The 72,089-nt window shown below is 32.4% G+C and overlaps 6 protein-coding genes across 8 annotated transcripts in view; 3 read left to right on the forward strand and 3 right to left on the reverse strand.

Moving 5' to 3' along the window:
• The window catches only part of LOC110651738 (E3 ubiquitin-protein ligase RGLG2), a 4,400-nt gene extending 4,274 nt beyond the window's left edge, over positions 1-126 (forward strand). Inside the window, exon 12 of the mRNA XM_021807126.2 lies at positions 1-126. This exon is cut by the window's left edge and continues 119 nt beyond it. The gene's annotated coding sequence lies outside the window, so the exon portion shown is untranslated.
• A 2,699-nt stretch (positions 127-2,825) lies between these two features.
• LOC110651739 (pentatricopeptide repeat-containing protein At4g35850, mitochondrial) lies at positions 2,826-9,954 on the forward strand. The gene is made up of 13 exons (XM_021807128.2): positions 2,826-2,992; positions 3,086-3,221; positions 3,315-3,477; positions 4,575-4,640; positions 4,746-4,843; positions 5,455-5,572; positions 5,660-5,869; positions 5,987-6,063; positions 7,506-7,599; positions 8,080-8,145; positions 8,227-8,304; positions 8,474-8,575; positions 9,671-9,954. Exons 1-13 carry the CDS (start codon positions 2,965-2,967, stop codon positions 9,770-9,772), a joined length of 1,338 nt encoding a protein of 445 aa, XP_021662820.2. The 5' UTR covers positions 2,826-2,964; the 3' UTR covers positions 9,773-9,954.
• A 2,779-nt stretch (positions 9,955-12,733) lies between these two features.
• LOC131175866 (uncharacterized) lies at positions 12,734-17,391 on the forward strand. The gene is made up of 4 exons (XM_058140544.1): positions 12,734-12,852; positions 13,449-13,537; positions 13,650-16,966; positions 17,140-17,391. The coding sequence occupies exons 1-4, from the start codon at positions 12,734-12,736 to the stop codon at positions 17,389-17,391; spliced, it is 3,777 nt and encodes a 1,258-aa protein (XP_057996527.1).
• A 9,359-nt stretch (positions 17,392-26,750) lies between these two features.
• Positions 26,751-30,010, reverse strand: LOC110640633 (ras-related protein RABB1b). Its single transcript, XM_058140956.1, has 5 exons — positions 29,838-30,010; positions 29,578-29,717; positions 28,221-28,303; positions 27,538-27,925; positions 26,751-27,026 (listed from the first exon to the last, which is right to left on the reverse strand). Exons 1-4 carry the CDS (start codon positions 29,881-29,883, stop codon positions 27,700-27,702), a joined length of 495 nt encoding a protein of 164 aa, XP_057996939.1. The 5' UTR covers positions 29,884-30,010; the 3' UTR covers positions 26,751-27,026; positions 27,538-27,699.
• A 1,639-nt stretch (positions 30,011-31,649) lies between these two features.
• On the reverse strand, positions 31,650-35,737 carry LOC110640632 (proteasome subunit beta type-7-B). 3 transcript variants are annotated; one of them, XM_021792007.2, is made up of 9 exons: positions 35,578-35,737; positions 35,294-35,471; positions 33,702-33,843; positions 33,478-33,574; positions 33,327-33,396; positions 33,123-33,227; positions 32,759-32,857; positions 32,579-32,666; positions 31,650-32,018 (listed from the first exon to the last, which is right to left on the reverse strand). In XM_021792007.2, exons 2-9 carry the CDS (start codon positions 35,435-35,437, stop codon positions 31,942-31,944), a joined length of 822 nt encoding a protein of 273 aa, XP_021647699.2. In that variant the 5' UTR covers positions 35,438-35,471; positions 35,578-35,737; the 3' UTR covers positions 31,650-31,941. The 3 variants fall into 3 exon arrangements, with proteins under 3 accessions (XP_021647699.2, XP_057996839.1, XP_057996840.1); XM_058140856.1 differs by having other exon boundaries at positions 35,294-35,474; positions 35,578-35,724; XM_058140857.1 differs by having other exon boundaries at positions 35,559-35,705.
• A 5,992-nt stretch (positions 35,738-41,729) lies between these two features.
• On the reverse strand, positions 41,730-44,749 carry LOC110671515 (cytochrome P450 724B1). Its single transcript, XM_058141202.1, has 9 exons — positions 44,461-44,749; positions 44,008-44,332; positions 43,742-43,894; positions 43,400-43,645; positions 43,221-43,307; positions 43,052-43,130; positions 42,845-42,954; positions 42,569-42,687; positions 41,730-42,050 (listed from the first exon to the last, which is right to left on the reverse strand). Exons 1-9 carry the CDS (start codon positions 44,667-44,669, stop codon positions 41,918-41,920), a joined length of 1,461 nt encoding a protein of 486 aa, XP_057997185.1. The 5' UTR covers positions 44,670-44,749; the 3' UTR covers positions 41,730-41,917.
• Between the last annotated feature and the right edge of the window lie 27,340 nt (positions 44,750-72,089).

Here is a 72,089-nt window from a genome sequence, read left to right on the forward strand (position 1 = left end):
TTAATTTTTATCATTCTTTGTGTTCGTTATATAAATATTCAAAATATTGGTTCTGCTGGTGTTAGCTTCGGATGTATGATCTGAATTCAAGGAAATCAATTCAATGTTCTGTGTAAATTACTCGTATTGCATAGTTTCTTTCTCATTACTCTTCAATGTTTCCCCTTTATTTAGAGCCATACAAGACAGCAAATGAATATCTTAGGGCCATTTGGGTTAAATATTACAATCTATGTCAAGCAGCTGGAAACATGAATATAATCATGATTATTTTTATCATCATCATCTACGGATGTAACTCTCATGCGTGTGAAACTAATCGAAGTCTAGGTCTAGATTGTGGAATCTATTAGTTGTAGTTTGGTAGTTAGGTGCCCTAGACCCGGCCACCGGTCAGTTCAAATTGGGACCTACCCAGTTGAATCGAATGAATTGAATCAATGGTTTCGGTTCATAAATTGGCTTGGACTTGAATTGGAATCAGTTTGAAATCATTGGTTCAAACCGGTAGTTCCAAATTAGAATAGGTCTGATTCACAATTTTTATAAAAAAAATTTATGTTGTATCCCTTTAATTTTTTTTTAATGTTAAAACTGGGCCGAACTGGGAATTGTACTGAGATCCGACCGAGATTGTATAGAACTGTTTTAAACCGGAATTGTTTCGAATTAAAATCAGTTTGAATCATGAGGCTGGCCGAACCGGCGGTTTTGACTCGAAATTGGCCAGGTCTAAGGTATCCAAAGGTAAAGATTTTAACTTATCTGATTTTAGGCGTGGAATTTTTGTGAGAAGCATTTTTATTTCTGCAAGTTCCTAAGTTATCATCTCTAGTTCATTGGTTAAGTTAGTCTCTTTTATGGATGAATGATGAACAAAACAGTCACACTGGTAAGTTCAATAAGTTTGGCTCGTGATGCCACCCAAACGCAAACATTTGACAGCAATCAGAATTTCAGCTATTGAATGGCTATTGCAGAAGTTCTAATGTTTCTAACAAGTAACAGCTTGCTTTAGGTTTCAACATTATTCCATGGTTCATGTGGATGGATGTTTTTGTACTCACGTAAGGTTCCCTTTGTTGAGCAGAAAATATTTTTATTGAAATTATTTTTAAAGAAAATATTTTTAAATATATGTTATTATTTTGTGGCAATATTAAATTAATATAGTGTAAGTTATTTAAATATTTTCACATTTTAATAAAATTATTAAAATCTAATAAAATAATTTCTGTTTTCACTTTAACTTCTAAGTGTCATATAAATTTTAAAAAATATGAAAAATATATTTTAAAAAAATATTTTTCACAGAAAAAACGAGCCTTGTGGGATCGGTTGCTTGTATGTATACGTTTACTCAAACTAAGAATAATCAGGTATTTTCCTTTCTCTTAAAGTCAGGCAAACCACTTTTGATATGACTAGACTACAGTTAACTCGTGAAGTGATTTCGTGCAAGCATACTGGGAATAAAAATGCAAACTTGGAGCCAATGTGAAATTGTGAGTGTGACAAGTTGTATGAAACTTCATGGAAGCTTCAAGAGTGATACAAGTTACCAATTCGGGCGCCATTGATTAGGAAAAATGGTGTCCAATGTGCTAGCCCAACGGTTAGAAGTCCTCCTGGGATGGAAAGCCTCCTTTTTGATTCAGATGCTGATATTCTGCTATCAGTCCTTTGAGGTTTCAGGTTACTTTAACCCTTTGTTTGGATCTTTGACTTGGCAAGGAAAATGAGGAGAAATTAAAGAGAGAAAATGAGAAGAAAAGAAAATAAAGTAAATTTAATTTACTTTTTTTTTTATTTAGATAGGTTATTAGAACAGGGAGAAAATACAATTTCTCCTATAGGAGAAATACTATTATGTTTATATCGTAGAAGGATATTTAGATATTTTAATCAACATTTCTCCTTATTTTTCTTATTTTTCCATAAATTTGGAGAGAAATATTTTGAGTTAAAATTTCTCTTTATTTTTTCTTATTTTTCTTCGATTCTCTCTTCTATTTGATGTCCAAATAAATGAATTTAAAGAAATCTTTCTTTTCTCTTTTCTCCATTTCTCTCGATTCAAACAAAGGGTAAGGGACTAGAGAATGATTCATTTGGCCCAAAAAAATTGCGCAAAAGAGGCGGACGTATGAGCTCTGAAATAAATAACTCAGGTCACCAGCTTCTGCTTCTGGATTCAACGCCCTCACCTCTTTCTCAAAGCCAACCTCCAATTTCATTCATATAGAAGTTAAGAAAACCAGCAAAACAAATGTAGTGCTAGTGCATCCTTGGGTGTAGAAAAGGATTAACCATCTTGTACACCTTCCAATCCATGAACTAATCTAAAGATTATCTTCATTTTTCATCCTCAGAAACCAATCATTTCTGCTGCTGGCCTCTGCCTCCAGGATTGCCTACCAAAGACTGAAATGAGGATCTGTTTGGTGTTTATGAAGAAAGAGAGGCTCACAGGGAGAGCATCATCTAGAAATTCGCAGAGGTTCAGGAGGGTGCACCAGAGGAAGAGATTTAGGCTTATAATTAATTAATTAATTAATTTTATAGACATGTTCATATTTTATAATAATATTTATAAAATTTATATATATATATATATATTATATTTTAAATAAATAAAATTTAAATATTTTATAAAATTATCAAAATTTAAAATATAAATTAATAAATTTAAGTATTATTGTATAATAATTGAATTTAGATGAGTTTAAGTAATTTGAAATAAAATTTAATTGAATTTAAAATGAATTAAAATTATTAATTAAATTCAATTTATGTATTGTGCTATCATGCAAGCAGCTAACTTTTAACCCAAGGCCTAAGGCCCGTTAACGGTGTGCTTCGTACAATTTGCAAAAATAATTTGTAGAGGCTGAAAGGGTTTTCTGATTTCAGAGAAACTCTGCACTAAACCCTACTGTCTACTGTTTACTCCACCCTCAAACAATGAAACTCCTAATTCAATCAATTTTTGGTACATTCTTTCTCTTGATTTTCTTATCTATCAGATAAATTACCACATGGAGAAATCAGCACATGTGAAACAATTTTTGATGGATCGTTTCAGGTCACCGGCGACCACTGCTTCGAGGGTTGGGTCGCCGTTACTTCGCTGTGTCCACCGAAGAGTATGCCAAGCGTAATTACGCTAATAATGTCTCAGAATACAATACTGTTGTTGGCTCTCTCACTGCTCAACGCAAGTACATCCTTTTTCTCCCTTATATACAGTTCTAGAATCTCACGCTTTTTATGTGAGTGAAGTGTAAGTAAGCACTCGTTGATGTGCATAATAGGTATTTTCTATTGAGGGATGTGTACGATGATATGATGCTTGACGGAGTGCAGCCTTCTCGAGATACATTCCATTCCTTGATCGTGGGGACCATGAAAGGCGCTCGCTTGCAAGACACATTTTTCTTCAGAGACCAAATGAAAGCTATGGGTTTGGTTCCTGATGTATGGCTCTTTTTATTTTTGTCCTAGTTATTTACTGGAATTTGGCATCCTTACTGCTGTTGGGTTTGTTAATTCGACTTTGCTTCTTTTCATTTATGAAGATTTAGGTTCTTTCAGCTATATGCATGGATTAGAATAATGAGTTCCTTTTGTGACCTACCTTGTTCATGATTTGTAGAAAAACCCATCTTTGTTTCCTAGACTGATATTCTGTTTGGTTGATGAGAAATTCAGTGAAATTGATATGTAGGAGAAAAGCAATTGAAGAAAAAAAAAGGTCTCTTTTTGTAGATTCTTGCTCGAGGTATTATGGATTTGTAGTGCCATTCTTAAGAGTCAAAGTTGTCGCCTTTTGGTTTATAATAGTGTTGTTGTAGAGACTGCGAGCATGAACTTGGCAGTTTTGGGACATGAGCTGCACGGAATTCAGGAGCTCCGAACAATCTTTACTGTGGAATTTCATTGGCCTTTCATAAAAAATATTTAATAATGAATTTAGTTGTGGGATTTATTGTGCATGGCTCACAGGGACTTGATTTTCAGATTTCTTTCAGTTTCTGGGTATCTCTTTTCATAAGTTGTCTGTGGTATTTGTCCAAGGGTGTGATTTTACATTTATGTCGTCAGTGGTGGATCCAGAAAAATTTGTAAGTGGTAAGACACACACACATACACACACATGCATTTGTGTGTTAAAAAAATGTAATTATTTGATTTGAATGGTTGCATATCTGTAATTTTATGGGGCAAGGGGTTTTTTTTTTTGGGGGGGGGGGGGGGGGGGGGGTGTGGGTGGTTGTTGGGGGAACTCAAAATGATGATTATACATGAAAATTTTGACAGCAAGGGAAACTAAGGTAATTCAGTAAATCTGCCTCTGTATGTGGTCAATTCTGTTAAGTTAGCCTTGTTTTTCTTATGGGAGCTGTTATTGTTTTAATGTTTTTCTTTTAAAGTGAGTCAACAAACAGGAAATTGAGTTGGAAGTTTGTTTTAATGGAAACTAAACCAGTTAGTCCTGATAAAGAAATCAAACAATAATTCAGCAGATGGTTCTTTTTATATTGTAATTGATGTGAATTTACATTATGTTGTAGGTAACTTTATATGACTTTTTGATCTCAACCTGTGGGAAATGCAAGAATTCTGACCAGGCAGTGCTGGTATGTTTTTGCAATAATTTTAAATTTGGATATATACTTAAATGCTTAACTAGCCATCTTATGGTGGAACATTTATTTAAAATTTGTTTTCCTCTTTAATTGAAGATTTTGGAAGAAATGAAGAAATATGAAGTGAAGCCAAATGGACAAACCTATGTCTGCCTACTTAATGCATGTGCAGCAGCTGGTCGATTAGATCGAGTGTATGCTATTTCTTTCTTGGTTTCTGTCCTTTTCCTCATCTGACGCCTAATTCCATGGTCTAATAGTTATAAGGTTCTCTTTGTGGTTCAAGGAGAAATGTTGGCTCCTGTATCTCTGTAGACAAAGTAAAGAACTTCTTAATGTTTGCATCTGTTCCTACTAAAGTGGTTGAGATAATTCCTGAATCAGAAATAATGTACTGAAGAGAAAATAAGTCTCATTAATTTCAGAGTAATTAGAGTGCAAATGCATACACTTATTCTTCCTATAATTATGCTATACAGTTACTTTAATAATGCTCAACTAATTAGGAATACAAATATGCAACTAATTAGGTAGTTGACTTCCCAATTTCCCATGACAAGTACTAATTGTTTTCTTGATATGAAAGCATTAATTGCTGTCAACGGATGATAACCAAAATGTCTATTATCTGCTCACATACAACTTAGGATCTAAGCCACCATTGAACTCTTGGACCATTTCTTGAGCCAATAGTTGCCTTGGTGCATGACTATTTAGCCTTTCAACTTTTTTCTTGCTATAAATTATTTTTTGACCAGCACATGCAACAAGATTATTTAATGTGACCTGTACTGCAACGTTACAGCTATGCAATTGTTCGGGATATGACTGCGGCTGGTGCTGGCTTGAACAAGTTTTGCTATGCAGGACTGATCACTGCACATATTAACAAGACTCCAGTATCAGATGATACACCCACCAAAGTAACTATCAAAGATTTCTTTCTGCCTTGTATAATTTTATGTTCTTTCTATTTGAAAGTGTTTCTGATGTCTTTCTTTTGTTAAAAGATAATTGAGTTTGTTGAGCGGTCAAAGGGATGGTCCTCTGTTGACAAAGCAATTTACAATGCTGAAAATTTGATGATGGGTGTTTCTGAAGAGGAATTATACAATTTACCAACTGCTGATTATGTTCGTAGGCGTGGAGGATTTTTGAATAGACAGCTAACTGTTTATCATGTTGCACTTCATGCTTGTGCAGAACTTAGGAATGTTGAGGTACTAGCACACATCTCTAGCCACATCTTCATTTTCCATCACTAAGTGAACTTATTCCTACCAGCTTCAGTGACTTTTATATTATTTTAAAAATTATTTATGTTTTGGTTATGATAGGCGATGGAAACACTTTTAGAAATGCTCAGGAAGGATGGAAAGTCTCCTGACGTGTTCATTGTGATGCAAACGATGAGGTATATTATTATTATTATTATTATTATTATTATTATTATTATTATTATTATCTATAACTAATAATTTTGTGATCACTGATTAATATATCTTAGATCAGCAAATGTATACGAGTGATGCAAAATGTAGATATTGGGACGGATTATTGAAAAACTTTGTGGCTTCAAAACTGATAATGAATGCATGCATTTCTTCGCTCTGTGATTAGATTAGAAGTCGCGTCTTGGTATAGTTGTTGGCTCTTCTGCTCAAATATATAGAGTAGGGCATTCACTAGACCATTGTCTTAGCATTTGGTGGTTGACTTCCTCATCTGTGCCTTTGTGTTATGCACCTATCGTGGTTCCTTTTTCTTTTCTCCATAAAATATAGGTTTTATGATATAATGGAGATGTTAATGCAATCTGTGGGTGCAATATTTGCATTTGCATTACTTTTTGGGACAGTTGCAGAGAGTCCTCATGAGTTGATAGGTTACAGATTTTGACACTTTAAAAAAAAAAAAATCAACATTTTGGCCTTGGAGTTTTAGAAAAATCAACATCTTGTCCTATGTGGGCAAAAAAAGAATTCCAAAGGTGTTGCACAAAAAATGTTTTTTACTGTAGAAGGACCTAAGTGATGGGTTCTATAAAATTGAATGAGCAAAGTTTTTGATTTTAGAAAAGGAGGACCAAAGATCTCAATAAGCTATTGTGTTATGGAATATAAAATTTTATTTGATTTATTGAATTAAGCATATATGAAGAAAGATCTAGTCGTATATGTTGCTAATAACATGTGAATGTTTGGAATAATTAAATTTTAAAAGAAAGGAGTAGTTTACTTTTGTGTATGGCTCTCAATTAAGTAGACAGAGTTTTACTATTAAAATGTTATACAAGTTGAGAGGGAGAAAGTTTGGATTTGTGTTAATCATATAATGTTGGCTAGTGAGGAAGCATTTCCAAAAAAATAATTGGCATGAGGAAAAAGAAACACTCACATGCTATGAACTATGGGTTTTTTTCTAATATGTTAGTTATAGAACCAGCTGAATTATATGAAGTTGGCTGAGGTGATTTGATATGGTCATTTTTAATTCAAATTAATATGTGTATTTGCATTAATATGCCATGATTCCAATATATATGGCACCGTGAGGACAATAGTTAGACAGTAAAGAATGAGGTTTCAGCTAAAATTTGCTTGGTGTTGATTAGCATTTTGGATTATCAGTTCATGTGGGAACATTAACAAATATAACATTTTGCATTGCTGACTAGCTGGTGATTCTTGTTTTTCTAATCATTATGGTTTTTGTGTCCTAAGTCAGTTCCTTGTTGGGAATAGAACAGTTAGTCCTAGGCTAATCTTATATCTGCAAAGAAAAAATTGATCTTTCAGTTAGACATTTCAACTTAACAATATTTTACGTTGATTTGCATTTCTGTTTTTGGTCCAGGTGCTATCTACATTCCGGAGAAATTGATAGTGGTCTTAAAACTTTTGAAGAATACATGAATTCTGGGAAGCCTCCTATGATAGAGCTATACATAGTAAGTCTCGGTAGCAGATATTGATATGTGATGTGATAAGATAAGATCATATTAATCTCCCATAAGTTGAATTTTGTTATTGCAATAGAATACTGTTTTGTCATTTTTGTGTTCTGGAGAAATTCGAGGATGGATCAATCAATAATATTGGAGACAACTCATTATCTGAAATTATATGTCATTTTGTTTCTGGAAAAAATTCTTTTTTTTTTTTTCTTTTTATAATTCCTGATGTATGGTTGGTAGTTTCCCTTATTCACGGATACCTTCCATCTGAAGTTCTCTTCATTACTTTGTTGTTTTTCATTCCTTTGTTCTTTGAAAAGAGTTGCCTATTGTATATAATATAAAATTATTTGGGATATCACATGAAATTGTGTTAGTAGTGTGGGTACCCTTGGCTCTTAGTAGGCCCATTCTAACTTCTCTTTGGTTATTAATTTGCAATTGAGAAAATTGTGTGGACTTCTGTGGTTGTAGACACTTGTAGAAGGAGCCATGGTAGGGTATACTCCCAAGGGAATGCAACTTGCTCAAGACACACTGGTATGATTGGGTTATGATTCTTTATTATATTTCTGATGATGTGATCAATATTCTCATCATATGGCTCCTTGGACAATGCAGGTAAATATGAATTCCAGAAACTTTTTCTTGAGTCCAAAACAAGGAAGCGATCTCCTCCTTGTAGCAGCTGGTGAAAAGGTGAGAGAAGTCACAGTACATTCTTTACAGTACATTCTTTATACAAAATGATATTCCTGCTTTGAGTTGCTGGGGAGTGGGTTTCTATTGATTTATATATTCTTAGTCATGTTAAGATTGAAATCCTGGTTGCACTTGCACTCTATAAAATTTTAATATTTCTTTGCAGGGTGGTGGATATACAACTGCTAACTTTATATGGGACCTGATGCAAGGTCGTAAAATAACCCCTTCATTTCCAGCTGTGGAAGCATACTACAAAGGACTAAAAGTGAGTCTTCTTGCCTCCATGGTCATTATGAGATTTACATTGCTGTTTCATTTTTCCTTTTTTAAGAATTACAATTTCTACTTAAATGATTAAATAAATATTAATTTAAAATTTTCAGTAAAAGAAGGTAAAGTTGTTTTTATGAAAATTTCGAAAATATTTTATGCCTTCCTGTGTTGTTAAGGCTTCATATTCATGTGTTAGCAAAGGTGAGTTCTCAAGTTGATGCCAATTTTGAGGGGACCTATGATAATATTTTATAGAAAACTCAAACATTCCATTTGGAATGATTCTTATACTATAATTAATAATTCAATTCAATTCTATTAAAAGTAGTTAATTTAATGATTTTGTAAGAAAATTCATGTGTTTGGAATTTTTAAAGAATTCATTTGAATTCTATTATTTGGAACAATTGATAAGTGAAATGAATATACTTGTTTTCCTATTTTGTTTTTATTTACAACGAAATGAATATAACTTAAGGAATTTTGGGTTTTATAGAAAATTTCATTAAAAGAATTTATTTCTTACAAAATCATGTCACTTTTGTCATGAATTCGTTTCTTTTAAAATGACTAGCAATTTAAAATTTTTCAAACATCAAATGAAATTCAATTGAATTGGATTCTTTCATTTTTAAACTTTCGGAACACACCCAAAAATGTTTTTCTTTCCTCTAATTTCAGTTGGACATTTTGTCGTAGTTGAAGAACCTTGGTGTACAATGCATTGCTGTTTTCAGGTGTTTCGTTAGACCTGCAGATTTAACTTGATCACTGCATTATGAAACATGGTCCTAGTTTTCATAATTGTGGAGATAATTATTCTAGCATAATCAGTAGCTCCAGAACATGTAATAAATAAAACCAATGTCTGGATGAAGCTGCAAATGCTATGTAAAGCTTATGTTTATGAGTCTGTGAAATGCATCTGGTGGTTTCTACAACTTCTCATTGGTTTCATACGCCGTCTTATAGTTTTTGCAGCTCTGGTCATGTACAGCTAACTTTGCATGAATTCTTGGATTCTTGATATTCGTCATGTATAGCTTATTTTCTTTTATTTCCTCTAATCATGGAATTTGTATTGCAGGAACGCGAGATACCTGAAGACGATCCACGACTGTTAATAGTTTCTCGTACCTATGACAACACACGTCCGAGATATGGAGGTCCAGTTGCAGCAAGGCAATGATTGTTAGGAAATGGGAATTTGATACAGAACATATTTTGTTGTATCAAAGAAAGATGCTTGAAGTTAAAATACGACTTCAAAAGAGATTGGGATCTCATTGTGTCTTGAAATTTTGATGTTACTTAGTCGAATGGTTGATGCTATTCCATTAATTAAATAACCGAATCTTTTCCTGCCCTCAAGTTTCTCTCAGGAAAATATTCAACATAATTTGCTGTGTGTTTGTGCGGTGCAATTGTATGATGTCACAATTATTTTATTATTTTTAAAAATTTCAGAAATTAAAAAATATTTATAAAAAATAAAAATTAAATTATTATAAAAATTAAATTATTTTTCTGTTTCTGTTTGATTTTAAATTTAAAAAAAAATTATTTTAAATATTTTAATAATGAAAATTTATGTAATTTAATTTTAAATTATTTTTTATATTCTTTAATTAATATATTTAAAAGAGTTTTCGAGGGGAACATTAACTGCAATATCAAATGTACTCCAAATATGCCCTAAAAAGAGTGGAATGGAAGTGTGGAAAAGCACAAAAGAAAACAGCGCAAAAAAGCTAATCCTGTTTTTTTTATGTAAATTACAATTAAGTGATAAATTATTATTATTATTATTATTATTATTATTATTATTATTATTATTATTATCTTTTTCCTTGAAGTGATAAATTATTATTATTATTATTATTATTATTATCTTTTTCCTTGAAGAATAGAAGCATAAGGGATTATCACCTGTAAGTTAAAAGCAAATACTAGATAATTAGTTGAAAATTAATATAGATATTTAAAACTTGAAAAATTATAAATAAATTTCATGGTTATTTTAATTTTAATTTTTGCTTTATATTTTATATACTTAATTATTAAATTGTTAATAAAAAAAAACTTAGTTTGAAAAAAAAAATTTCGTAGATACTTGCAAAGTCAAATATGCTTGTTGTGCTGAAATTAAATAAACTACTTGCATTTAATAGAATTTTGCATGGTTTTGGGGGATTCGTATTAAACTGAAAAACTATGTTGAATTAAGAAAAATTATATCAAACTAAATTTATTTTAATGATTTGGTTTAATTTTAATTTTTTAATAACAATGGAATTAAAATCACAGCAAAATTAAATCAGTTTTGTATCAAAATGAAATCGATCTAAGAATCAATTTATAAATGCATTTTTTTATATTTTTTTAAATACATTATATACTTTTAATATAATTATATATTTATATGTAATATAATATACATATATTAAATGCATTAAATTACCTTCTAATTTTTAATGATAAAGTATTATTATATTATATTATATATGTATACTTAATTCATATATATATATATATATATATATATATATATATATATATATATATATATGTATATGTATATATATATATATATGTATATGTATGTATATATAGCTAAAAGGTGTATTATGAGAGATGTATCACGTTTTATACAACAATTAAACTATAATACCAAATATTATATAATATACTTAATTCTAAATTATATATAAACCTTATAGTTAAAGATTATATAATTTAAAAATATTAATAACTAACTTCAAAACTTAACAGCTAATTCAAAAATGACAATTATTTTAAGAACCGAAACTTAGACCTAAATTGTGTCCTAATATCATGCCACTTTCAAGCAGTAGTCTTTTATTGCAAATTAGCAGATTCACCACACACATCTTCTGTGCTCATTTTCAAGGTCAACACTTAATGGTTTTAATCCTACTTAATTGCAAGAGAGAAACTTGTTGATTTGGATTTGTGCCATATCTTTTGCAAAACAAAAGATACATCAAGAGTCATGAGTTCAACTCTCTGTTAATGGGCAAGCACCAAAGATTATCCATCAATTTCTACAGATAAAGCCAGTTACAGATAAAGTGGAAGAAAGCAAATCTCAACTCTCAAAAGACATTTTGGTTGGGGTGAGTGAGTCATTGTTTATAGGCCTAACTTATATTACCTTATTTCCTTATACTGGCTTTGTGTTGCCCTATACAGGTATTTGGTGTCTTATAGTAATGGGTTTTGAAGTTGTGAGGTATGTTTGACATGAGGAGCTTGTAAGGATACTATATGTTGTTGTACTTTTATGCTAGCCTGGTTCTTAGACATTTGGATCTTATTCGGTAATAACTTTTAGGATAGCATTTAGTATTTTAATTCTAATCAAAATATCATCTCTCTTATTGATAATATTTAGTGGCATAGTGTTTATATTAGTGTTTAGAGATTGAATGAGTGATTCATGAAAAGTTATTCCTGGTAATTTTTAGAGATTGAGGGAGCATTTTGACTTAGGATCAACAAAAAAATATCTCTATTTTTACATTATCAGCTGATCTAATATTTTTATCGAATATTTCTATTTTAAATCACTATGTAAATAGCTAACCACTAATGACTAATATCTAACAACTAATAACTAGTAAAATAGTTAGCAGTTAATAATTACTAGAACAATTAATATTGCAAAACGCAAGCTCTCGCTAATTTAAAGAAATTGCTGGTGATCATTTGTGAAACTGAGCGATTGTACTATATCACTCTACTTGAGAATTATGTCACCCCAAAAAAATCACCTCCTGGAGAAGTAAAAAATTTTATTGCAAAAGTGCTGCCAAGTGAGGTTCATGGTTGGGGCAAATTTGTGGGGAGAGGGGAGGAAACACAGGTTTGGTGGGCAGATTGCACACATATAAGATTCAGTTTGGCAAGAATCAAGCCAAATGAGGTTAATTTTGAGGGGACTAAGGAATTGGGGTGCTAGCGCGCATTACATTGGCACAAGACGAGTTGGGCGTGCATGCGATTGATGGGCTAGAGCGCATGTCACCCCATTTTTGTTGCTCCCCGAAGATCCAAATTTTTCTGCTTATTTATTGCTTGCTGGCTGCCTATTTTGAGTCCCATTTATGTGTACTGAATCTGCTTGAAAATGGGACGTGAATTGCATGGGGCTGCATGGGGACTGATCACGTGGGTCTTGCCATTTGTCCTTGGGATTTTCAGGAGTTGGGACGCACCATCAGACCAGATTGGTCATCACGTGGAGGAGTGAGCCTGGTAAGGCAAACTGACGTGTTGAGAGGGACCAGGAGCTGATTGTGTGAAGTGCAAGTGTAACGCACTAAAGGGAGCTGCACATGGGACGGTGACCCATTTTTACGTGCATGGGAATTTCATGCAAGGGACTTGGGTGAGAGAGCAACCAGCCATGTGAGTGGAGATTGGGGCCCAGCAGAAGTGGCGCCCATTTTTCCCTCCCAATTCCCTCATGTCAAGTGGCAAGTGGCTTAGTGGATTCTAGGTGGCGCACCCTCAAGCTGCCTCATGTTTCTCCATGATGACTCACCTATTTTGTAGCTGGTTATGGGACACTTTGGGCTGCCATTTGTTGGGCAGAATAGGGACAGCTTGTAAGGGTATATAAGGGGCTTGTTTCCCATTTCTTTGCATGTATGAGAGACTATTGTATTGTGAGGCTTTGAGAGAGTTTTCTTCTTGCAATTGTACAGCAGTTTGGACGTGCAATATATAAGGAAGCTTTGCATCAATTTCTCTTCTCCTACCTTTCTTTATTTCGTGTATGTTGCGCATGGTTTGGGACAGGTTTGTTGTCGCTTGAGTTGGCTTGTTTGTGTTGCTTGAAGTGTTGGGCTATTTTCAATCCATTGTGAGGATTGTTGCCGTGGGTTTTGGGACCTAAGAGTGCTGGCTGAACTTGCTTTGATGAGTGCAAGTGCCGCACGGTCCTTGTAGTTTGGTGTTCAAGCAAAAAGTGCCGTGACAAGTGGTATCAGAGCATTGAGAGTTGCTCGGTGGGAATGGCTGACACTAGTGACCAAGAACAGGCTGGCGGCACCTCTGCGGGCGCAGGAACCTACGATGTGAGGGAAGGAGAAAAGGGCAGGCCAAGTCAAGAGAACCATCTCGGGTGAGGGAAGAGGTAGGTGACTTTGAGACTAGGCTGTCCAAGTTAGAACTTCACGTGGCTGGTGAGGAGTCAAGGGTTGATGGGTTGGAGAACCGAGTGGGGGAGCTTGCGGAGGACCTAGATGAGACTAGGGGAGATATGCAGGCTGCTCTCAACATGACCTTAGACAAACTAGCTACCGAAGGTGAGGTTCTAAGAGTGTCCCAAGCTGAAGAGGTTTCTGCTTTGAGAGAGGAGAACCGTGCGCTGAAGGAGGAAGTGGAGAAGATTAAGGATGACCTTGCAATGCTGAAAAGGGTTGTGAACCAAGGGAGTGGAACAGACCCGAATACCTCTCATGCAGTCCATGCAGCTAGGATGGACGTGCCAAAGCCTAGCGCTTTTAAGGGTTCACGAAGTGCCAAAGAAATTGACAATTTTCTATGGACACTGGACCAGTATTTTCGGGCACTGGGAGTCGACGATGATGCCAGAAAAATTGATAATGCTCCTCTGTATTTGGCGGACAGCGCCATGGTGTGGTGGAGAAGGCGGTTAATGGATGTGGAAAAGGGGACTTGCAAGATTTCTACGTGGGATGAATTTAAGAAAGAATTGAAGAAACAGTTTTACCCCGAAAACGCAGCTACTGAGGCTAGGGCGAGATTAAGGCGCCTTACACAGAAGGGAACCATTAAAGATTATGTTAAAGACTTCACCGAGGTGTTGCTTGAAATCCCTGACTACCCGGATTTAGAAGCTTTGTTTGCTTTCAAAGATGGGCTGCAACCTTGGGTCAATTTGGAGATAGAACGTAGGGGAGCCCAGGACCTTGCGACTGCCATAGCAATTGCCGAATCTCTTGTGGAGTTTAAGAGGTTAGACAAGTCCAAGGGGAAGGACAGCAAGAGTAAGGGCAGCGGTGATAAGGGTGGAAGCAAGGAGGGAAGCGGCAAGGAGGCACCGAAGGATGGAAACGGGAAGAAGGGATGGCAAGGCAAGAAGGACACGCGGGAAGGGAAATCCAAGGGCTGGAATAAGGCGTCCAGGCCTGGTGAACGTGGTCCCTTGAAATGTTTTCTGTGTGAGGGACCTCACAAAATGGCAAACTGCCCGAAGAGTGGAGGCCTTACTGCACTGACCGAGAACAAGGGTGAAGCTGCACCACGTGAGGAAGGCTCAAGTATGGGTTCACTGCAGTTGGCGGCAATTGTGAAAGGTAAGCAGATTGAGACTGGGGTTGGCACGAAGGGAAGATTATTTGCACAGTTGAAAATTGGCCAGAACGAGGTTCAAGCCTTGGTTGACACCGGGGCATCGGACAATTTTCTGAGACTGGAAGAGGCGCAGAAACTGGGTATCACATTCAGTGGGAAATCAGGTTGGTTAAAGGCCGTAAATTCAAAACCAACACCTACACATGGAGTGGCTGCCAACGTGAATGTGAGGATTGGCGAATGGACTGGGCTTATTGATTTTTCGGTAGTGTCCATGGACGACTACTCATGTGTACTGGGGATGGACTTCATGGATAGGGTGAGAGCAATCCCTATTCCCTTTGCCAACAGCCTGTGTATTGTGGAGGATAAGGGTGCGTGTACTGTTCCATTGAGAAGGGGAAAATCTGCTGGAAGCACCTTGTCTGCGCTGCAGTTGGCTAAGGGCGTGCGCAAACTGGAGCCAACATTTTTAGTGGCCTTGCAGGCCGAAAACAGTGAGCAGTCTGGTGTAGTTGTGCCGCATGAAGTACAGTCTGTGTTGGAGGAATTCTCGGATGTGATGCCTAAGGAACTGCCGAGAGAGTTGCCACCCAAAAGAGATGTTGATCACTCCATTGAACTGCTGCCTGGAGCAAAACCCCCAAGCGGAGTCCCTTACCGCATGGCACCTCCTGAGTTAGAGGAGTTGCGTCGGCAGCTCAAGGAATTATTGGAGGCTGGTTTTATTCAGCCGTCCAAAGCCCCATATGGTGCACCAGTGTTGTTTCAGCGGAAGAAAGACGGAAGTCTCCGAATGTGCATCGACTACAGAGCTTTGAATAAGGTTACGGTGAAAAATAAATATCCTATTCCGCATATTGGAGATTTATTTGATCGGTTGGGGGCAGCCCGATGGTTTTCGAAATTGGACCTACGTTCGGGGTACTACCAAGTCAGAATTGCCGAGGGAGATGAACAGAAAACGGCTTGTGTGACTCGGTATGGTTCGTATGAATTTCGGGTAATGCCTTTCGGCCTCACCAACGCACCTGCTACCTTCTGCACCTTGATGAATCAGGTATTCCATCAGTTTCTCGATCATTTCGTTGTGGTTTACTTGGATGATATAGTTGTGTATAGCCGAACACTTGATGAGCATGTGGGCCATTTGCGGCTGGTTTTTCATGAATTGCGTAAACATCATTTGTTTGTGAAAAAGGAAAAATGTGAGTTTGCAAAGGAAGAGGTGGCGTTCTTGGGGCATGTAGTCGGACATGGGATGATTAGAATGGATGAGGCTAAGGTTAAGGCCATTGAAGAGTGGGAGCCGCCCAAACGGGTACCGGAATTGCGGTCGTTTTTGGGCCTAGCCAATTATTATCGGAGGTTTATTCCGGGGTACTCTCATGTTGCCGCACCACTTACGGATTTATTAAAGAAAGATAAACCGTGGAGTTGGGATGAGAGGGTCCGTGAATCTTTTGAGAAACTGAAACAAGCACTGAGAGGGGAGCCGGTTTTGAGACTGCCAGATTTTGCCGCACCATTTGAGGTGCACACCGATGCTTCGGACTATGCTATCGGGGGTGTGATCATGCAAGACCGACATCCAATAGCTTACGAAAGCAGAAAGTTAAATGATACTGAACGGAGGTATACTGTCCAGGAGAAAGAGATGACAGCCGTTGTCCATTGCTTGAGGACTTGGCGTCATTATTTGTTGGGGAGCCGCTTCGTAGTGAAGACGGATAATGTGGCAACAAGCTATTTTCTCACTCAGAAAAAACTGTCACCTAAACAAGCAAGATGGCAAGCATTCCTTGGGGAGTTCAACTTCGTGATGGAGTACAAACCGGGAAAGGCCAATCTGGTGGCCGATGCACTTAGCCGAAAGGTGGAGCTGGCGAAGAACCACACGCCCCACTCGACTGGCGCATTGGTGAGGTTCTCCAATAGATCCTCACGCCCACTATTGCGTGAGCCGATTGAGCAAGGCAGACGAGGAGGTTCTCGGAGGGATGAACAGGCTGATTCGGACAAGGAAGGGAGCAGTTTTGTACCGAGAGGGGCGGTCCGAGGAGGTTAGTTTTGGCCGAATGCCACGACTCGAAGTGGGCTGGTCACCCGGGGGCGCAGCGCACCCAAGCCTTGGTCGAAAGAGGTTACTACTGGCCTAGGATGCGGGACGATATTGAGCTGTTTGTGAGGACTTGCCTCGTATGTCAGCAGGACAAGGGTGAGCAGCGAAGGCCGGCTGGCTTGTTGGAGCCTCTCCCAACGCCAGGCCGCCCTTGGGAAAGCATTTCGATGGATTTTATTGTTGGCTTGCCGAAGGTAAACGGGCTGGGCAACATTATGGTTGTTGTGGACAGATTGAGCAAGTATGCAGTGTTTATTCCAGCCCCGGTTTTGTTTGATGCAAAGGAGGCAAGAGGTTATTTTTCCGGGTGTTGTGAAGTACTGGGACCGCCGAGGACATAGTTAGTGACCGAGATGCAAGGTTCACGCGATTCTGGATAGAGTTATTCGTAATTATGGGAACCGAATCGAAATTCTCCACCGATTCCACCCAGACGGATGGGCAAACGAGCGGATTAATGCTTTGCTTGAACTATATTTGCGGCATTTTGTTGCCGCTAATCGCAGGGATCGCCGATTGTTAGATGTGGTGCGCTTTTCTTACAACCCGTAAGAGTGAATCGACGGGGCAACACCATTTGAGATAGTCACGGGCGGCACTCACGCCCCTAATCGTGATGATACCATACCGGGGGCCTAACCCGAGTGCTTTTAAATTTGCCAAGGGGTGGAAGGAAACCGTGGAACTTGCTAAAGTTTCCTTGTCCCGAGCTACAAAGAAAATGAAAAAGTGGGCTGATTCAAGGAGGCGGCATGTGGAGTTCACCGAGGGAGACATGGTACTTGTGAGAATGTTTTCCCGTACCCATGGTAGACGGCACAAGGGGTTGCTTCGAAAATATGAGGGACCGTTTATGGTTGAGCAGCGAATTGGGAAGGTGGCGTATAGAGTGAGACTGCCGGCACATTTGGAGTGCCATCCAGTGTTCCACGTTAGTCTCCTTAAACCTTACCACGCAGATGAAGAGGACCCGGCCAGGAATAAATCCAAGAGGGCACCAGTAGCTATAACAAGGAGTTTTGAGCATGAGCCCGAAGAGATTTTGATGCACCGAGTGGTTCCGCAGTGGGGCGCTCATCCTGGATATACCGAGTACTTGGTGAGATGGAAAGGTCGTGCGGTTGAGGAGACTAGTTGGGAACACGAGTTGAGTTTGTGGCAGCACGAAGAACTACTGAAACGCTACCAGCGTGAGGCAATGAGGGCATTGCCGGATTGAGTGGGGGAGGATGTCACCCCATTTTTGTTGCTCCCCGAAGATCCAAATTTTTCTGCTTATTTATTGCTTGCTGGCTGCCTATTTTGAGTCCCATTTATGTGTACTGAATCTGCTTGAAAATGGGACGTGAATTGCATGGCGCTGCATGGGGACTGGTCACGTAAATCTTGCCATTTATCCTTGGGATTTTCAGAGTTGGGACGCACCATCAGTCCAGATTGGTCATCACGTGGAGGAGTGAGCCTGGTAAGGCAAACTGACGTGTTGAGAGGGACCAGGAGCTGATTGTGTGAAGTGCAAGTGTAACGCACTAAAGGGAGCTGCACATGGGACGGTGACCCATTTTTACGTGCATGGGAATTTCATGCAAGGGACTTGGGTGAGAGAGCAACCAGCCATGTGAGTGGAGATTGGGGCCCAGCAGAAGTGGCGCCCATTTTTCCCTCCCAATTCCCTCATGTCAAGTGGCAAGTGGCTTAGTGGATTCTAGGTGGCGCACCCTCAAGCTGCCTCATGTTTCTCCATGATGACTCACCTATTTTGTAGCTGGTTATGGGACACTTTGGGCTGCCATTTGTTGGGCAGAATAGGGACAGCTTGTAAGGGTATATAAGGGGCTTGTTTCCCATTTCTTTGCATGTATGAGAGACTATTGTATTGTGAGGCTGTTGAGAGTTTTTCTTTGGCAATTGTACAGCAGTTTGGGACGTGCAATATACAAGGAAACCTTGCATCAGATTTCTCTTCTTCTTCCTTTCTTTATTTCGTGTATGTTGCGCATGGTTTGGGACAGGTTTGTTGTCGCTTGAGTTGGCTTGTTTGTGTTGCTTGAAGTGTTGGGCTATTTTCAATCCATTGTGAGGATTGTTGCCGTGGGTTTTGGGACCTAAGAGTGCTGGCTGAACTTGCTTTGATGAGTGCAAGTGCCGCACGGTCCTTGTAGTTTGGTGTTCAAGCAAAAAGTGCCGTGACACGCAACACGGAGTGCTAGGCTCCCAGGACATGCAAACGAGTTTCATTTGTGAGGATTGGCAAGATGGCAGTAGAGCAGAGCATTTGGCTTGCAAGCGAGGTTTGAAGGGCAGAAATGAGATTTAGCACGCAGGACGCTTGTGGTGCACCAGACAAAATGAGGTTCACTTGCGCCAATCTCCAGAAGCTTCTAGATAGCTCTAATGCCTATTGGGCCAATTGTGAGCAATTTTCAACAGAATTTTCTATAAACTTTCAAACTTCGCTAGGAGTTTCCAACATTTGAGAAACATCCTAGAAACATCCAGAACAGCCCCAACTTCAGCTCACCAACATGGAAGGGTTTAGACACCATCAAAAAGAGGTCCTTAGTATTTGTGCCATTAAGGGAGATTTCTTGAGATATGTGCTAAACCACCAAAAATATCTTTCTCCACCACTACCAAAGAAGCTTCCTTCACCACAAATTTGAGGAGGTGGGCAAAGAACAATATTGGCCAAATGTTTAAGGATGTGCACGTATTTTTAGGAGATTTAATCCTAGCCTTCCATTTAAGGAGGTGGAAGAGAATAAATCTCTATCCTCCATTTGAGGTAAATTATCCACCACATGTTAAGGAGATGGCACAACTATAAATAGGGGTGAACCCTCATTTAGCGACATATTTGGAAACTTAGAGCTTCAAGCATTTTTTTATCAACTCAAAGCCTTGTACTTAATTCTTTCACGTGTAAATACATACTTTCCCTTTCTAATGTGTTTACACATCTACACACCACCACATCACTTTGCTTCCCCATCTTTCACTTTTGTTACCCGTGTTACTCCCTGTTGGACTAACTTATATAAGGAGAGACTAACTTAATCTCCAAGTGAGCTAAGTGCTGCACAATTGTGTTGATTTTGTTGTCATAAACTCTTATTCCGTGACAATTATCATGGACATGACTGGAATTATATTGGAAACCCACATACTATAGACCTTTTAAGCAAGCATACCATGTACTTAATTTCTATTGTATTTTACAACTTCAAAGGACTCTGATCAATTTTATATATCAATAGAAGAAGGCAGATGATCACCTTGCCTGAAGGTTTTTTTTTTTCCAATTTATTTTTGGTTTTTATAGATTCTATCTCACCAGGATCACCATTTAAGTAGTTTTCACATCAATAGCCTTTTAGAATATGGCTTTTTAAGGATTTTAGACTTCTTAATTCATAGGATGTGACTGGGCATATTAAAAAAAATTAAGAAAGGATAATTAAGGTTTTTTTTTTTTTTTTGGTTGGGGGGGTGTGGTGGGTGGTCAATAGATTGAACGGCTGATCAAATCAAGCAGGTAAATAATATACTCAATCCATTGGTTCACCCATTCCTCAAATTTCACGTATATTGGATTCAAATTATCCTTTTTTTTTTAGTGGGTTCGAAGAGATGACTTATCAAGCTTAGTGTCACAATTAAATCCTCTAGAACTTATCTGCCAATTGGTTCTAGCTCTTATGAATTGGAGCAAATATTCTGCATAACATTGAACCCACTATCTAGTAGTGATGCGTACGATTTTTAGAGTTTTTAATCAAATCGAAACATTATATTGAACTGATTAAAGCGATATCAAATCAAACTTATTTTATTATTTTGATTTAATTTTAATTTTTCACTAAGAACTAAATTAGAATCATATTGAACTCATATAAAATATTAACCAAACTAAAATTGATTTTATACATATATTTTTTCATATTTTAAAATATATTATATAACTTTAATATAATTATATATTTATATGCAATTAAAATAGTAATATATATTAACTTAATATTATCTTTCATTCTTCTACTTTTTTTTAAAAAAAAAATTAGTTATAAATGTATTAAATTACCTTATACTTCTTAATTATAAATGTATTATTATATTATATAATATGCTTATTTCTTGATTATATATGTACCATATAATTAAAAATTATATTTGAAAATGATGAAGACATATTATATAATATAGTTTTACTACTATCTTGTATAGTATATTTAATCCTAAAATACATATGTAATAAACTATTAAAAGGTATATTTTATGATATCCTATGTATTAATAACCAACTTTAAAACTTAAATAATGATTTAGGTATGACTTTTCACTAAAATAATTAAATAAAATTTAAAGAATCAAAATTTGAACATAAATCATATTGAGCTGATTAGAATCGAAGTATAAAAACTAATTGAAATATAAAAAATAAAACTAAAATTGTACCAGACAGAGTTTGGTTTTGAAATATTAGATTATTGCTATAGATTTTGTTGTTTAAAAGAATAATGGTTTTCTATTTTACCTACCAATTTGTTTTTTTTTACTACGAAATTTAATTCAATAATGAGTTGTTCGATAGGAACTATGGTTTATATATATATATATATATATATATATATATATATATATATATATATATATATATATATATAAGAAAATAAAGAAATTATGCATTGTTGAATGTACATACGTTAATTTGAAGAGTAGTGGATATATCTCAAGGGGCAAACTTGTACATTGACTCTAGGAGTTTTTAGGCATTTTGACTTTTTCATGGTAACACATATATAAGATTATTGAATCACATATCTATATATCTATAATAATACTTACCACCGAGTGTGATAGTTTGGTGGTTAGTTCTGTCCCATCTTGGTTTTGACTCCCTGCACTAGCATTAAGCATGATGACTAGACATGTCCCTGCTAGGAGTGCAAGTGAGAGTCTACGGCGGGTTGTCCAACGATTCGTTTCATGAGTGCCACACTTGGTTCGGTGATAGGTCCCTTTCTATGAGATTAGGTTAAATCGATGACGTAAATCGGTAGCTCTGAGCCTTGAGACTAAGGAGGCTATGACCTTCATATTAAGAGAACCCTCATTTTTTCATTTTTAATAATAATAATAATAATAATAATAATAATAATAATAATAATAATAATACCCATCCCTGAAATTGTGAGGATGATTTCGTAATTATTTCCATATTGGAGGGTTAATTGCTTCTTCCTTCATCCACAGCGATTTTGCATTATAGTCACAAATTTACCCTTTTCTGCATGGTGATATTATTTACATTCTTTTTCTTTTTCTTTTTTTTTTTTTTGCATTTGGGATTTCTTTTGTCTATTCTGTGATTGAAATTTACAATTGTGCCCATGAAACCTTTACCCCTTCTATCCACAGCCCTTGATCAAAACGGCACCGTTCATATGCTATAGTTCAAATGTCTTTTCAACCCCTAATACCTCTAATTCTCAGCTATTACCCTTAATTTTCAACTATTTGTCAAAGGTTTACATGTAAGTTAGCTGCAGATCAAAAGGACTTGGGGTGTTTTTTTGATGCAATAAAATAAGGATTAAAGTAATAGAATGATTAATAAGTATTTGTTAAAGAAAAATGGTTAATAAGTAAAAAAGGAAACAAGGTAAGATGCAAAAAAGGAAACTATCCTGCAATGCAAAATTGATCATCTCCATTTTTCCAAACCCCAACAACAAAGTACCTTTTCCCGGCTAAAAAAAGGCTATGAAACTCAATCCAAGGTTTTGGTAGGACACATTCCAAATCGAAAAAAACTTTTCTTTACTTCAGAACAAATTTTTTTAAAAAATTATTCAAAAAGAATCTCGGGTTAACCTAAATTAGATAAAAACTTATTCATTTAATGTGACCTTCAACTACTCGGATCCAACTAGGGGTGAGTATTAGGGATGAGCATTCGGTTCAAACCAAACCGAATTAAATTATGAAAACTGAATTATATATTTTAGAAACCGAACCGAACTGAAATGAATGAAAAATCAAATCGAACCGAAACTGCTCTATTTCGGTTCGGTTTGATTCAAACTGATCGGTTTTGATTTTTGATTAATTTTTTAATTTAGACTTGATTTTTCAAGTTATTTGATCTAATTTTGATTTTAGTTTGAACCTAATAACCATTAATCAATAAATTTAAATAATTTATACATAAAAAATTAAATATAATTAATAAATTTCTCATAAAAATAAATCAATTCAAAAATTAATTCGGTTCGATTTGGTTCAATTTGAATATATAAAATTACTATTCAGTTCGATTTAATCGATTTTTTTCCTTCAAAATCGAACTGAATTAAATTGATTCAATTTGATTTGGTTCGATTTTTTAGTTTGAACCGAAATCTGCTCACCTCTAGTGAGCATTCGGTCCAAATCGAACCGAACTAACCGAATTAAATCATAAAAATCGAATTAGATATCTTAGAAACCGAATCGAATCAAACCGCTATATTTCAGTTTGGTTCGGTTCAAATCTATCGGTTTTGATTTTTGATTGATTTTTTTAATTTAGACTTGATTTTCAAGTTATTTAGTTTAATTTTGATTTTGGTTTGACCTAATAACCATTAATCAATAAAATTAAACAATTTATATATAAAAAATTAAATATAATTAATAAATTTCCCATAAAAATAAATCAATTCAAAAATTAATTCTGTTCGATTTGGTTCGATTTTAATATATAAAATTACTATTTGATTCGGTTCGGTTTAATCGATTTTTTTCCTTCAAAATCAAACCGAACCGAATTGATTCGGTTTGGTTTTTCAGTTTGAACTGAAATCTGCTCACCCCTAGTGAGCAGTCGGTTCAAACCGAACCGAACTGAACTGAATTAAATCATAAAAACCGAATTATATATTTTAGAAATAAAACCGAACCGAAATGGATGAAAAATCGAATCGAACCGAATTGCTCTATTTCAGTTCGATTCAATTCAAACAGAATTAGATTTTGTTGTTTAAAAGAATAATGGTTTGCTATTTTACCTACCAATTTATTTTGTTTGACTACAAAATTTAATTCAATAATGAGTTGTTAGATCGAAACTATGTTTTTTTTTTCTTTTTTTTTTTTTTAAGAAAAAGAAAGAAATTATGCACTGTTGAATATATGTATGTCAATTTGAAGGGTAGTGGATATATCTCAAGGGGCGAACCTGTACAATGACTCTAGGAGTTTTTAGGCATTTTGACTTTTTCATGGTAACACATATATAAGATTATTAAATCACATGTCTATAAATCTATAATAATGCCAACTATCGAGTATGGTAGCTTGGTGGTTAATTTAGTGAGATGGTCCTGTCCCACCTTAGTTTTAATTCCTCGCACCAACATTGAGCATGATGGCTAAACATGTCTCTGCTGAGAAGTGCAAGTGTGAGTTTGTGGCGAATTTTGCATAGATTCGTCTTACGGGATGTCAACTCGGATATGATAATAGATCATTTCCTTTAGGATTAGATTAAATCGAGGACGTAAATCGATAATCTCGGGTTTCGAGTTTAAGGGGGCTATGATCGTTGTGCTTGTAGAGCCCTCATTCTTTCATTTTCAAATACTAATAATAATAATAATAATAATACAGTTTCCAGAAATTGTGAGGGCAATTTCGTAATTATCTCCACATTAGAGGGTTAATTGCTTCTTCCTTCATCCACAGGGATTTTGTATTGTAGTTACAAATTTACCATTTTCTGCATAGTGATATTATTTATTATTTATTATTATTTTTTTTTTGGTGCATTTGGGATTTCTTTTGTCTATTCTGCAACTGAAATTTACAATTGTACCCGTGATACCTTTACCCCTTCTACCAACAGCCCTTAATGAAAACGGCACCATGCCATAGTTCAAATGTCTTTTCAAACCCTAATACCTTTAATCATCCAGACATATGTCTTCTCAGCTATTACCCTCAATCTCAGCTATTTACATGTAAATTAGCTATCATCCAGACAAATTTACTACAAAATAATAAACTGACATTTACCTTTTGATTCACAGCTTGGGTTAAGCGGCTGCCCCATCATTGTCTAGGATTGGTGGCTGACCTTAGCTGATGTGGCAGGTTATTTTAGCTCATTTTAACTTGGGTTATGCATCAAATTTTCGAAACAGCTTGGTCTCTACTTAATCTGTCAAATCTTCATCTGGATTTGTGGTGTTTTTTTGATGCAATAAAATAAGGATTAAAGTAATAGAATGATTAATTAAGTATTTGTTAAAGAAAAATGGTTAATAAGTAAAGAAGGAAATAAGGTAAGATGCAAAAAAGGAAACTATCCTGAAATGCAAAATAGATCATCTCCCATTTTTCCAAACCCTAACAATAAAATGCCTTTTCCCGGTTAGAAAAAAGCCATGAAACTTAATCCAAGGTTTTGGTAGGACACATTCCAAATCGAAAAAAACTTTTCTTTACTTCAGAACAATTTTTTTTTAAAAAATTATTCAAAAAGAATCTAAGGTTAACCTAAATTAGATAAAAACTTATTCATTTAATGTGACCTTCAACTACTCGGATCCAACATCACAGTCGGCAACCTTTCAGATTCTCATAGGGTTCAACAGGCGTGCGAAAGTTGGGTCAAGCGTGAACTGATTCAGCACCAAGCTATTCCTCGATCAGGTGGATTTCAGTTTGCTCTCTATATGAATAATCTTTTATTCATTTTATTTATATTGCTGCCTTTTTCCGTGCGCAAGGTTTGTTTGTTTCTCTCATTAATGTACTGTAGCCGTGTGTGTGTGTGAAGTTACTTTGTCTATTGTCTTTGCTCATTCCTTGGTCCAGCTGTTGCTGCAAGGATTGCTTACCTTTGGAGGTATTTATTTCTTTAAATGTCTTTTGCTTTTCACTTCTTTTAAATGGTTTTTGTTTTTCTCTTCTATCTACTTTGTCTTGCTTTTGTTTCTATGTTTTAGCTTTGTTATACATTTTTTTTTTTATTGATTTTATTTTGCCTTTTTCTTGCACCTAAATCCTACAGCTTGCTCTTTAATATTTTTGATTATGAATCTCATGACTAAGAAGGCACGATTAAAGCACGATGGATAAATGATTAAAAAATTTAAGATTGGTTATGTTTTACCGTTTGAGATATTTAGAATAGACATCAAAGGAAAAGCTAGGGAGTGAATTGCCATATCAAAGTTCAAGCTAAACTATGAGGAATAAAAATTAACATTTGTTCGATCCACTCAATACAGAGCTAAAATCTTATGCGTTTTATCGCTCTGTCCTTAAATTAGACTCAATATATATAATATGACTAACAAGAAAATTAATGAAACAGTCTGGTGTAACACAAAATGTGGCATGCTTAAAGAATCAGCAATACCTTGGTAGACCATACAATTTTATTGATAATACTAAATGTGCTTTCTACTTCTTGATTCTTCCCCTTTTAATAGAATTTGCAGGTATATGTCATGGTTCACATGCTTTGTAGATTTACCCACATCGACATCAAGAATGCCCTTTCATTTACAAAGATATACATTATATACAATTTCATAAATTCTAAATTAATAAATTTTGAAAACATTACTATTTATATCCCGCCAGGCATTATTCTAGCGTATATATATGATCACAACTGATTCGGAACATAAGAAAAGAAACACAACAGTGCTGACTCAGGAAACTTTCAAGCACTCAAAAGACTTGAATTCCTATCAATTAAATTCAATTTAGTCCAAAGATCAACAGATGTTGGATCTATACATTAAATGTCAACCAGAAGTCATTTAACAGTTCTAAGCATATATTCATGTATGGGGAAAATGAAAAAAATATAATACAGGTTATGTTTCAATTAGCCACAACATCCTCCTCTCTGAGCAACAGTTCCATCTCTTGCGCCTGATGAGCCCTGGGGGCGTCCATATCCAACCTTGATACCCGAAGACTGCAATCATAACCACAATGGTGTCATAAAAGAAGAATCAATTTTTGATGCAAGAAGAAATGCAAGGTCATAGAAGTGTAGAAACAGCAAATTCCTGATGCTGCATTATATATGATAGCTATGGCTTGGCAACCGGAAACCCTAACCTTCCACAACTCCACCCAGTAGATAATCAAATCAACACAAAACAAGAAATAATGCATGATTTGGCTTGCATCAAAGACATGCGAGACAATCTGTAACTTACAAGATGCTCAGACTACCAAACACTTGAACATAGTTTCTACTTCACACAGGAAAAGCTGGCAACTAACACACATCCATAATACCCTATCCAGGACCTTTGCCTTTGGAGGCTTGGAACTTATAAGATATAACAAATTATTAAGAAAAAAGAATAATAATTCAAGGCTCATTATCACATATTTTGTCGTACAATAAATTGAAACCTCACTCCCCCAGCACATGTGATGAGGCAGGCAGGAGAAAACAAAGTGAACTCAAAGATTACCTCATTGGATACATCAAACACGCCTTCCTGGATATTCTGAAGGATCTTTCCTGCAGTCCTTATGAAGGCCTACAAAACAAAATTTTAGTATATTTGTTGGTATAATACTGAAAAATGGGAATTTTAACTTCAGAATATTTAACTGAATTTATAAATACGAATCTATGGCATATTTGAACTCGCCTCCTCAACATTTTGAGCTGTTCTTGCAGAAGCTTCCAAGAATAAAAGTCCATTTTCCTTGGCAAACTGTTCTCCTTCCTCTTTGCTGACAGCCCTCCGGTGAGAAAGATCACATTTGTTTCCTATAAGCATGATTGTCATGTTGGGATTTGCATGCTGCCGGGCATCCTCTAGCCAGCTTGCTAAGTGATTAAATGTTTCTCTCCTGCATCAAATCCCACATTTAGTTGGGAAACAAATATATTAGCTTCATCTGACTCGGTAGTTGTAAGATTCTGGGGTAACATGGGCCATGTGTACATGAGCACATTCAATTTTCAGAACTGATAGTATTAGGAGTCCAGTTATCCATGTATCCCACATTTTGGACATATGGAGCTTTCCTTAAAGAAGTTTCCAATATAGTACAACAAAAGTCATAATCTTGGCCTAATAAGCCCCACAATAGGAAGGGCAGGCAACAAAGTGTATCACTTTACCTCTTCCTACAATAACTTTACCTCGTAATGTCGTAAACCAGAAGTGCTCCAGCTGCTCCCCTGTAGTATGATCTAGTGATGGATCTAAAGGATTCTTGGCCAGCCTGAAATTACGCCACAGACCTTTATAAAAAAAATATGCGGATCTATATATGCATTCATATACTCAAAACTTTAATGGAAAAGATGCACATTCAGTGTACAACAGTACAAGTATGATTAGAAACTATGCATATAGAGCATCTTCTCAACAAGTAATCCCAGAATATGCATCATGCATACAGTATCATCTAATATTTCCATATATGGATACCAATACCACTAAGAACTAGTTGTTGCTTCCTATTTCCTCACATCCAATTAATCAGAAGCTTGCCCACCAATTTCACAAATCAAACAATAACATACATATGTAGCATATTTTTGTACTCAATAGCTGGATGAAGGGTTATGTAGACTGAGCCATGGCTCCATTTTCTACCCTACTTGTCAACACCAAAGGAGATGGAGATGGAGATGGAGATGGTGTAAGTCATGATAAGCCAAAAAAAGGACCCCTTATGAGGATCTAAGGAGGGAGATTCATGTATACTAGTCAATATTATAGTGGAACTAAAATCTAGTTTGCATGTGTGAGAGGCAGCAACCACTGAATATTAAGTGCATGTTTGGTTGACTCCAGATGAGTGTAATCAAATAAAAATTCAATAGATCAATGAACTGAAAATTTAATCCAATAAATTCCATTATGCTTCACTATAGTCTACCAAACATGTTCTAAGTGTAACTAAAAAAACAAGAAAAAAAATAACTTTTTATCAATGCTTCCTAAATTTTTACAAATATTATAATTGACTCCTTATAACAACTTCCTAAAATTAAGGGGAAACAGTTAAAGCAAAAAGGAAGCTGGCAGGCTTAAATTCTTATTTCAAGGTCAATTTTTGTTGACAAAATTACTGAACTTTAATTTGTTTCACTGAATTCGATGTTGCTAGATTTTGACAGAATAAAAATTAATCCAAATTTTTGATATGATAAGTACAGAATTTTCCAATATAGTTTTATAATTAAAAACAGGATATTTCTTAGTCAATACTCAACACATAAAATATTTGTCGAAAATCCCCTAAAAATTTTGCCATTAGTGACCTAATTAGAATTTAGTGACCAAGTTCACTGACCATTAGTTCTAAAAACAATTTTCTGCTTCCAAATAATTCCTAACTTGTAGCAGAAACAAGCATAAATGAATTAAAACAAATGAAAATAGAAGCACAAGCCACAAGCGATAGAATTAATAATTATAAAGAAATAAAATAAAAGTGCGGAGAAAATTGGAAAAAGGAAAGGTAAGAGAAAAGAGAGGGCAACATACAGTGTCCCAAATCTGAAGCTTGATGGGTCGGCCGTCGATGGTAACCATGCGAGCGCCGAACTCAACACCGATAGTGAGATCATGCACAGGCTGGAACCTCTTATCCGTGAATTGCAAGAGCAGGCATGATTTCCCTACACCTGAACCCCCCAAAAACAAAAAAAAAAAATCCAAACCCTCAAATGAGAAAAATTCAAAATCACCAGGGTTACAGAAAGCAAAATTAAACCAAAAGAGCAAGCAAAGGAATAGAAACTGACCGGTGTCTCCAATGATTATGTACTTGAAGAGGTAATCGTAAGACATTCTGGGAAGAGAAAGGACTAGAGAAAGGAAGGTTGAAGACGACAAGAAGAGAAGTTGAGAAGGGAGAGTGGAATGGGATAATAGAAGAGGCAGCGTGACGTATATATCACCGGCATTACCATGTCCTTTTGCTTTAGACCAGACGGACACTTGTTTCTTAATCATTAATTTATTCCATTAATGCCCTCTCTCTGTCTTCGTGAATTTTGTATAGTAATGATATATATATATAGGAAATATTGCAAGCATTTTGAGAGTAATGTGACTGCGTAATCTGGATTATTAATTTAATTGTTGTGGATCTTATTGTAATTTACACCATTAATTAATATAATATTATATAATTAAGTATATATTAATTAATAGATATGTTTTGTATTTATGAGTTTTGAGTGTTAAATTGAATCGTATAATTATATTAAATGAATCGGATTAAATTTATTTTATTATTTTAATTTTATTTATTTTATATTAAAAATTGAACAACGAAGAATTTATTTTTTCACATAATTTTTAAAATTTTAAATATATTATATACTTTTAATAAATATTTTTTTACTATATTATATATCAAAAGCAAGTTAAAAGTGTGTAACTTAATTTGATTCAACAGCTAAAATCATAACAATCACTTGACATATGACAAATTTCAGTTCCACTCTAATCTTTTATTTAAAAACAAAAAAATAGAGCCTATCAAATTTAAAAAAAAAAAGTATTCGTAGAAATATTTTATAATATTCTTATAATTAATATAATTATTCACCTATTAAAGATTTCTAAAAAAAAAAAGTGAAGATCCCTCCCTCAGGGAAGAGCATTTTTTTGCCTTGTGAGACAAGCCGAGCCTTGGAAGGACTACCATTGAAAAAGGATTTGATGAAGATTTTACTTGATATTTTGTCTAGGAAAACCCTTTTCTACTCAACCAATGATTCATCGTCAAATATGAATGGAAGTTAATCAATCAACTTAAATGTCTAATCATTTGTCACCCAATACCAAAAATTCAAAGTATATGATAATTATTATTATTTTATTAGTTTGGTGTAACACTCAGCAAACAGCCAAGTGATTTCATTTCATCTACCCTTAGAAGGATAGTATAGGAGGTTCTGGAGTAAAGGTAGGGATAGGATGCTTCAACCGCTGGGCAAACAAAAGATGAAAAGGAGCACTATCATTTGCTACACCTTTCTTCAACATATACATTACATATAATGATGTGTTGCAATCAGGCTGTATCTACAAATGGTATGGGTCTGGCTTTCCCTGCCATACTCCTTCACAGTTCATCTCCAATCACACATTCCTGAGAATCCTCCCTCTAATGGGACCAGTAAATATGCATCTGATCATAATATCCAAATCCTTCCCTCCTCCTCAGCTTCCAATGTTCAGTTCTATTCCTGAATGATAATGATCTGAATGTTTCATGACCATCACAATTCTAAAAATGCAGACCCGTGAAACAAAATCAGAAATCCTCATGAACAGAAAGCTAAAGTTTTGACTATACCGATGAGCTTTGGAGTCATTTCCAATGCTATAAGGTCTCATATTCAAACCCCAATCGGAGCCACATCAACCAAAAAGAAACAAAGAAGATTTGGCTATAAATAATAATATCCATGTGGGTGTAAGTCAACACTTTGCATGATGGCATAATGCTTTCCTAGGTAAGCATCGCACCAATGCTAGGAAAATTTGTGCTACTGCTCCTCTAATATTCAAGTTCTTGTAACAATGCTAAATGATAAGCAAGCTTGTAGGAAAAAGAAGGTTCAGAATTCATTGCTAGAACGTCTTCACTATTACAGTTAGTGCCATATTGAAAAACAGAAAAAGTAATGGAACACACAAATTCCTTAAAAGACTGATGATTCACCTAGAAAATCTCCCCACCAAACCATGAATAGCACTAGTGTTGGGCAAAAACGTTTCAATATGGATTCACTGAGATTTTAGAAACAGGAAAGAACAGAAGAGGCTGTCATCCCAGAGGCCACAAAGTACATAATAAAGTTGTTAAAATCTCAACAATGAGGCTGATGATTTTCACTCTTCCATTGCATCACCCCCTTCAATAACCACCTCTTTATCCTTCAATGGCGTAATCTTTGTTATAAGGACCTCTGGAAACAGACAAAAAAAAATCATTAATGAATAACAAAATGAAAATTAAACAATTTATCATTAACTTGAAACTAATAAAGTTAAACTATTGTTCGACCATACTAAATACCAATAATAACCCATATATGAAAATTGCTACCATTCCAACATTCCGGCACAATGAGAATTTGATAAGTGAAAAATGCAATTCAATGGCATAGTTTATGCACCATAGATTTATCTGGCTTCCACAAATCTCATATGAAATGTACTGAAAGTCATCAATCTTCTTAGTCATGAAAAATGTTGTGACATTTCAACTCCACTACTAGGAAAGCAAAATACTGAGAGGGAGCCATGCGCCTCCTAGTTTGACTAACAATGAGCACTTAATTGATGTATGAGGTTAAGTTAAAAAGAAGCCTCAGAGTTCAGTTAACTGAACAGAAAACATCCCCCATTACCACTTCTCTGTAAGCATAAATTTCAAATATGTGCCATGGTAGAATTGAATACTAGAAGTTGCAGTGGAGGATAAATGAAAGCACATTCACAAAAGACAAAGAAATTAGATACTGACCAGTTTTCTTTGGAAAAGTGTACCCTCTTGAACTGATATAGGTACGTGGATTTGGTAACATGTGGTTCCTCAGATATTCCTTATGTCCCTGTCCCAGCACACATTACAAGGAAAAATTTCCATCAAATGAGCTCAAGCAATGTTGACAATGACAGGGGCGAATGGCTGAAAACCACATACCTTTGTTATAACACAAACATCAACATTGCTTCCACTTCCTAAGTCATTGAATACACCAGAGCATATTGCTTCACATACAAGCTTTATACCTTCATCCCTCTACAAAGGTAAAGTTCTAAACCAAGATTCAATAGGAAAAAAGAGGAAGGCAACACCATGCAGGGGATCACATAATTTCTTTCTTATGTGTTTTATTCAACAGCAGTTTAATAATTGCAAATTCATACAGTCTGATTATTTAATAATATAAATGTTCATAAACCAGACGACTAGCATCTTTGGATGATAATAATTTTTTTAAAACTGTACCAATATTTTTTTCTTCACTGCCAAAAATCTAAAACACTATTGACAAACTACTTACATTCAAGCCTTCTCTGTACTTTGATTCAAAAATAGCCATTGCAGCAAGAGAACCAGAGCCCATTGTAGCAAACGGCAATGTGTCAGTTGATCCATGGGGATATATCTGCAAAATAACCAGCGCAGTCACAAGAAATCAGACGATTTCATGGTTTAAAAGAATGGTTTCAGGTACAAAAGCACCTTTCATCACAAGAAAACTCACAGTATGTAAATGAGGCCCAGTGCAATCAACCCCACCAAGAACCAAAGCAGCTGAGACATAACCTTGGTAGCTGGACAAAATATTAATTGGTCAAGATGTATACTTACTATAAAGAGATGTATTGTGAAATACTCTAAGTTGAAATACAAACTTGAAAAGATGCTTCTTAAGAAGAGTCAATGCTGTAATAACCCTTGATTCTCGGCCGGTATGGTAGCGATGCAACTGCAGCTGTGAACTGACCATATCTACACAAATGTAAACACCATAGCAATGCCTTAGGTCCAGTAAGATGAAAATGAGGAAAAAACAAGTTTCCATCATGATTCAATGAAGTTCTCAGAAAAGCGATGACCACGACAATACTAATGATACCTGTTACAGCCTCAGTATCAGCAGCAGTTCCTGCACCACAACAATAAATGTTCGGTGCCATATAATGAATTTTCTCACAATTCTTATCACAAACTATGGGTCCCTCTGTTGCTCTAGTATCTGCCCCAAGAATGATGCCATCCTATATAGAATAAAGTAAGTAGAGGAAAAAAAAAAGACAAATAAACTAAACAAGTTAGATACACTGGGGTAACGTTTGGGCAAGCATAGATGCCAAGGGCTTGCCAGAACATGGACCAACCAATATAGCAATCCCCAAAACTCAAGCAATGATCATCAAGCCACACACCCATCCATACCCTATAAAGAACACCATCATAGCCTTTCTGCCTTAGCTCAGCTCTATAATTTTCTTTTCATGTGTGTGTGCGTGTGGCATAATTCTATTATATGTCTGTTCATCAGCTATACTTGATGATAATCAGGCACTCATCCAAGTATTTTGAGGTTGAAGCCAGTTGCAAGAAATGCTTGTAGTTGTATGTATGTGTATGGTGGGGAAATATTAGGACTACACAGAAGCATGGTTAACCCAATGAACCTGCTCAACCCAACTAAAGTACTAACTGCGGTAATTTGAACCAAAGGGCAGGTTAGATAACATTAGCCACAGTTTGAGAAATTTAAAATGAGATTGGCCCATGCTTAAATTTAATGATCAGAATCTATGATAATTATTAATTAAGTGTTCATACTAATAAAATTGCACCATTCAAGTTAAACTTATAAACACAAGAAACCCTACTCATTCTCACCTTTAGCAATTCAGCTGTATTCCATTCTCTCAAATGATACTCTCCACCCTCCCAATCTTCAAACAGCATTTTTCATTTGACAGTTGTCAAGTCCAAATCAATTCCCAACTTGACAAATTATATTAGCCCAAGTTTAAATACTCAGCTTCCCATTGCACGCAAACAGTTTTGGTGCTATAAATTGCAAACCAACTAAGTTGGTTTAGAGTAGCATACCATGCCAAACCCACATAAGTCTACCCGTATACAGGCTAAAATGCATGCTTTGATACAAGTAAGGTTATACGGAAATGCACAAAACTACAAAAGATCCTAGCACACTTACGTATGTTTATAAGTTTTTTATTAAAAAAACACACACAATTAGAGATAGATAGAACAGAATTTTGTGAGAGCCCAGCAAGGCAAGAGAAAAAAAAGCTAATCCTATGCCTAGAGGATGCCAACCAGTCAATCTCAATGCTCACCTTAAAGTGGCTCGTTATGGCTAACAACATATATGAACCAGAAAAACTAATCGGTCTAATCCATTTTCCTTCATCCTTATATCGGCACTGAAAATCTTGATTGGTGCTAGTCCAGAAACATAATCCTAAAACTAGGACTACGAAACAGAATCCCAAAAAATGAACTGCAGAATTTCCGAAACCTTCATACATCTCGCAGAAGATTACTAGATTGGGAGACTGAGAAAGCAATCAAATTGACTAAACAGCATTAACGAGAACTAAGTATCAAACTGGGTTTTAGCACCAAATTCTACAGAAAAAAATCGAAATTAACATAGATATAAATACACTTTAAGCATTATCACACCTGGAAAACTATGCCAACAATTGTAGTTCCTGTTTTCCTAAAGGATGGAGGATTAACTCCCTTCTTCGCCAGCATATCGTTTCTTCTGCAGAGGTCGAAATTGAATCCACCCATTGGAGGAACATCTACCGCCGATTTCGACATTCTTTAGAAACTGGAAAATCTGATTCTGAACCCACTGCTTTAAAGCAAAAGAAGAAAAAGAAACTTATAAACTCATAAAATAAGGACTTAGAAAATGGAGAAGACCCATGAGAGATCTCACCGTAAAGATCAATGGGTACCTGTAATTGAATCAAGAAAAAGCACACTCGACTGAAAATTATGGATCGATTTGGAGGTTTATTTTGGCTTTAGACAAGGTAACCTAGCGGAGAAGAAAAGAGTTCTTTTGCTAAAATGGGTCACGTTTAGGAAGTATTTGCCAATTCGGTTCTTACTCGGGAGCCATTTGCAAATTAGGGGCACGTAATCAATCGAAAGAATTACTATTTTGTGATTATATTTTAATAAAATTAATTATTTAATTAAATATTTTAAAAAATATATTATTTAATTTATATATCTTTTTAATTAAAATATTTAATTTCTCATTAAATTTCATGTCAGTGAATATCTTTTAAATTACTATTTAATTTTTTTATTTTAATAAAATTAATTAATATATTTTAAAAAATATAATTATTTAATTTTATATTTTAATAAAATTAATTAATTAGTTTACATATTTTAAAAATATAATATTTTTAAAAATATATAATCTTTGATAAAACTAAAAATTTTACTGTATATAAGCTAAATATAAATTAATATTTTTTAAAAATTATTTAAATATTTTTATTTAATTTCTTAAATATTATTTTGTATTTTTCTATTAAAAAATAATTTTCTTAAATTATTATCTTAATTTTTTGAAAATCCCAGAGAATTAATTAATGGTTTTATCATGCATATAGTTTCTATCAATTTTTAGCAAAAAAAAAAAAGTAAATAGAAAATGAGAAGAAAAAAAAGTGTTGGTATAGAGAGAAATAAATATGAAAAGAAAAAATAAGGGAGAAAAGAGTTTTAACAGTTTGGGTATAAAAAAAATAAAAGACTAAAAAGTTAATAAAATTAAAATTTATAAATTAATTAATATATTTTTTAAAATATAATAATTTATTAATTAATTTTACTAAAATAGAGAGTATAAGTAATATTTTCTCTATTAAGTTTCAATCCGATTACCCATTTAATTTATAGAATAAATTACAAATTAGTTTATAAAACTTTTTAAAATCTATAACATCTATTTTTTTTATTTTCAATTTAAAATAACTTAATTTTTCAAATTTTACTGTGTCAATAAATTAATTTTTTTCCAAATTACCATTAACTCAATTTTTAAATGAAAACAATTAAGTTTATTAGATTTTGTTTTATTGACTAGTCATTTTGTCAGTATATTATATGGATTATTTATTATTTTATTTTAATAATATAAATTAATATATATTTTATATTTTCATAATTATATTATAAAATTATGTAAATTATAAAATTTTTAATTAATTATAATTTTATTTCAGGTGATAATTTTTTTTAGTGCTTCAAATTATAAACTTAAAAATTTCAAAATTTTAAAAAAATATTGTAAAAAAGAAATTTAGATATATTTTTTTTGTATGAGATCAGATTTTGAAAGTTGAGATTTAAAAAAAATGATTTTTGGTATAATAAATTAATTTTTATGAAAAAAAATATAAAAATAAAAATAATAAAGGTTGTGCCGACATGACAAATTTTTAAATAATTTTAACTATTAAATATAACTGATAATTGTTAGCTAATAGCTATTACTAGTTGATTCATGTTAAATGTTTGACAAAATTATATTTAATTATTACTATTGACATATAAAATCACTAAAAAGGATATATATCATATAATTTATTTTATTATTGAAATAAATATAATATTATAAATCTATTATTTTATATTATTTTATTATTAAATTAAAATATATAATTATTAATTTAATTTATTATATCATTTATTATATTATTAAAATAAATATATAATTATGGATTTATTATATTATATCACTTATTTTATTATTAAAATAAAAAAATAATTAAATTCTTTAAAAAATAATTGAATAACTTTAAAAATATAATTATGAAATAATAAAGTAATTATTATTATTGATAAAGAAAAAATTTATAATTAATTTATATTCTTACACGTAGAAAAATGTATTTTTTTATAATAAATAAATATTTTATATTTTATGCTATTAATAAAAAAATATTTTAATAAATTTATAATTCGTTAATTAAGATGTTAAAATATAAATGAAAAAGAAAAAAATTAATAATATTAATTTTTGAATTAAATAAAAAATGTTAATATAATCTAAATAAAAAATAATCAAATTAACTATCAGCTAAGAAGAAACAATTCTAAAAATTGAACTGATACAAACTGAAGCTAATGGATATCGTATCAGTTACTAGCTATCAGCTTTATTTTGTTAAGGTTACCAAGTACTCCAATTCACCTGTTTTAATGTCTATCAACTATTAGTATGCACTTAACAAGTGAATCAAATACTCTCACGATTATAAATCAATTTTAAAGTTTTAGCTTTAATATATATATATATATATATATATATATATATATATATATATTGGTCCTTCCTCTCAAATTTATATTTAAGTAATAATTAATTTTTTGTACAAAAAGCATTGCATGTTATTATACTTACTATACAAACTCATGATTTAATGTTTTTTACATAATTTTCTGTTAATTTTTTATATATGATATAATACCATCGTAATATTATAGACATTATATTTAATTATTTAAATTAAAATACTAATTTTAAAGTCATTTTAATTAATTATAATATTTATCAATTTAAAATTATTTTTCTATTTGATAATTTTTTTTATAAAAGCTACGTGTTGTATTATTAAAATATAATATTAAGTTAATTATAAGTTTAAATGTAATATAATAAACATATAATAATAAATTTTAAAAATAGAAATAGGTAAAATTGTTCAAAATTAAAATAAATTAATAATAAATATAAATTAGTTCATTGAATTAAACTCGTTCAAACTCTATTATTTTTTTTTAAGTTTGATTGCATATATTTTAACTTAATTTTTATAATTTAAAATAATTTTAATTTGTGTAATAATTTAACGTGAAAGAAAATTATTTATAAAATTAAAAAAAAATAATTTTTAAAATATATTTTTATTAATTTAATATATTATCATTATAAAATTTTCATTTTTATTATATTATTACCTTGAAATTTTATATTGTTATATTGTTTAATGCACATAATTTTAAAACTCACTTAATATATTAATTATTTAATATATTCAATAAGTATTTTATTTTTAAATTATAAAATATATTATATATATTATATATATTGTAAATACATTATTAATTAAAATATAAATATAAATTTAATCATGCATTTTTATTTATTTCATACTAATCATATAAGAATGCTCTCAATGGTCAATTTTTTTTTTCTCTTTTTCTAATTTTGTTTTTCTCTCATTTTTATTATTTTAAAAATCTAAAAATATCCTAAAAGTATCTTCTACTGTTATAACTTAATTAAATAATATTCTAAAAAGATTTTCTTAGAATATTTATTTGACTTCTTTTTGAATTTTTAAATTAAATATGAATATGAATTTTTTTTTCCAAATATGTAGTTATAACATAAGTTCAATTTTTTTGTTTTAAATTTTGAAATAATGATGAATATTATATGTAAATATTTTGAAAATAGGATTTATAATAAAATTTTAATTTATATTAATTAATATTTTTTTATAAATAATATAAATTTATAATGATATTTCAATTAGTTCAAAAGTGTAGTCTTCATTTGTATCTTTATATATGTTATAGATTAATAGTATTTTTTATTTTTTACTTATTAATTTTCTATTTTAGTTAACTACTTCTTATAAAATTTTATATTTAATTGAAGTTTAATATAAATAGATTAAAAATTTTAAATTTATATGAGCTTTGAAATTACAAATTTAAATTTATACAAATATTAAAATTAATTTAAATAATAAAAATATAATTATAATTAATTTAGAGAGTTAAGGGCATTTTTAGCAAAGTTAATATTATCCCTTCCCACATTTATTTATAATATAGATATATTTTATATTTAAATAATTATACATAGTATATTTCAATAATTATATATATTATTTTTAAAAATATGATATATACATATATTATGTCTAAACTATAATAAATATAACTTTTTATTAAAATATTTCCTTTTTCTTTTCATTTCTTAAATTGTTAAGAATAATTATCATCAAATATTTGTATCAAACTTAATCAATTAAAATATTAAATATATGTGAACGTAATTAGGCACATTTAAAATTGAATAAATTAATTCAACCAAAAAAATAATTAAAATAGTTTTATTATAATTTTGCATGACTTACATTAAAAATTTAAGGATGAATATATATATATATATATATAAACTAAATTAATAAATTATATAATATAATAATTTTTTTATTCTTATATATGCTATACTTTAAATATAATTTATTATATTGATAATGGGGATTTTTTCCTTTATTATTTTTACAAAATCCAATTTAATATTATACAGTTTAAAATTTTATATTTGAAATAATAATCAAGTTATTGACATTTAAACAAAAACATGATTGGACATTTTCTTATCAAATTATATAAAATTTTTTAATTTAATCAATATAATATTTACTTTTGAGATTTTCTTATTGATTATGAAAAATTATGATAATATTATTTCAATTATTTTAATTTTTAAATGTACCTTATCACACTCACACAATTTTAATGAATTTATAAATTATAATATAAATATAAATACTTTATCACAATTATTTCTAATAATTTATATAAAATTATTTAAATATAAAATAGAATTGCTAGTAATTTAGATGAAGTTACTAATTTATTGAAAAAAAAGTGATTTCACATTAAAATAAAGAAATTAAATTATAGATTTTAACTAACAAACCTCAAAAACTAATTTATACATTATTTAACTTATTAATATCTAGGTAAGACTCCCTTTAGATTTATGTTGAAGGTAAAAATCAATATTTTAAAAATATTTTAAATGTTATAAAAATTAATTTAATTATTTAAATTTTTATAATAAAATATATTAAATTTAATTTAACTTTAATTTGTTATTAATATAAGCGTAGACAATAATTTTATTTTCACAGTGATATCAAATATATTTTAGGCTCTGTTTACTTATAAAAAATAAATTTTTATTTTCTACTTTTAAAAAATTTTAACTTTCATTTTATATGAAAAATAAAGAAAAATATTATATGAAAAATAAAAAAAATGGTAAATGCGTTTCCCAGTTAATAATCAAAAAAATTATTCACTATTATAATAAGAATATGAAAAAATTTTCCCTCATTATTTAGCTCATTAATTATAACTGATTTATTGTATTTCCATTGAATTTAACAAAAATTAATTATATTTTTGTAGTAATTTATCTAAACATGTTAATTATAATTAATATTTAAAAATAATATTTTATAAAATAAAATAAACTTGTGCAATAGCTATATTTATAAAATGTATAAATTAACAAATTTTCCCCCCATTTTCATGAGTGAAAATATTGCAAAATACGACATGATTAGTTGTGTTCATAATACATATTCACATTGGAAGTTGGAAGATGAAGGACGATTGTGAGTAGCTAGGTATTTTATTTTTTATTTTTTTGTTTTTATAATAAGATTAAAAAATGTTATAATTATATTATTAATTCAAATTTCATTTTCTTAATTTTTTTTCTGAAATTTTTAGTATATTTTAATTATAGTTAATCTAAAATTTCTTTCCATAAATAATTTTGTTGGATGTTTGTTATAATTATAAATTTTTTCTTAAATAATTTGATAATATAAATTTCATTAAATGGACTGGTAATTAATTAAATTTGCTATGTTTCTAAAGATAATTTCATCTACAAAAATTCGCTAATTTTACGCTACAATAAATATAGACTTTAATAATACCTTTTTAACATCATTTTATATATAATATTAAAATAATAAATAACATTAAGGTAACATATTTAGATATCAAGATAGTATATAGCGTAATAAATAATATATATAATATCATGCATAATAGTGTTATAACTTAATATAAAAGTGTTATTAAGAACTTTAGATTACAGAATTTATGCACATCATTATATGCTTGCTGATAATTCTTATTAACAACATATTTGAAATTTTTAATAATATATAAGATATATTGTTAAAGTCTAAATGTATTGTAGTGTTAAATTTTGAACAGTCCATTAATTAATTAATGAAATATAGCAAAACATATATGAATTTAATTAGTGCAAATAATATATATTTCATTAAATCTAGCAAATTTCTGGAATTAACTAGGGCCAAATTAGTCCATTTCCTTCTTTCTAAAGGTGATTAATTACACGAATTAAATTCTACCCTGAAGAATAATTTGACCTCATAATAATTTATTTCAACGTACATTGATCAACCATTAACTGTAATTAAGCAGCTAGAATCCAGGCCTTTCCTTTCCCAGATATGATATATCGTCTATTTCAGCTGGTTCGATCTCCAGTAGCAAGCCTCGCTGGAATTCTACATAAGGGTATGCAATGGGGAAGTCATCTGCCTTTATTTCCCACCTGCAAACGTATTGATATTTTTTAAAAATGTCACTGACTAGTACATGAACTCAATACCTCACAACTTTGGAGATGAGTTCAATATTACTGAGTATTGGTAAACTAAAGTCATCAATTTGAATTCCAATCTAAGTCAAATTAAAAGAAAAATTCTATATAATCATTTTGCTTTTCTTAGCTATGAACCCATGATATTGTAATATGCAAAATGTTGTATATGTAGGCCAACATTATCCAACAACCCATTATTAACAAGATTTTGGTTTTGTGCATATAGATAATTAAATAAGCATATCTTATGACAAAACAAGATTAAATTAAGATTGATTAAAGCATATATAAATATTTAGGTTCCTAAGTGGGAAGCAGTGGATGAAATCAACAATAATCAGACATATATTTATATATTAATCAATGTATAATTGTTGATGATTATGTTATAGGGATGTAGGTGCTGAAATTTTACCTATAATTAAGGACAAGATTATGTTTTAGGGATGTAGGTGCTGAAATTTTACCTATAATTAAGGACAAGATGATGAAGGAAGAATGCAGTCTCCACTTTAGCTAGCTCGGCCCCTGGACATAGCCGAGGTCCACCACCAAACGGCATCACCTTTTTGCTTGTCGCTTTATCCTGTCATCAAAATCAGAACAACTTTTATATATATATATATATATATATATATATATATATATATATATATATATATATATATATATATATATATATATATATATATATATGCATGCAAATGCTTATATTTGAGATTTTGTACTTGATGAGAACTTACAGTACTCCATCTCCATGGATTAAACTCGAAAGGGTTTTCATGAAGGGAAGCATCAAAATGTGCCCCTGTAAATACTGGTAAAACTTTCCATCCTGAAGGAACGATATATCCTGCAGCAATAACAAAGACCCACCTCCACAATATGAGACGTACAAGATTATATATATATATATATATATATATATATAAACGAAAATTGAAATTAACCTTTGTATTTCACATCTTCAAGAGCTTTGCGGTGGACAAACTTGACAACGTTCCCACATCTCATGGTTTCTGATATTACCTGCTAGTTTCAAGGATCTGTAGTTAATTTCTAGCTTAATTATGTGAAACAGATAAGGGAATTTTCGTAAAATTATGTGAGTTGCATTACATTGTTGGTGAACTCCATTTTCTGGTAATCTTCCCAGTCCAAGGGTTTGCCATCCTCTTTGCTTCTTCTTATAGCTTCATGTTCTTTCTGTATCATTGAAAAAGAGAAAGAAAAGTTAAGAAGAAAACCCTTTTGGCGGCCTATGATGAAAAGAGAGAGAAATTAGGAAAAAAGGAAACCTTCAAGCTTTCAAAAGCAGCCGGTGCATGCCCAAGGAAGTAAACAACTAAAGAAATGATGGTCGAGGTTGTCTCATAGCCTCCAAGCAAGATGTCTAATACAATGCTTACGGTCTCATCATCACTTAGCCTCTGTTTTGATAAAATAACATGCAAGAAGTCTCCTTTATTTATTAGTTCCGCATTGGTCTGCTCTTCCCTTTCTTTAATTATCTCTCTCACGGTGGAAGAAAGTCTTGCTCTTGCCTAATTAAACCAGATATGAGAGAACTTGAGAAGCTATAGCCTATAGGCTCACTTGGGTATAGGTGAGAGGATCCAAAGATAGCCCATAGTACTTACCTTGACTGCTTTGGTATAAGGAGATCCAGGGAAGTTTAGTGGCAAAGAGACAAATCCTTTCATGTAAGTTCGAAAATCTTTCAATATCTTGGAGGCTACTGGCTCTTCTGGTTCAATACTCAAAAGGGTCTTCACCACGAGATTGAGTGTAAACTGTGTTCAATCACAAATTAAGGTAATTAAAACAAAAAATTATATATTAAGTAGGTTTACTTCATTTTGCAAGAAGCTTAATCAGATACAAGTGATTTTGATTAATTGATTACCTTTCTAACTTCTTTATGAAACGCAATTTCTTTACACTCTTTCCATGATTCCATCATTGACATAGCGAACTTCTCCACACAGTGAAGGAAGCTAGGGGATGACTTAGACACGGTGATGAAGCTTACGGCGATGCTTCTTAGCTTTTTATGAAGGTCACCGGAGACGAGAAGTAATGAGAACTTGCCAAGAATGCCATGCATGGCTGTAGGGTAGCTGGCTTCGAATAATTTCCCTTCATTTTGAAGGATAAACATGTTGAATTCATGGTCACAAGAAACTATAGCAGGGGAACCAAAGAGATGTGATTTGAAAACTTTCCCATACCTGCAAAGAGCAAAACTGAAATTAGGTCATCATCATCTCATGAATATGAGCAAGAGAAGAACATATTTAGGTGGTGAGATGTCAAGTTCTAATCTCAATTAAACAAAGAGAAAGAGTATAAACTATACCTGGAGCAACGTTCTTGCAAGAAGGTGCCCATGGAGTTTGATCTATGAGGCTTCAGAAAGGCAAGTGTCTCTCCACAGAGAGGCCATCCCATAGTTCCATTAGGTAAATTTGCAGGCTTGTTTCTTATGAGAAGACGAGGGAGACCAAAGGCGAAGCCTAGTCCTAAAATGAGAGGTAATACAATGGGCAAAAACCCAAGAACGACCATGGTTGATAGGTGACTAGCTCGATAGTGTTTGAACTCCACTGATTTCTCCCTTGCCGGCCCCTGCAATTTATATTCCAAACACCAAGTCTAGTATACCACTTAATATGCCTATTTTATCCCTTTGCATTGCATGCCTTGTGTACGTTTTCAAACCAAATATACAAATAAATAATAATAATATTATTATTATCTTTTGGATTCTAACTTTAATGATTATTCTCTAAAGTAGGAAGTAGACAAAAAAAAAAACAACTTTATTTTTACTGTTGAAGGCCTGCAAACTAAAATTGTAACCCTATTTGAGTTGTATCGTAATACATTATCAGCAAGTTTCTATATTTTTAATATCACATATATAATTTAGTAATTTTAATTTATTTTTGTAAGTTAAATAAAATTTCTTAGTCGAAAATTAGTGCAATTTTCATTTTTTTTAAATAGAAAATACACACAGCGAATAGGAGCAACACACATTTCTTAATAAAATTATAGCATAATTTTCATTAAGTTAATAAAAAATTAACACATGTACATGAATAAGCTTTTGAGCTTTGAGTTACTTGCATTATTACTTACAGTTGTTACAAATTATATATATAATTTGTAATATATTTGACTTCTCCTGTTTAATATCTGTTTTAAATGTAACACCCCAAATTTTATTATTTATGAGTATTTTTGGCATTTTAATTTTATTTGAATTTTAGGAATTTTTTTGAGATTTTTCGGATTTTAAAAATCGGGTTCGATTTTCCGAAAATATAAACTTTGATGATTTTTAAAAATTAATTTAAAGACCACGTGGCAAAACTAAAAATATATTTAGAGTCTACGTATTTTTCTGAATTTTCCGAATTTTTCGAATTTTTGACCTCGCTGGTCCCGAGGCGAGTAAAAATTCAAAATTTTGTATTTCGAATCGAACAGCCGAATCGAATCGACCGGATCGGACCGGTCGAATCGGACCGGTCTCTTCTTTTTCTTCCTCTTCCTCCGCGCGACGCACTCCCTTCTCTCTCTTTTCTCTCTCCTCCCCGCCGGCCACCGCCTCGCGCCTCGCTGCGCCTCACTGCCCCACCAGCCCGCCTAACGGCCGGAACGCGCGCGATTCTCCCCTGCAAGCGCCAGCTTCCTCGGCCAAATCCGGCCAATCCGGTCATCGATTGGACCGGGTCTTGTGTCCAAAACCATCTACTCGGCGAGAGCTTTCCATAGACACCAAGAACGCCGAAATCCATCTAGCGGATTGTCCGATTTTAGCTCGGGAAGATTTTAGCCCATTTCGACTTTTGGGCTAAATTTCTCGAAAACCGTGAATCCCACGAGGAAACCGAGGCCACCAGCACGCTCCATTCGTCGAGAGCTTCGCAACGACATAAATTTCGAATTTTTCCGACACCGCTTTTCTGGTGGGTCCCACGAACTTCGCAGGTATTTTCGAGCATTAAATGAGCTTAGAAAATTCTGAAAATTTTATGTACTAACCCCGTGTTATGGGCTTCGTAGGTATCCTCGATTCGCGGAAATTCGGCGATTGACCGGTTTGCAAATTTCGCCGCATGCACTGCTACGAAAAGTCTCCAAATTGGACCGAGGTTTTGGCTAGCCCCCCATTGTCAGACATCCCGAACGCGTTCCCGAAGTCGGAATCGGCAAAGGTAAACCCGAACATTGCTTTTTCGTAATTTTCTAGTGCTTAAATAGGATTAAAAATCCATAAAATATTCGTGGTAGCTTAGAAAATTACGATTCTTTTTGCAATAGCTTAGTAATATTGCTAAGGACCGTGGGGCAAAGTTTTATAATTTTTAGAGCTTGTTTGGGCAGTTTTTGCAAAAATGATCAATAATAAGGACTAAATTGAAATTTTTCGTATTGTGATGGATGATTGATTTGATGGGCCCAGGAGGGGCTGTGTGATATGATTGAACTGTTGATATATGGATTGTGAATATAGAAGTGCTTTTAGCCCTTTTTCAGTTGGGTAGGTCCTAGGTATAGGGAGACTCTGCCGATTTTCGCACGACTTAGGACGTACTTGATCTTTTTCTTTGTTTGTATTGAGTCAGACTGTATTAAATAATTGTAATATAATTGTCAGGTGAGCCGGGACAGCCTTCTTCCTCCGCCCAGCCGTCACAGTAATTTGTCGTCAAGTTTGTGAGTAAAATATTAATTTTAACTGTAATTTCGATATTATTATATGTTCAGCATGTCCATGCATCACTTATATGCATATATTTATGTAGTTAAACTCTAGGCACGAATTATGTTGCATTGATAACTGTTAATGTGCCATGAGTGTTGTTGTGGTAATTTGGAGCGGTGTCGTGCGTTGGCGTGCGGTGATGTGGTGTGGACTATGGATAGGACGGTAGACACGCTTGAGTTCTTCATTGACCCGGTCCTTCGTGGTAGACACGGCTTGAGATCTTCGCTGGGAACACGATTTGGTAAATAAGTGGAAGTCCGATCTGAGTTCTTCGCTTGCACCAGATTGGATTTAAGAGAGTCAGATAGGGATCACCCCATATACTATGAATGATGTTACAGGTGTGTGAGTGCTCCAAATTACCTTTTGATGCTAGGATGTGAATATGATGTTTATGTTGCATTTCACTCTACAGGGTGCATTAGTTTCAGATAGTTCTAGAGATTATATTTAAGATTGATATTTTAATCTCTGAGTCGAACGCTCACTCCTGTTCAAAAATTTTTACAGCCACGAGGATATTTTGTTCGGTTAACTCGCTTATCCTTCTCAGGTTGTTTATCCATGTTTGTGTAATTTTAATTACTCCTAGAATTTCCGCATGTGTTAGCAGTATTTATTTGAATTTGGTCTGTAATACTTTTATCATGTTGGACCTGTAAACTTAAATATGTTATGTATGTTTGATGGATTGGATGAGGGAGCTGAGCTCCCATTTATTTTATGTTGATGAGTATGTGGAGGGTGAGCTGAGCTCCCCAATTGAGTATTTATTGTGTTTACAGGTCGGGTGAGTCAAAAACTCCCCGTTGGAAAGTCCATTTTATGGCCGGACTCTGTCCGTTTGGTTTCTTGAATTTGGGCCCAATGGGCCTCAGAATTGGGTAAATGAACAGTTAAGGCTTACTACGGGCCTCGGGGGCTTTAGGCTGGCCCAGGTCCTAGTGCCGGTCCGGCCCATAGGTTGGGTCGTGACATTAAAAGTCGTTTTAAATTAAAAATTGACACTAATCCATTTTTAAATTTGATTTTTGTTATGACAAATTTATATCATTATGCTCAGCTATTATATGAAAGAAAATTTCAATTTTTCTAACCTAATAGAAAAAATAAAAATAGAAAGCTTGTTGGAAAAGATTATGAAAAAGATACTTATTTATAAACATAAATTAGCTAATTAAGAGTTATAATAATAGCATCAATTTATAGAAATTAGACAAATTCATATTAAAGCAAAATCGAAATAGAGAAATATTATTTATGTAGACTTACTCTAACATGTGGATGTAGTTTAATTCAATGATATTACTTCACATCATCTATATGTATAGAGTTTAAGGATAATTATAAATAATTGATAAATTTATCAATCATTATTCTAATATGGCATGATATTACTGGTGTAGTCGATCTACATGCTGACGTGATAGATTAAGTTTGTCTTAAAATTTCTTAAAAATTAAAATACATATAAAATTTCAGAAATATTTCTCTATTATTAAAACAATTTTGGAAAAAGAAAAACTTTTCTGTCAGAAAATTATTTCGGGAAAAAAAATCTAGGCAAAAATTTGAGATTTTGGATTTGAATTTTGCAGTATAGTCTTATTTACCTTTTATGAAAACCACCTTGGTTTGAGTATAGATCAATTGCATTCGCATAAACAGGAGTGAACACCACATGGTGTAAACCCAAAAACAAAGGGGTCATCATCAAATAAGGAAATGGAGGCTCACCTGGCCCTTCTTAGTCCTCATGCGTATTCTCCATAATCTTGATGTTTTTCTTTTTAAGGAAAAACTATGTAGAGAAAAGCCTAATTGATTTGCTTTTCAATTTCAAAAATTGATCACCTTGCCCTATCCTCATTAAGGGTACCTTTCAATGAGTAATTAAAATACATACCAACCTTACACGCCATAGGCTCACATATGCTATACTATATGTAAGTATGAATGGAAATGTTTACACACGTATAAGAAAATGAAGATGGTTTCCCTAATGGTGAGCAAAGAGCAACATAGTTGGCGGAAGTTCTTCCACTTTGGGAGCTCAGAGAGAGCAAAACTTTGAAAAACTTTGATTGGGTTTATAGGCTTTATGTGGGTTTATGATGCGGATGTTTGCAATAGAAATCCGACCAAAGAATTGGTGACCCATAAGACCATTAGCTATATAAGGTAGAAAAGCATAATCATCATCATCAACAACCAATCTTGAGGCTTTTTAAGGAGAGGAGGCAAGAAAATTGAATTATTTGTTTTGCTTTGCTTTTTTTTATTTATTTATTTATTTATTGAGTGTGTGCATGCATGGTGCACGTGCAACAGGCTAAAAATAATAATAAAAAAAATAAGTATATATATATATATATATATATTGAAAGAGGGTATTTATAAAACTTAATTACAAAAGGGAGTGATCCAAAACTTATTCTCAAACTCAAAATTGTAGTTGAGAATAGCAACTTGAAGATAAGAAATAAGTTGGGGTCTACCTTAATAATGCTATTTGTTTTAGTAATTATCAATCATTTTATTTGTAGTTAGTAGTTTATATAATTATTTAAAGTAGAAATTTTTAATAAATTAATTATTAATTTAATTATTAAATATAAAATAAAAAAAATGAGTATCATCTATATATATATAATCGCTAAATGTTAAGAGAGATTTTATTTTTTTAATTTTTAAATATTAATATAATTTATACGGTTGATTAATATAAATAAAAAGATAACATTAAATAATACCTTTCGGCAAACGCGCCAACGTTGCAAACGCAAAACACGACTTGTGAGCATTCTCAGCGCAACACCAACACACAATCGTACGCAGTGACTGCATGCATTGAAGTGTCACGTCTGCATAACGCTCTCTCTCTATATCTCTCTCTCAATCATCATTCTATTCTGTATCTTTCTTTATATAATTTATAATATTATTTTTTTCTTCTTTAAATTTTGGATGTTTATTATATGAATTATTTTTTTTACTTGAATGTATAATTAATAAAACTGTAAAAAATACAAGTCGCTTTTTCGATTCGCGGTTACATCTACCGAGTTGCAGTGATTAATATTCCATGCACCTATATAAACGATGGCCACTATATGATACTGTACCCTTTTCTCTTGCTTACAAAGCATAATCATTGTAGACATTCTTTTTGAAATGTCATGTCTAATGTTTCTTGATGTTCTCGTTGCACCTTTGTGTAGAGACAAATCATGATTATATTTTTGTCTTTCTATCTTTTATTTTTAATTAGTTGCTTTTTGAGAAGTTTGAGTTATATATATTATCTCCATTCTTTGACTTAACAGACCTATGTATCGCTCTTCTTCTCTCTCTCTTGGGTTGGAGAGGTAATTAACCAATAAAGGGCATGGATTGAAAAGATAGGATACAATTAGGCTTAATTAGCAGGAAATTTTGAAAAAAGAAAGAGAGAAAAGGGTGGACACTTCAAAACTCTCAAAAACTTCAATGAATATATATACTATGTAATATTCTTTTTATATAATTAATTTTGACTTAAAGTTAATATAAATTTAATTTAGTTCATTTTCAACTTCTTATCTTAATTAGTCTAAAAATTTCAATTTAAACTCAATTTCATTTAAAAATAAAAAAAAATTTTAGCTTAAATAAAAAAAGGAAATTAAAATTTTTAATTTTTGATTTAAATAAAAAAATAAAGAAATTTAGCTCATTAATATTAATTTTTGAGTTAAATTGAATTTAAATTAAAATTTTTAGATTAATTGAATAAAAAATTTAAAATGGACTAAATTCAACTTCTCCAATAAGTCCAGGAATGAAATTGATTTTTTTATCAATTAATTTTAATCAAATTTATAGAAAGATTTTGTAGTCAAAGTATAAAGTATGTTTCCCACTAAATGGCTAACTCAAATGTTCTATCAATACGATTAGATCTTTCAAATTAAGATAATTGTGTAAAATAATTTATTTAAATTTTTTATGCAAAACTGTAAAAGTACGAGGTTTTAATTTAAATTTATATTTTGCCTCAAAGCTATTTTATTTTCTAAATATACATATAAATTTAATTTAATGAAAAAGTATTTTAGAGCTTGAGGATCAATGAAAAAGAAAAAATAAATTCAAACCTTAATAAATCTTCTCAAAATCAAATGAAACTTTATAAAATAACAAAGAATGATTTGATTTGACTAATTGATATTTAAATTCAATATTTTATAATTTTTTTTTAATTTAATACTATTAAATTAAAGTTTACTAATGGTAATATGTAATTAAATGGTCTTATTGATAAAGAAGAGTAAATTTATAGTAGCAAATTAATTTATTATAAAACCATTTAAGGAAGGTTGACGTAATTATTTGAATGATTATTTCGTAAAAAAAAAAAAAAACTCGGAGGTTGAGCTTTAAAAAAATTAAAAAATCCATTAAAGGATGAAAAAAAAAAAAAGAGACCAATCACACGTGAAAATTCATTTAGGTGCAGTATTGGTTCCAAAATTTGAGCCCATGAAAGAGTTTAATGTTAATCCATCATCAATTTGGATCTTCCAAGTCCTTTCATCCAGGCCCAGCAAACAAGTTAACTCATCTTCCATCCTTCTGAAAGAGAATCCAAGTCAAGAACTTGATCACTTCAAAATCCATGGTGGTGCCTTACACCCAAGGCCGAAGCCATGGCTCCCACCTTCTGCAATATCCTCTTCTCTCTTCTATTCAAAGAGAAATAGTGCTCCTTGCACTTAAGTAAATATAGACCCCTTCATTATACGAGTAAAGGAACACACGCTCCAGATGCATTTGCTCTATTCAAAACTAAAATTCTTTTAGCAAAAATTTCCAACACTTTATATGAAAACAAAGAAATTAAACACAAGATTCCATAGCAGGCAAAATTGAACAAGTTGTTCTTATCCAGAAAGTAAAAATTCCTATGCGTAAAGATTACAAGTTTAAAGGGCTTACAATGGTGGACGATCAACTACCCAATGTTAATTCTAACATTTTAACAAAGATTAGTCCAAACTCAAGTAAACTTATAAATTGTACCCACCCATTCATACACTTTGCCCTGTTAAATTGAACACATACACAGAAGAGAATTCTATACCTATCCATGGTTTGTAACTCAACACCTTGTCTTGGGAGATTAGAATCAGCCGATTCAAAAAAATTGCAAGCATTACCTCTTTACAACAACACCCATGAAGAAAAATAAAAATAAAAATTCTCATTAAAGAAATCGGTTAAAACCCCAACAAAGAAAACATTTTGACTTACCCCATAGTTCATCTATAGAATCTCCTAAGGTGAGAATTTGTCAATGGAATTGTCAATTTTACATATTCATCAGAATGACACAATGAAATGCGATTGGATGTGAGCTTTTCACCACAAAAAAAAAAAAAAAGCGGATTTGCAACGGATTGAATCCATTGCTAATCCTTAAAAATCCGTTGCTAATTGGTTTTGCAATGAATTTAGTAACCAATTGAATCTGTTGGAATGAGCCTCATTGCTAATTTACATTGCAACAAACTGATATTTTCGTTGCTATTAGCAACGGTTTTGCAACCATATAATCTGTTGCAAATGCAAACAGATAAAAGATTCCATTACTAAATTAATGAGTTTAAACTAAATAAAAAAATTTCTAAAAAACATAACCATTGCTACCTGCAACCCATTTAACAACGAAAATCCATTTCAAATAGTAAAGAACAACATTTCTGGTTGCTAATTTTGAGGGTTTTTAATTAAGTAATCTAGCAACTAATCTTGTTGTACGTTGATATTTGCAACGGATTTAGCAATAGATTTTTTGTTTCTAATTGCAATAGATTAATTGATTGTTGCTAAGGCCCTGGTTGTTTAATGTGCAACCTTTAGCAATCAATTTTGTTCCATTTCTATTTGCAATGGATTTCCATTGCCATGTTTGTTTCAAATGGCTAAATAAAATTTACAAAAAAAAAGGGTTATTGTATTTTTTTTTAACCTATTAAAACTTGTAAAAACAGTGAATATATTTATACATCTCAAACTAACAATTACACAATACATCTATCCATTTATAATATCACAAAAAATATATATTAAAAGAACACAAAGTCTCATAATTTAAAATACGTTGTAACTATTACATGTTGTAAATAACAAATCTTAAGCAACTGCCTTTGAGTCACCATCGTCATTCTCATTCTCCTCAGCACGTGGGTCAGATGGCCAGGGATCTAGTGTAGAAGCAAATGGAAACTCAGAAGGAAACTATGAAGGAGATGAATATGTCTGTTGGCTCATCATTCTCCTCATAAACTCATGAATTTTAGATAATTGAGTTGTTAATTTATCATTTGCCGCTTTCATCACTTGCATTTCTTCCTCCATCTCCTTTTCACGCAGCTCCTTTTCATCAAGCCTATGTTGAAGAGACTGCAACAATTCATTACAGTTGTCACTTGTTGGTGTCCATGTGGTAGAACTCGATGAACCCAGATAAAATGTAGATGCCATTGACCCTAAACCATAGACTCTCCTCTTCCTTGCCCCACCAACAGCCTCATGTACAAAGCATTTGAATCCATAATAGGAGGCTCACTACCCGACTCTTGTGACTAAGATGCCTATTCTTTGAGCCTCAGATAATGCTCCTACACATTAACAAATTACAAGAATAATTGATTTATATTTCTTAAAATTTTAATGTACACAAACTTATAATTTGGAAAATTAACTTACACTGATTCCTTGTGCTCTAGCATCCACATATTGTCTAGTTGCGCTCGACATATGTGTCTTATTAAATAGCTCATATGCTTCAAGATCTCTTCCTAATGCCTCTTTCTAATAACCGATTTAAGTTGTAATATGTGCAATACCAATACATTTAAAAATATTTTTTTGTAAGTGTGATTACTGATTTTTTTTTTATTTTTTATTTTTTTTATACTTACCAGCCTCTCTCGATGTCTCAACTGGGAAATCGATCCCCCACAATGTCTAGCTACACTAGTTCCTTCTCTACTAGTCCCACTTCTTCAGTTTTGAGAACATTTCTTACATTTTTGATGGTACTCCTTTTTACTCCATTCTTCTTGCCACTTCTACAAAACATTTGTTGTAATTGTCACTTTACCAGTGTTCCCCTTACGTATCCTATTTGTCAAAGCCCTATATTGCTCAGTAGCCTTCTTCTTCCATGCTGTATACATTGCTTGCTCAATGGTAGGCACCCACCAAAAGTACTTCTGCATGTGATAGTAATGAATTGTTTATCAAGTTTGCCTTACAAAATACCATTTTCGCTTTATTCATTTTTGTTAGAATATTACCTTGAACTCTTCCTAATAAAATCTCTTTATGCTCTTTGGGACCTTCCTCCATCAATATTCGTGTGCAACCAGCTGCTTCTTAATTGAGTGTAATCCGGCAGGCACATGGGTCAGACGGGTGCAAGCTGTAAATAAATATGTAAGGTTAATTATGATTATATTATATATATATTATTAATTACCAAAATAACAAAATATACTCTAATTTGTACTTGCTATTCGTTAATAGTCTTTATCTCTCTTTGGTATGGCTACCAATGATCAATGGCTTGGCTAAAAGGAGTTCTTTGTCCATTTCCATCATTTGTGAATTGGGCAGTACCTGACCCATTTGTTCCTGGAGTATCAAGACCGTGTACAGCCCTAGTAGATAATGTTGTGTTTGCATTTGTTTTAACATTTGATATATTTATTATTAATCATGTAAGATAATCACACATTTTTAACACATAATTATTCTTTATCCATTACACATTTTATGATAGAATAATTTAATAATATAACTACTTGTAGAAGGGGTGGAGTATGTCCCGGCTGCAACATGTGTTACTGGCCCCGTCGACGTACCTTGCCTTTTTGAGAATGATGTAGGAAGAACATGTACGGAAAGTGGAAGCTATGCAGCTAACTGCTCATTAACAATTAATTGGCCAGCAGCTGCAACTGGCAATGTCTCCTGATGTGGCTATGCTGTTGCATTGGTTGCCTATTGTGATGCTGGCACCTCCCCTGCTCACTGGTTTGGTATAGGTACACGGGGTGCTTGTCCCTGTCCGCTACCACCTCTGTATGTACGGCCTTTGCCCCTCATCCTACACATATTCATAAAAAATATCATTAAAACCATACTATACAAATAATCATAATAATATGCATGACACACTATACTAATACATAATTTAATATGTAAAATACCATTTTTCAATCAGTATCATTATCAATGTCTACATCTTCTTTAGCATATGATTCAGAATCGGACTCAATTATAGGCTCCTTAACTTCATCAGCTTCATCCTCATCAATTTCAATAAGCATTCCGCTTGGGTCATTCAAATGTTGATGTGCATCAACAATTTCATTTTCTAACAATGGGCTCTCCATTTCATCCTATTGAAATGGCGAGTCACTTGCCAAAGGATTTGTTACCGTAACTTCTTTACCAACCTCTACCATAGATCTTGCTCTCACTTGCGTTGCTTGGAATGAGAGGACAAATGGTTCATATTTATTGAATGAACACTTACGGTTGAAATCAACAAGTTTGTACTGTGAGTGCACCTTTGTTCCAACTCTTGGTGTTAGATCAAACCATTCACATTTGAATAGTATAGTTCTCTTTATAGGCATTTCTGGGTACTCCAATTACACAACTTTAACCAACTATTCATAATAGTCATTTTTGTCTGTGTTGTAATTGGTTCCCTTTATGCACACACCGCTGTTCATTGATTCTCGCTCTGAACTATGTAATTTTGTTTGAAATTTGAATCCTTTTATCATGTATCTGAAGGAGCGGGAGCATGTTAATTGGTGCATTAGAACATTGAATTTCAAAATTTTCTTTTAGGGTTTTATGCATTATGCCACATCTCTTATGTGCCTAATTAATTTTAATGCTCAATTGCATATTAAAACACTTTTAATATGTATTAGAATCTACATTTGCCATTAAAGATTATGAATTAACAAATTAATTCAATCAAACCCTAATTTGAAAGAGAAATTTGGGCACTAACCTGTTTGATGCACTATGGATGCAATTGGCACCTTTAGGAAGCACCTAGGACCCCAAGGGTTGTCCCTCTCGCTTGTCCACACCAAGATCACCAATAGGTAGCCCCCAACTTTGCTTCTCAAGCCTTGCCAATCAATTATAATTTGGGGTTTTGCTTTTAGAGAGGTTATATGTGTATATAGGACACTATAAATAATTTCTAGCAATTTTAATTCAAAGGGAATGGAATGATTCTCTTTGAATTGATGAAGAAAAGTAAGAAGAGGGAGAGGGAGAGAGGTGCCGCCACCTTTGAGAATGAAGAGAGCTATATTTGTTTCTTCTTCTCTTTTCCCTTTTATAATTAGGTCAAATAATCACTTAAACTCTTTGCCACATGTCACCACCACATTGTATTTTATTTTTAATTGACTTAATCACATTAAGCCAAGTGTCAAAGCTAGACTTAATCTTGACTTTGATCACCTTGCATGATAGGAAGACAAATGGCAAACTTATATGGTGCCATGTGCTTCCATCTCATGATGCCACATGTCACCATGTGAAATGACCAAATTATCCTTATGTTTTAATTTTGAGTTCTCAACCAAAAATCATTATTTCTCCTCTTCTAATTAATTTATATCAAACATAAATTAACTAATTAATCTCTATTAATTAATTTCTCATAATTAAATTCATATTTAAACACTTTAAATATAAATTTAACTTATACTATACATCCAATAACCTAGATTTGGTTTCAAGCTATGCTAGGAACTTTGCAATCTTATTGCAAACCAAACCTATTTAATTAATCAATAAAACTCTTTAATTAATCAATTAAATCACATTTAACTTGGTGATTAACTTGTGTATATGTGTGACTCACTAGGCTCATCACTAATTGGCAATGAGATATGATATTAACTCTTAATATCATCAGAACTCTTTATTACTATGAATGATTTCTCTAAATCTTTTTAGGCATCTCATAGACCATGGTTGACACCTAGCATAGCATGCCATGGCCACCCAATTAGTAATAAGGAATGCCTTAAATGAACCTTTAATCATTTGTTACCATGCACTAGAATCTCTCTGTTACAAAATCCCAAATCGAGCTGGGGTCATAGTTAATGTCAAACCCCATTTGCTATGGACATTATGTTCTCTTTTAATTCTAGTTCTTAATTAATTAGATTTTCTTATCAGAAACTTTTTTTCTGACTAAATCTATCTGTCCTGGCTAGGAATTTGAAATATCAAGAATAATTAAATGAACATAGGATTTTATCCCTATTTACTTAGGATAACAGATTCCATCTTAATCAACACTTATCTCCATATATAACTAGTAGGAGCCAACATATGCCCATATACCCATACATAGTATAAGTATGAAACTAGTATCAAACTCAAACCACCTATATACAAGATAACTATGTTATCTCAGATTTAAAGATTATATGCACTGATATGATATATGACAATGCATTGACAAGAGTAAACTCCATGTGCTTGTTATATGCGTCACTGGTTCGGCCTACTTATCATGTATAAGTGCCTATCATGTTTGTTATATGGCATGAGACTTACCATTCTATCTTATTTATATCTCATATAAATACCTTGGGAACAAACATGATTATAATCTTTCTGGATACGTCATGTCTTTATGAAGTATCCTCGATTGTAAACCAATTTATGATACTTTGTGCTAGAAATACTGTCACTCATATTCTTAACAACTTAAGAATAGAATTTCTAATAAAATATTAATAGACATTTTTTATTACACATAAATATATTATGTAAATGGAAAAAAGAAATTGCATTTTATTAATAAAATATGTATAAGATACATACAAAATGATATGCTCTAGGGCACACTACTAACAGTATCCACTATATGTCATTACAGTTCGTAGTGGACCTTTTGTCATGGTGAGCAAAATTCATTTGATATGTTTGAATGGGCATCATATACATAATTATTGAACCATTGTGCAAATTCCCTCTTTAGTTTTTCATCAATAGTTTTGTTGTCAATGGATGTATTAATGCTATGAAGCTCTTATACAAAAATCCTATTTACATATGTCAACGTACGATGTTAGTATTTCAATTTTATTTAAACTACAAATGAAATCCAACTATGAGATAACACATAAAACAAATTAATGCTAAGATACACTTACTCAATGTAGGGTTTCACTTCTTCACAAGTTAACATTACATAAACTCGTGTTGCATTGTATTCTTGTTCATTCAAATATCTCCGTTTACCTTTTCCAATTGTCTGACTACCATGAATGAAAATTTTAAGATTCCAAGCATGTTATTCTGACTTATCAAGATGGGTGAAATTCCTAGGAACCTTTCTATGCCTTGTGTGCACATGAGGCTTGAAATAATGAGCACATAATGATGAGGCCTCTTCAACAAGATATGCGTTGCACATAGAACCTTTAACTCTTGCTTTATTTTTTATGTTGTTCTTTAGCTTTCAAAGGTACCTATAATCAATTACATGATTTAAGGTTACAAAACTATTTATTGATTAACATACAATGAACTAACATTTGTATATAATTTATGAATCAACTTTACCTTTCAAATGGATATTTCCTGAACTAGACCAAGAATCCATGCTTCATATGCCAAGTGCATAGGGAGATGTTCCATCGAGTTAAAGAAGCTTGGGGAAAATATTCATTCTAGCTATCAAAGGAATCTGTTCATTAAGCCAAAATATATCATCAGATCAGATGGTACATGAAGTTAGTTCTTTAAAGAAATTTCACATTTCAGTTATTAGCTGCCAAACATTTGATGGCAATAGTTCACGTAAAGCTATTGGAAGTATTCTTTGCATTAAGACATGGTAATCATGACTTTTCATTCCAAACATCTTTAGTTTATGCACGTTAACACATCTCCTCAAGTTTGAAACATATCCATCTAGGAATTTTATAGATTTTAACCGATCATGTAATACTGTCTTGGAATGTTTGTTAAGAGTGTAACTGGCCTTGGGATATTTTCTTGACGTTGCATCCCTATCCAACTTAGGCCGTTTGCATACCTCCTTTAAATCTTCCATCGATTTCACATTGTCCTTAGTTTTCCCTTCAACATTCATTACAGTGTTGAAAATGTTTTAAACACATTTTTCTCTATGTGCATGACATCGAGATTGTGTCTAACAAAGTTTGTGCTCTAGTAAGGCAAATCCCAAAATAGGCTCCTTTTTCTCCAACTAGTGGTTTTAGCAATTCAGATGTTTATCTCATCAGCACCTAGATTTATCACCCTCCTTAAACTTTTTTCATCAATTTGGTTTAATATATCTACCCCAAAAAGAATAGGTGGTACTGTTTTGGTCACAATATGATTCTTTTTGAATGTTATTTTATTCCTTTTAAAAAGGTGGTCAAGTGGTAAGAACTTGCGATGATTGTCAAACCAAGATTGTTTACCACCATTGGTTAGAGTAAATGCATCTGAATGCTCCATACAATCAGGGGATGCTATTCTTCTAGCTGTGCTCCATCCAAAAAGCATTGAGTATGCTAGAAAATCACTGATGGTCCACATTAATGCAGCACTCATAACAAAGTTATTCTTTTATGACGTGTCATATGTCTCCACTCCAACTTCCCACAAACTCTTTCAATTCTCTATTAAGATGTTGCAAATAAGCATTTAACTTATCCTTCAGATTCCTTGGACCAGGAACAATCACTATAAGGAACATATACTCCTCTTTCATACACAATTAGGGTGGTAAGTTGTAAGGTGTAAAAATTACATGCCAAGAGGAGTATTGTTGTCCTAATTGACCAAATGTTTAAAATCCATCTGTTCAAAGTCCTAGTCTAACATTTTGAGTTTCAATTGCGAAAGATGGATGAGTATTGTTGAAATGATGCCAAACAAGTGAATCAGAATAGTGTCGCATTACTCCTTCTTCTGATTCATGATCAGCGTGCCATGTCATAAACTTTGCAGTTGCATGTGATGCATATAACCATTGCAACTTGGGCATGAGGGGAAAGTAATACATCTTCTTATATGGGACTTATTTTTGGGATTTTCCAAATCCTCTTATATGTCATTTGTACCTCAGATGCGAACACACTTTGCAAATTGTAAACTCACTATCTTCTTTCTAATAGAGCATGTATCCATTGCAACAATAATGAATCTTGTCCACAGGTAGACCCAAATCTTATATGAACTTCTTTGTGCTATAGAAATTATCAGTCATTACAATATCCTCGAGTAAAGCCTCCTTTGATAGTTAGTAGAACTCATCAAAACACCTCTCAGATATATGGTGTTTTGCCTTTATGTTAATAAGGTGAGCTACGATTGATAACTGGCAATGGGATTCACACCTTGTCCACAATGTCTGATTCATAGTGCTTAACATTTTGTATAGTTTTTTTCGCTGCACAACTTAGAGGGCACTTGGTATCATTAGGACAAAAGTCTTGCCCTGCAACATCCATAACCATAACCTTATAATTATTGTAAGTTGCATGATGATCATCATGATGTTCATCATCAGGTGCATCTTCAAATTGTTGTTTATGGGTAGCCGGAGACTGCAATTCACCATGTGAAAACCAATCGTGATATAATAGTTTAAAACCATGCTTCATAAGGTGCAACCTAACCGTGTATTCATCTTCAAATGACTGATTGTGACACTTAAATCGGTTACATGGGCACCTTAATAAGGATACATTCATACATTCTGGATGCTTTTTTGCTTATATGATGAACTCATTAATTCCTTTCACAAAATTAGGGTGTAAAAGTCCTTCCCTATACCTCTTATACATCCACGTATGATACGCATGCATCTTTGTTCTTAAATCTAGATAAGACAAGGGGAAATGTACAGGTTACACTCTAGACAAATTCATTTGCAATTTACAACTCTATGGAATTGTAATTTTTATATGGTATGTAAAAAAATAGACAATATCTCCCTTAGGTTTTCCAAGTGCAAACACAAAGAAATATGCACTTAAAAAATGAAGAGAAATTTCCTAGCTAAGTATTTACATGTCAATAACTACAAATTTCCAATCACCAAAGATTTCATGTAGAGTGTGCTTTCCAAAATAGAGTGTGACTAAGACATTGAAAGAGTATGTAAAGTTTGATTATTAAAATTGTTCAAGTGTTAATTGATAATATGCACAAATAAACAATCCTTCACACGTTCATGCTCATTGATGTAGAGTGTGCTTTCCAAAATAGAGTGTGACTAAGACATTGAAAGAGTATGTAAAGTTTGATTATTAAAATTGTTCAAGTGTTAATTGATAATATGCACAAATAAACAATCCTTCACACGTTCATGCTCATTGATTATAGCCACATCAATGTGGCTATATCAAGGAGCATGAATGCATGAAGGTGTTATTTGACACCCATTATCAGTGTACATTTTTTTATGCATCAAGGTGTTTATTGGATAATTCTTTCTGAAACTCTCATTGCTTAGGACTATTAAGAAGAAAATCCTCATAATCATGGTCAAAACGCTAATAATGCCTAAAATTTGCTTCATTTTAGGCATAATGAAAATGAAGAGTGTGTATTATCTTGTGGATAAATTTTAACAACTATCCCTGAACTTATATGGTTGTAACACTATAGTCCTTTAACTTTAAAATGTAACATAAAACTCTCTCAACTTTTAAATTTTACATAATAAAATCCCTCTAACTTTCAATTACTGATTTTTCAGTTAAATGCTGATGTGAATAGATTTAGCATGGCGCTTAGTCAGTATTTTTCTTTCCTTTCTTATGCAAAGTGTAAAATTATTCTCTCTACACATGAAAAATTATTTTTTCTATAGAGAGTAGAAGGATTCAATTTACACATGGCTTGAGAGAGAAAAGAGAAATGATGACTAAGTATTACGCTAGAACTATCCAGGTTAACGTCTAACTGGAAAATCAATGATTAGAGGTTGGAGGGATTTTACTGTTCAAAATTTGAAAGTTGGGGGGATTTTATGTTACATTTTTAAATTGAAGGCCTGTAATATTACAACTATATAAGTTCAAGGACGGTTGTTAAAATTTACCCATTATCTTGCATTTACAAAATATGTTTTTTTATCAATTTAATTGAAAATGATAAAGATATATAATGAAAATAGCTTGGTAAAACCTTAAGAGGGATGTATGAGGTTTGTTACATCCATAATCATTACATAAAAGACTATATGAATAAGCAAACAAATGAGTTGAAGAATAGGAAATTCAGATACTTGTATATTCCGCATAGAAGTGAAGCCCCACAATGTATGAAATTAAAACTAGAGTAGAAAATTTGAATACTGTGAGGATCTAAATCAGGTTTATTTCTAGAAGATGATATATCCTGAAAAGGGATCAATCTAAATCATAAACTATGGATAAATTTCAATAATTGTCCCTGAACTTATATGGTTATAACACTATAGTCCTTCAACTTTAAAATGTAACTTAAAACCGCCTAAACTTTCAAATTTTGCATAATAAAATCCTCTAACTTTCAATTACTGATTTTCTAGTTAGAAACTGACGTGAACAGCTCTCACATGACACTTAGTCAATATTTTTCTCTCTTCTCTTATGCAAAGTATAAAATTATTCTCTTTACATGTGAAAAATTATTCTGTCTATAGAGAGAAAAATAATTTAATTTACACATGGCTTTAGAGAGAAAAGAGAAATACTGACTAAACTCCATGCTAGAACTATCTATGTCAGCATCTAACTTAAAAACTGGTAATTAGAGGTTAGAGGGATTTTACTGTACAAAATATGAAAGTTGATGGGGCTTTATGTTACATTTTCAAGTTGAGGGACTATAATGTTACAACTAGATAAGTTCAGGGATGATTGTTAAAATTTATCCCATAAACTATTCAAAATAAAATGAATAGTTATGAATTGAAGTAAAGTAATAAAAAGGTTAAAGAAAAGAGTGAGATGATATCCATGCATTCAATACCCACAAAAGTAGGTACTATTGATGTGATTTGTCACATTTACAATTGTTTCTCATCAAACTTAGAAAGAAATGACTTAGTCCACAAGTAAGAAGATGGTGCATCCAAATTACAAAAGCTTTGTCAATATTAAAATACTATTTACAAAAGCTTTGAATGAAGTTGGAGTGTGGTATAGTGAAATAATAGACAGTGCAACCATTTCTTTCTAAGTGAGATGGGTAACAAGTTAATGGTTCCATAGCTAAGACAAAAAATATTCCACCTACTTTAGAAAATAAAATTATCAGGTTGAATGGGTTGGATACATCTTCATTAAATTTAGAGTTAGACATAGTTTAGTCCAAAGTTACAAAGTCCCAAATGAAACCCATAGCATAAACATTAAAGAAGTTCTGAATTTCAAAAGGAACAAAACATCAGGGGTATTTTACATTGCAAAATAAAAAAGTAACAGAAGGCACAAAATTAAAATAGTTGGAGCAGAGAAAATTTCTTTCCCAAAAACCAATCAAACCATGGTTCTCAAACCTACTCATAATTGTTGCAAATTCCTAAAATAAATGGTCAAGATATGTGTAATGAAATAGAGATTGCTAAAGTAGATAATTATATATGTAGTAATTGAAATAGAGATTCATTAATTAGATATTTAAAACTTGTATTTAACTATTATAGAGTTACAGTTTAGACCTTTATTGCAAGATACAAAAGCTAAAGCTTTACAGAATGTAGGATAGATCTACAAACACAAACATCAATATCTCAAAAAATGTCAAATTATATATCAATGCAATATGGCCTCAAATTAGGGTTCTACAAATATGGATTAAATAAAAATTTATAACCAATTAAATCAAAGTTTCAAAAACAATAGATGATAAATACGATTATGCACTAAAGGCTTATATGGCACACACATAATCCTTCAAGGGCAAATTAAGGTCTCATAGTGCTCTAAAGTAGCGGCCGAAGCTAGGGGAAAAGACAAAGCTTTCGCTCAACGAAATAATGGCAGCAAGAAATAGCATAAGTAGTGTTAGAATGCAGAGATCATTTTCTCAAGTTGATGAAGGTTTAGGTCTTTGATAGGTTTCTTAAACAAAGACATCCTAAGCAGAAATCGATTCTAAATGTAGAAGCTGAAGCAACACAAGTTTCCTAAGCTTTTCTTTTAAATTAATGTTGACAACCATTAGGGTAGATCAATTAAATCAAAGTTTTAAAAGTGTGATAACAATGGATGGAGCAAAAAAAAAAAAAAAAAACCTAACAACTGTGAGAGGAGATTGCTCCGACAATCACGATTATGGACTAAAGGCTTATATGGACTGAAGATCATAACCTATGATTCTTGATAATGAGTAACACCACGGTGGGAGACAGATGAACTCTGAAGCATTAAGAGGGAATTGACTTCATTGGAGGTTTCGGCTAAAACGAGCTGCAAATTTTGAGAAATAGAAATATAGGGTTTGTCACTGTAGCCGAATAACAGTAGCGAGATTTCCAATTGCTTTCTTAGGGCTTTTGTAAGGAAGTTTATATTTTATCAATAATAGAGTTCCAATTGTTTTTACTTATCACTTTAACTAAATAATAAACTTTAACAATTAAAATTTTATTCTAACAGTTTCAATTAGGAGTAAAGTTTATTTACAAAATAATATTTCATACAAATCAAATTACTTTTTCAATAATATTTAAATTTTAAAATAATTATAATCACACAATATGTACAATCTTGTTAAAATAATAAAAAAAAAGAAATATGTACAAGCTATTTTTGTTACAAGTCACAAAATGCCAAAATTGAAAATAAATTTAAATTTAATTTTTTTTTATATTTTAGTCTTTTATTTTTTTAAAAGTCAGAACAAATATATATATATATATATATATATATATATATATATATATATATATATTAAAATTATTTTTTTATGTATTATAATATTTAACATTCAAAGACTTAGATCAAATATAATATTTAATCATAATTTTTATTATTTTTTAAAAATAAATTTGCTATGTTTCATTACATAAATGCATTTTCAATATAATAAATTTTTCCATAACAACAAATACTTATATACAATATAATTTTTTTTTTTTTTACAAAAGAAACACTAATGGCTATTTTCTTATAAATAAAAAGGTACAATTTTTATTTACAATAAAATTTTAAAATAAAATAAATTAAAATGTCAAATTAAATGAGTAAATACATTATTGAATAATTTTAATTTAGCAACGAATTTCTATTGCCGTTCAAATAGCAACGGATTTCAAAGTCCGTTGTTATTTATCAGATCATATATTTTTCAATTATATATTAGCACCAAACTTTAGCAATAAACTTATTGTTTCTTACTAATAGCAACATATTTAGCAGCAGACATGTGAATTATTTGCTAAACTATTGCACAATATAATTTTATTTTGAATTTGCAACTACATGACGTAACTATTGCAAAATCTATTGCAAAAAGAAACGGATTAATTTCGGTTGCAAAATTCTATTGCAAATTTGCATTTTTTTAGTGGTGTTTTGTTTTAGATTGGGACATCTTTGTTTCCTTCTGGATTTGAGGTTTGCTTTCTTGGGGTAATAATCTTCTATAAATGGAGTAAGAGCACAAATCATTATAGAAGATTGATATACATAAGATAGAGTAAGAGTTTAGTAAAGACAGAGGCTCAGCATTATAAAAGATGGAATGAGGTGTTTGTGGTGGTAAATGTTGGTCATATGAGGGCTAGCAATTAATCTGTTAACTCTAGTACCGTGTATGGCATAGTATTTTGAGAACTAACTGCTTAATTGTATGTGAGATATGAAGTTCTATAATCGCTTATAATAAATAAGGTGTGCCTCTATTATTAGTAATTGCTTTTGGTAGAAATGAATCACATGAACCTAAAAGCACTCATGTTAAATGTGCTCAAATTTTTGTAGTGTAACGGTGGGTGTCCCACAGAAAGGCTATCTACCAAAGCATATATATTACCAATTTTAAGTTTTAAAAATAATTAGTAAAATTTAGTAATCGTAAGCATTAATCTCTTTATTTTCAATTTCAACAAATAACTATCAGCCACCACTTAACTATATGGTTTGCTTTTCTAATTCTTTTTACATTTTTAAATACACATATTGATATTAATTGCCATTTTATTTGTGATCCACATAAAGATCATTGCAACTTGCTATATAAACCCACCAAAACATAGTCCAATGATGTATATATTCTTTAAAGTTTTGGGTTGTGATTAATTTCAAACACTCGTGGCAAGTTGGGCATTCAAAATCTTCATGTATTAACTTGAGAGGCACTTGTGAAGCTTGATATTAGGTTGAAATTTTGCTCAAGTTACTTGCAGAATATTTTTTCATAGTTGTACATATATATCAGCTGTATCTTTATGTAATCTTGTAAATTAGGTAGGATTGATAGAGTCCATATATTTTTTGTGCCCATGTATCAAAGGCATATGTCAAAAGTCAAGATTTTGATAAAATATTTGGGAAGATATAGTGATTATAATTAAGAAATTTTTTTTAAAAATATTCAATATAAATAATTAATGTAATTTTGTTGTATAACTCTGTAAAAAATTTCCTATATTATTCAATAAAAAGAAAAAAAACCTGAGTTCCAATGATATCTAATGAGTTATTGAGCTAGCCTAGTGATGCTGTCGTGAGTTCTTAGAGTCCAATCCCAATGCCATGTAGAACTACAATAAAGAAAAATGTGAGGTGAGTCGTTTTCCAGCAAGCCACTCTAACGCTCAAGTCAGAAAACTGGATGTGAAAATATGAAGAAGAATTGTAATAAGATTTTGAGAATGAGAATGTGCATACCTGTTTCCTCGATCTTTTTTGTTATTTATAAGCTTTGAGGGAATAACCGTTGCCCTTATTACAAAGATAATTGGAGATTTTGTGTAACACCCCTATATTCGGTAGTGCGTTCTACTGTTCAGATGACCAGTGTCTGTCCGGACAGTTAGAATGCTTGGAACTATACTTAAATGTTAGTGAGGAGATATAAAATAATGAAATACAATAGAGAAAAATACAAGAAAAATAAAGGAAAAATAAGAGCAATGAAATGTGATTAAGTTAAACGAGCCAAAAATCGTAGCGATGGGTGACCGCACCGGGAAGTTGCGGCGAGAACCATTGACTAGCCCTGGACCACAGGGAATCCTGGGAAATATTTTTAAGACTTAAATAAACATTTATTGAGATATAATTGACTTAGAAAATGTTAAAGAAAATTTAATTAATTAGTACAAAGAAAAACCAAAAATTGAGAAACTGACAAAAATCGGTATTATTAAAAAATCGAGAATAAAAATGGAATAGGGGCATTTTGGTCAATTAATATCCCGAGTTGCCTTTTGAACTAAATGTCTATGAAAATAAAATAATATTAAATTTTGAAAATTATATGAAAAATGAAATTATACATGAAATGCAATTAAGGGAAATTAAAGGGGTATAATTTGAAATAATTATATGTTGATTATTAATAAGTTAGTGGAAGATTAGTGGGGTACATAAGGTCACTTTGTAATACCCCTATTTGTATAGCCTGGTATATTTCACTATTCCGGTGGCCGGTGTCGGTCCGGACAATTAAGGGGATTAGAACCACATCTAAGACAACTAGATAAGCCCTAAACACAAATAATTAGTAATTGTTAAATACTTAAGTATAAATAAAAAAAAACAGAACACAAGAAGTTAAATGACCCGAGAGTCACAGCGATGGGTGACCCTCTCGGGAAGGATTGCGAAGTCGATTTAAACTCAAATTTCGAACAGTAAAATGTGATGCCATGGTCCTTAGGACTATTGCAAACACAGTGGAAAAGAGAAAATCATAAAAAAGAATTGTTAAGCCGGTCAAATAATTAGGTCAGGGATTCGAAAGAAATATTGAATTATTTGCAAATTGGGTCGAATCGGCGAGGGGCAATTTGGTCAATTGACTCCTAGAGCTGACCCCTGACCTGAATGTCAAATAAAATCGGAGAAAAGAAAATTTTGGGATCAAGAATTAAATTAAAGAACTAATAGAAAAATAAATACAAAAGAAAAAGAAAAAAAAAGAGAAAAAGTATTATTACATCACTTGGATGACATCATGGGTGATGTCAAAATCCAATTTAATTTTCCCACAATCTTTGACCAAGTTAATTAAAGTTAAATACACATAAAATACCTTAAAAAGAAAAGAAAAAACTAATTCTTGTCTTCTCCTATCTAGTGTGCTGCCCCACCTCTCACTAAGTCACCATGGAAGAAACTCCATTGAAGCTTGAGTTCAAGCTTCAAAACTCCTACTAAACCTTACCTTGACCCCAAATTAATCCATTAGAACTTGATAACCTCACTTGAGAAGAGGATTGAGTAAGAAAGAAAGAAGGAAAAAGGAGTGGAATTGAATATTGTACTTCAAAGTTTAAGGTTAGTGAATTTAAATTGAAAATTTATGTTTAATATTTGTGTTCTTGGTGTAGGTAACTTAGATCTTAACTTAAAATTAAAAGAAAATAATTGTTGGGGGAGTAATATGGAATTTCGTCCATCTAGGGTTAGGGTTTGATATGAATGAATTTGATGCATTTGAATGGTTGTTTAAGTTGAATTATATGTGTAGACAATGGATAGATGTTTAGAATGCATTAGGTTTGAAATTTATAAAAATTAGGGTTTTGGCACCTAGGGTTTGGGAGACAAAACTTAAAGAAATGGTCAAATGGTATGTTTGACCTTGTTTGAGATGGAAAATGGTCATTTGTGACCAATTGTGGTGTGTAGGAAGTGTTGGAATTGAGTTTAAATTCGGATTGGTTATAGGCATTTTGCAGGCAGCAGGACCAAGGTCCCTTTCAGAGATCAAAACTGAAAATTTACCAACCCAATTGGTGTGAGGCCAATTGGGAATGAAACTAGACACAAAATGACACATTTTTCATTCAGGAATCATGCCCAAAAAGTGACTAAAACGTAGTGAACAAATTGACCAAATCCGGATTAGGTAATCTGACCTGTATAAAAATGACCAAATGAATAGTATTTGTTCATTTAGCCATAACTTGGGATAGGCAGGTCTAAATGATCTGAAATTTTACCGGTAGAAAGCTGAGATATAGACCTAAAACTTTCATGAAGAAACCAACCCAAATTATGCCCTTAACCAAGTCATTTAGCCACCCAAATTTGGTGACCTAAAACTACCAGAACCAGAGTTTGCCCAGAAAATCTGGGTAAGTCCAATCCGGCAGCCATGATTCAAATGGCTATAATTTGAGCTACAAAACTCCAATTGGAGTGTTTCAAAAAGGAGAATAAAGCTAAGACAATAAGGAACAATTTCTATGAAGAAAATTTAGCCAAATTCTAATAGCAAAATGACCAATGGAATAGTGCAACATAAGACACCAAAACTGAAAATTTGCAAATTTGCCTAAAAGACTTAAAATTTGAGTAAACAACCAAAACCAACAAATTTAGTAATCAAAATGTCGTATATGGGTAAAATTGGAATTTCCATACCTATTAAGTATTAGAAAGTCAACAAATTGACTTAAATAGTGTAGTGAATAATAACCCAAAAACACAAATTTTAAAGAACGCTAAGTTTAACATATTAAAGCTAGGTAAAAGTAAATTTGAAATTATTTTTGGATTTATGATAAGTTATGATACTGAAACACTGTGAAACTGTGTGTTTCAGTGGAAAAGAATACCGGAAAAGAACCCGAGGGATCGAGTCAAGGCCAAGAGGCGACTCGTATAAGGTTTGTGCACAACATCAATATGCTTTAAAATTCATTTACAAAGTGCATGAAATGTGTATTATGCTTTTGCTTTGAATTGTTGAAAGTTTATTTGTGTATGTTTGAAATGGCAATAAACGTTTAGTAAATTGTTAAGATAAGTTTTGAAACCACAGTGTCATGACTATATATTTGAACACCTCACTAGCATGACTAGTGGGGGAAATCAGTTTCGAATTTTAATTCCTTCTCTGGCTGAAGTGTTGAGGTGTGTGCCAGTAGAAGAAGAAAAAGAATGGGTTCCCATATATTTGAGCTAGCTAGCCTTGTGTTGTGACTTCTTCTTAGCCTCCGGCTATTGAGATTATATTTGTTTCGAATGGCATAACATAACTATGTGTTTTTATGTAAATGGTTTTGAGACTTTTGAAATAAAATTGTTTGAACTAAAATCTTGTAGATCATGTTTTGTATTGATATCACATGTTCAGTTTAATTTTTAAATAAATATGTATTAAATTTTGCATAAAGATTATTTTAGTATGTTGTGCACCACTGAGTCCTAATACTCAGCGATGGTTGTTATTGCTATCGCAGATATAGAGACTAGAGGAGCAGCAGAGTGAGCTGCTGAGGATTGAGGAGCTACCTACTTCGAAGTTATCGGGTATATTTTATACCCTGAATGTAAAAACTATTTTGATATATGTAAATGTATGTAACTGTATAGACATGTAAAATTGATTATGAGCAGTTGTATAGAGTTGTATAAAGATTGTAATAAATTTTGGTTTGGATTTTTCTTAATGTAAATCTTTGTAATGATGTATATAAATTGTTTTATCTTTAATGAAATATGAATGGAAGTATTTTGTATTAATTTGAATGAAATTGATTAATAGTATTTTGATGATTGTTGAATTTTGAAAATTGATAAATGATGTTGAAATTGATTGGGATGGTTGTGAAAGTGATGAAGTTATTGTGACAAATCATTGGAAGTGCTTTTTACAGGTATTTGAAGAACTATTTTCTCAAAATACAGATGGCACTCCGCCAAAATTTTTATAAAATTTGCGGAAAAATAAAATGGAACAAAGATTTTTACTAGTTTTAAATCTTCGAATAAATGATTTTAATACCTATTAGAAAATGCTCACCACTTATAAAGTAAGAAAATTATTTTAAAATCCGTTGTAGGGTACTTAATGAGTTATCGGTAGGTGAAGTTCAGTAGTTCATTAGGTATCCTACGGGATCATGTTATGCCTTATAGAGGGGTAAGGTGTGACACACTTAAGGATAGATTTCTCCCTTAAGTAAGCTTCATCTTCTTCATTCTTCTTCCAAGCCGAATTGAGCTTTCTCCCAAAACTCCCATGGCCGCCCCACATGCATAACTCCCAAACCCTTCATTCTCACTATGAAATCAAAGGCTTCCTTCATTAAAAGTGATCACCACATCATGGGAAACATATAGGCAGCAAAAGGAAGAAGGAATTTTGAAGATTTACAAGCTTGGAAAAAGTTAGATTCAAGGTTAGTGTCTAATCTTTCCTCTTTCCTTCATTAAATTTTGTTTTGAGTTTGAAATGAGTTGTTATGAAGTGAAATTTGAAGGAATTGATGAGGAATTGATAAGTCCCCAATTTGGTAGCCATGGATATTGAAGAAGTTTAAGTTATTTTTACATGAAATTGATGGGTAATGAAGTTAATTAGGCCAATTACATGAATTAGTAATTTAATGTTATGCGTATGCTTGAATTAGGTATTTGAAGTGAGGTTGTGAATTGAATATGGAAATTTGAAACATATGTACAATTGGGTAGCTTTGATGTATTTAAGAGAGCTTTAATCTCATGTATATTAATGTTGATTATGAGTTAATGGAATGTACATTAGTGGTTTTGATCAATTGATTAGAGTTTGAAGATTTGTATAAGTGTTGGATATTGATTTAATTGAATTAAGTGTTGCTGGATATTTGACTTAAATTGAGTTGTTGAGGGACAATTGATTTAATGGAATTGAGTTATTACTAGATATTTGATTACATTGGGTTGTTGTTGGACAATTGACCAAATTGTAAAGTGAATGATGTCCATTAGAAGTGCCAATTTTCAATGCAAAGTGTGGTTAGTAAGGGCAGTATGCATTTTAGGTTATAAGTGAATTTGTGTGACCCCAATTGGTATGAGGCCAATTAGAGATAAAACTAGACATAAAATAAGCCAACTTTCATGGAGAAAACTTGCCAAAATTCTGCCTAGTAAATGACCTAAGAAGTGACCAAATCTGGATTGCCAAAAATGTGAGCCTAGAAT

Source organism: Hevea brasiliensis, chromosome 18, assembly GCF_030052815.1.
Source record: "Hevea brasiliensis isolate MT/VB/25A 57/8 chromosome 18, ASM3005281v1, whole genome shotgun sequence".
NCBI lineage: Eukaryota > Viridiplantae > Streptophyta > Magnoliopsida > Malpighiales > Euphorbiaceae > Hevea > Hevea brasiliensis.

What these genes read in the sequence shown, in the direction of transcription:
- LOC110651739 (XM_021807128.2), top strand. Translation starts at nt 2,965, where the DNA reads ATGAAACTCCTAATTCAATCAATTTTTG. An exon ending in TCTCTCACTGCTCAACGCAA is followed by an intron (nt 3,222 to 3,314) that starts GTACATCCTTTT and finishes TGTGCATAATAG; the next exon opens with GTATTTTCTATTGAGGGATG. An exon ending in GCTGGTCGATTAGATCGAGT is followed by an intron (nt 4,844 to 5,454) that starts GTATGCTATTTC and finishes GCAACGTTACAG; the next exon opens with CTATGCAATTGTTCGGGATA.
- LOC131175866 (XM_058140544.1), top strand. Translation starts at nt 12,734, where the DNA reads ATGGGACGTGAATTGCATGGGGCTGCATGGGGACTGATCACGTGGGTC. An exon ending in ATTGGTCATCACGTGGAGGA is followed by an intron (nt 12,853 to 13,448) that starts GTGAGCCTGGTA and finishes TGTTGCTTGAAG; the next exon opens with TGTTGGGCTATTTTCAATCC. An exon ending in ACAAGGAAGGGAGCAGTTTT is followed by an intron (nt 16,967 to 17,139) that starts GTACCGAGAGGG and finishes GTATGTCAGCAG; the next exon opens with GACAAGGGTGAGCAGCGAAG.
- LOC110640633 (XM_058140956.1), bottom strand. Translation starts at nt 29,883, where the DNA reads ATGTCTTACGATTACCTCTTCAAGTACATAATCATTGGAGACACCG. An exon ending in CATAATCATTGGAGACACCG is followed by an intron (nt 29,718 to 29,837) that starts GTCAGTTTCTAT and finishes TGGGGGGTTCAG; the next exon opens with GTGTAGGGAAATCATGCCTG. An exon ending in CTGGTTTACGACATTACGAG is followed by an intron (nt 27,926 to 28,220) that starts GTAAAGTTATTG and finishes GATTTGATGCAG; the next exon opens with GAGAGAAACATTTAATCACT.
- LOC110640632 (XM_021792007.2), bottom strand. Translation starts at nt 35,437, where the DNA reads ATGTCGAAATCGGCGGTAGATGTTCCTCCAATGGGTGGATTCAATTTC. An exon ending in CTGGGCCTCATTTACATACT is followed by an intron (nt 33,228 to 33,326) that starts GTGAGTTTTCTT and finishes GTTATTTTGCAG; the next exon opens with ATATATCCCCATGGATCAAC. An exon ending in CACTTTTCCAAAGAAAACTG is followed by an intron (nt 32,019 to 32,578) that starts GTCAGTATCTAA and finishes GTCTGTTTCCAG; the next exon opens with AGGTCCTTATAACAAAGATT.
- LOC110671515 (XM_058141202.1), bottom strand. Translation starts at nt 44,669, where the DNA reads ATGGTCGTTCTTGGGTTTTTGCCCATTGTATTACCTCTCATTTTAGGA. An exon ending in TTGCAAGAACGTTGCTCCAG is followed by an intron (nt 44,333 to 44,460) that starts GTATAGTTTATA and finishes TGCTCTTTGCAG; the next exon opens with GTATGGGAAAGTTTTCAAAT. An exon ending in CATCTTGTCCTTAATTATAG is followed by an intron (nt 42,051 to 42,568) that starts GTAAAATTTCAG and finishes ATACGTTTGCAG; the next exon opens with GTGGGAAATAAAGGCAGATG.